The sequence below is a fragment of the Dipteris shenzhenensis genome, chromosome 18 (genome assembly GCF_047967505.1).
Source record: "Dipteris shenzhenensis isolate YYH24624 ecotype China chromosome 18, Dip_SZ_1.0, whole genome shotgun sequence".
In the NCBI taxonomy this organism is placed as follows: Eukaryota; Viridiplantae; Streptophyta; class Polypodiopsida; order Gleicheniales; family Dipteridaceae; genus Dipteris; species Dipteris shenzhenensis.
In genome coordinates this window covers 28,640,831-28,701,778 of record NC_141613.1, presented here as the reverse complement: position 1 = coordinate 28,701,778, position 60,948 = coordinate 28,640,831, and the positions used below count along the sequence as shown (strand labels likewise).

Genomic DNA, 60,948 nt, shown 5'->3' with positions numbered 1-60,948 from the left:
GATCATAGGAGCTGGAAAAGCTATTAGCGCATCATATAGTCATGAAATTCACATGAAAGATATTATGTCCCTCTACCCAACTGTTTTGGAAAGTTGAGCCATTACAAGAAGATAAAATATGGAAAGTTGAAAAGCAATGTGTGACTTCATGCTTGTGAAGGATCTCCTTGTGTGCTGGCTAATGCAGAAAAGAGGGCTAAGTTGTGATCTTGTTTTGGCAGCACAACCAAAAAAAAGGAGGGAAATCTTATTGATCATGTCAAATCGTACAACTCTGTGCTTGGTCTTGTTAGATTGAAACGAATTTGACATGCTGCATCATCACCTGCCTTTGTTCCTTACATATTTACACGTGCAATGATATGCCATAGTGTCGTTTACCCGTGGTATCCTTCCCATCACGAATCGCTTTGGCAAACCTCAGGAAATTCGAAAAAAATCATGACGCTTAAGCAGGTAATTAATTGTTTCTAGAGAATGGTGCACACAAGTCCGAGAATTGAAGCCAAGCCTGAAATCCCGGTCTGGGGATGTCGGTTTCTTTCGATTTTTCTGCGTTGGTGATGAGTTATTTTGGTGGCCAGGAGTATTTAGAGTAGGGAGGTGTGATTGTTGGATACATATTGGTTGGATTAGTTGGGCGGAGGGGAGGTGCGTGAGGGCTTTGGCAAGGTGGGAAGTGCGCCTAGTGTTGTGAGGGGATTGGGCAGCATTGTAATTGGTTGCAGAGAGGAGAAAAATTCCATATGCTTGGTGGGTTACAGAGAGGAGGAAAGAGGAGGAGGAGAGGAGCAGGAAGAGGGAAAAAGCAAGCTGGAAATAGGAACTTAGGAATGGCAATTCATGTGCTTCTTGGGTTGCAGTGAGGGAGTAATAATAGGAGGAACAGAGGCACAGTCGGCAGAGGAGAAGATCTTTAACAGTGGAAGAGGAAGAGATAGGAGTAGGAAGGAGAAGAGAGGAAGGGGCGAGATAGTATTCACGCTCATCAAAGCCTGATTTTGCTTTGCATCATCACCCTCTTTCGTCTAGCACTTCCATCCTCCATTGCTGGCTCTCAATCTTTGCTTCTAATCTTTTTGCACCACCATCTTGGGTCCTCTTCTCCTGCCTACAATGCAAATTTGTAGGCTTGCTCGAACCGTCCTTGCCTTTACATGCTGAGTGGGTGCTCTTTCCGCATACGTCGAGGGTTGGGAAAAATTGTTCTTTTGCTCTCCAAATTCTGTCAGCATCGATGAATCGTGGCAGGAAGAACAAAGCTCCTGTAGAAGAAGTCCCTGATGAGTTTCGTTGTAAAAGATCCGATGGGAAACAGTGGCGTTGTAGCGGTAGGGCGATGGAAGGTAAAAGCCTATGCGAGAAGCACCACACGCAGGCAAAGAAGAGAGCAGCTGGCGCGGCAGCAAAAGAGCCGTCGAGGAAGAGATTGAAGACCAAAGCTTCAGGGCAGGAAGTTCCGAACCTATCTGACGGCAGGAGGAAATCCGCCAGTAAGGTGAAATATGATGAACCAGATTCTGGGGAAGCAGAACCTAAAGCTACGAAGAAAAATGAAGATGCACAGCCCAAGGTTTCGAAGAAAACTGATGATGCACAGCCCAAGGTCGTGAAGAGAAAGGAAGATGCACAGGGAGAAGAGACACATCACAAAATTCTCAAGAGAAGTGAAAGACCAGAGTCCAGCGTCAGAAATGGAGAAGGAGAGGCACAACCCAAGGGTATGAAATCTTTGGATTCAAGTGCCAAGCGTATGAAGGAGGCCTCGAATGGGCGTCCAAAGACAGAGAACGGTATGGCAAAAAGGAAGAAATCAAGTACTGAGGATCATGCAGACGGAAAGAGGAAAGAGCATGCTCACAATTTAGAAGGGAAAAAAAGAGAGAAAGCAGAGGATTCCGATACCAGGCAAATTGACCATGCAGCAGCATCTCCTCGAGCTTCCAAATTGAGAGTAAGCTGAAAATGAATCCCCATACCTTCAAAGGGCAACCTGCCTGTAGTACTATTACTGTTGCTTTGACAGAATTGGTTGCTACCCTTTTGACTTAACGGGTAATTTCTTTACGCAGCGCTGTGTATGCCTTGTTGGTATCAACAGCATTGTAAAGCTAACTTTGCGTTTTTCTTGTGAAATGCTTTGATGCTTTCACATTCTGGCAGGAGAGGGCCCTGCCGTCTGTTGAAAAGGTGCCTGAAAAAAGGAGAAGGGCCAAAGACAGCAAGATGTGTCATCAGTGTCAAAGAAATGACAAAGGGGATGTTATATATTGCCAAAAATGTCACAGCAAGCGCTATTGTTTGCATTGTATTGCCAGATGGTAGAAAGACCTTTAGCTCCTTATTCTTAATCTTTTTTATTAAATATTTTGCCCTATTCGTAAGGTGTTTGCTGGGATGACTCTGGGTGCTGCATTCCTGCTTTGAAATTATCAGGTATCCTGAAATGACTGAAGAGGATTTTGAAGAAGCTTGCCCAGTTTGCAAAGGGAATTGCAACTGCAAAGCCTGCCTGCGCATGAAGGGTCCAAAATCGTCTAGTTTGCATGAGGTATGCAATCTTTGAGGATTTGTATAGAGATGGTGAGATATTTTTTCAAGGGTAGCTTGAGACACAAATTGGCTATTGAACGTTGTTTTTGGCCTTGCAACAACAGGAAGACATCCGGTCGACTGAAGCTCAGAGAATTTCAGCATTGCGCTATATGCTGTCTTTCATTTTTCCTCTTGTGAAGCAGTTACATAAAGAGCAGAGTGAAGAAGTCGAGTTGGAGGCTAAGCTAAAAGGTTTGTAGTAATTGGCATCCACATGGGGCTTAATTGAATTTTGATATGATTGTTTGTGTAAGATCACACAGTTCCACTAAAGCACTTTCTGATATGCAGGGGAGACTTCTGTTGATGTCGAAAGGTCGAAGCTTACTAAAGATGAGCGCCTGTACTGGTCAGTTGTGGTTTTCCCTCCTTTTAGAACCAACTGACAGTGACAAACCAACAACTTGATTTTATTGTGCTACTAAATTCTTAATGTGAATGATTTTGGGTTATACCATGTGGGCAGCATAATCATGCCTGCTTATTTTTTAAAACTCTTAAGGAAAACCCTTCTTGAAGCTGTTCGTTGTGATGCTGTGCTTGTTTTGTGGAGCAAGAAGTGTTGTTATGTATCTAAATTGGTTGCCAGGGAAGTCTGTTTTTCGTTCACGCGCTACGTCTATTTGTGTTTGGATAAGTATGTTGAATATTTTCTTTGCATGTGGAGTAGTGGATGTGAATGTTTGTGTGGATGAATGCATGGGAGCCTATGTTATATGAGAGATGTACTGCCACTGTTGGATGAGAGCTGATTGTGGGGTGAAACATAAGGCTAAAAACTTTCCCTGAACCCCCCTGCGCCCCCCCCCCCCCCCCCCCCCCTCCCCCCCTTCTTTTCTTTTATATGATGAGTTTGAGTGCTGTGATCATTAGGATATGTCTTTTCCAAGTGGCATTTTCCCCTAGCCTTTTTTCTGTGCATGACGTCAGGCTAATTGAGGGAAACCTATTTTGGTTCATGGCAGCGACAACTGCAATACCTCCATTGTGGATCTGTATAGGAGCTGCCCACATTGTACTTATGACTTGTGCTTAGTATGTTGTCGAGAGCTTCGTCAGGGGCAGCAGCCAGGTGGAGAACAAGCAGGCTCTGCTAAGAATCAATCTCATGAAAGGACCAAAGAATTCGCTGAAGGCCCAAGCCTAAGGGCAGATGGACAATATGAGCTACCAGTCTGGAGAGTAAATGATGATGGCAGTATACCTTGTCCACCCAAGGAGCGAGGTGGTTGTGGTTCTCTTGAGCTGTCTTTAAGGCGGATTGCAAAGGCAAACTGGATTGCTGGACTTGTTGCCAGTGTGGAAAAAGCAATAGGCGCTGAGTTGCCAGCTCAGCCGAATTTATCTGAGCCATGCGATTTGTGTTTCAACAGGCAGGATGCCAATCTGTCTCTTGAAGGTAACTGCTTGCGTCAAGCCTCTCACAGAAGTGACACCCCAGACAATCATATCTATTGCCCTTCAGCCTTGAACATGGGGGAACATAGTGTACGCCATTTCCAGATGCATTGGCTTCGAGGGGAGCCTGTGATAGTGAGAAATCTTTTAGAGAAAACAAGAGGACTAAGCTGGGAGCCCATGGTGATGTGGCGGGCAGTTAGAGAGACCACAAAGAACAAGTTTGCTGAAGAAACTAAGACAGTAAGGGCGATTGATTGTCTTGATTGGTGTGAGGTAAGTCCCTGCCCATACAGAAATTTTGACTTCACGATAATTGATGTTGACACATTAGAGCTGATGCCCTGTGTGTTTGACATAAATCTTACTTCTTTATTGCATCGTTTAGGTTGAGATCAACATACACCAGTTTTTCAAAGGATATGAAGAAGGCCGCATGCACAGGGATTGTTGGCCTGAAATGCTTAAATTGAAGGATTGGCCTCCTGCAAATTTTTTCCATGAGAGGCTGCCACGCCATGGCGCAGAGTTCATCAGTGCTTTGCCCTTCCATGACTACACACATCCAACCCGCGGAATGTTAAATCTGGCTTCAAAGCTTCCTGACCGTGTTTCTAAGCCAGACTTGGGGCCTAAAACTTACATTGCTTATGGCTTTAAAGAGGAGCTTGGAAGGGGAGATTCAGTCACAAAGCTGCACTGCGACATGTCAGATGCGGTAATAATGTTGTACAGATTGATGAGTTATAGACAAATAGCATAAATTTCCCGTTACAGTATCAACCAATGGGACACGTGACGCTTCATATTTATTGTTTGGCTTTCTTGCAGCTTTTATTGATCAGCAGTGTCATTCATTTGGATTTGCAGGTCAACGTTCTCACACATGCTTCAGAGGTGAAACTCACCAAATGGCAAGAACGGAGCATGAGGAAACGCATGCAAAAATATAAAGACAGCTGCCAAGTGCTGTCACGTGAATCCTTCAATGATTTATCTACATCCACCCATGAACAAGTACAGAAACAGAGTGCTTCCAACGCAGCAACTGATGCTACTGACCAATGTGAAATATTGGACGCTGGACAAATCTCTGGTTTGTCTGCCCCTCCCAACGATGTGAAGGCTCTAAAGGATGAGGTTTGTCAACTTTACTCTCTTTCTGTGTTCGTTATAAGATATTGTGCTTGCAGGGGTAAATGGTGTGTTAGAATACAAGTAGAAGATATTGTGGTTACAAGGATAAGATGATCTGCACATTGTATGCTTCAAGGTATTCACATTTTAATTGTGTGCAGCCTGCGAAAGATACTGGTGGTGAAGACAGTGCAAGGTCTATGGAAGATATGAATAAATCTGAAATGAAAGGAATTGAATCTGGTGACAATAATGCTGAAGATGGTTGCTCAAAGGATGACAATATCGAAAGTGATAGCAATATTAGGATCGATGCAGTTGTGTCCGGTCAAATTAACCCTTCTGCTGTTGTTGAAGAAGTGACTAAGCTTGAAATAGGATTAGTTAAGGATTTTAACTTATCTAACGTGGAGCTTTCAAAAGAAGAAGGAAATGATCTTGTTGCTTTAGAGGAAAAGGCAAAACCAGAAGCAGACACGGTGGAGGGCTCCTGTGTGCTTGTGGCTGAGGACAAGAATACGATTGGCCATGATAGAACTCAACAAGAGGTGGATGTGATTGTTGAAGAGGAAAGAGATGAGGACCTTGTACAAACAACTGATGAAGGTGAGGGGAAAGATGATAGCAGCATGGAACCTCTGAGGGGAGGGGCACTGTGGGATATTTTCCGACGTCAGGATGTGCCAAAGTTGCAAGAGTATTTAAGATGTCATTGGAGAGAGTTCATGCATCTCAAAGAACAGTTCCTCGATCATGTAAGTAGTGGTCAGGCATCTACTTTTTCTATGCAAGGTTGCAAAGATTTTATCTAGTTCTTCCATCGATCAGTTTTTAGCCTGCTTTCACAAGGTTTACAAATGTTTGCAGGTTGTCAACCCAATTCATGATCAGACCATTTACCTTAACACAGCACACAAGAAGAAACTAAAGGAGGAATATGGTAAGTGTTGCTTTATGGTGAGCTCGGCAACCTGTAAGCCTTGTCTAGTCTAAGTTTGCACCTGTTTTGGTCAGGGGTTGAACCATGGACTTTTGAACAACACACCGGAGAAGCAGTGTTCATACCTGCTGGTTGTCCCCATCAAGTGAGAAATATGAAGGTATGCTGAGTGACAAGAGTCGGTCTTTCTTGCCTGCTTAGTTGTTCTGTTTGGAAGTTGATAACCCCCTTGTGCAGCTCGTTATCAAAACTTTACTGACTTGGGTGCTGGTTTTTGATGTAGACTTATGAATACAACACACAGTCTTTGTTTTGATTATTCACTGATAGCTTCTTGAGGCATACTATAACTTTTAAAAAAATGGACGACTAGCTTTGATGTGACATGGCACTGTATGGTGAAAAGATCATGTATTTGGTGTCATTTGTATCATGCTTGGACTCCCTGGACTGTGTTATGGTCTTCATTAATAAAAGTAATGTTTCATTCATGCTCACATGAATGTGTGCACATTAGAGAGAGAGGAAGAAAGAAAGAAAGTTTAAAAGTCTTTGGAAAACCGAAGGGTCTATGAGACGAAAAAAGACCTAATACAATGAGCTGAGTGATGGAGCCTCTAAACACACGTCAACACCCATGATAAACACGAAAAAAAATCCATAATCATAATGATATCGATATATAAAGAGAGAGAACTCTCTGAGCTCATGGAGAGGGTGAGGAATGGCGGCTGTGTGATGACCATCTGGTGAGGGCTGGTGGAGAAGTCAAGCATAAGAGGGGGTGGGCGATGAGAGAGAGAGAGAGAGATTTTTTTAAATGTCTTCGAAAGACTAAAAAAGGTCAATGAGACTAAAAGAAACTGATGGAGCCAGTAAACACCCATGACGAATACAAAAGAAAATCTATAATCCGAACCATAACGTCGTTGGTACATAAAAAGAAACTTTTTGAGCTCATGAAGTGGGAGCCGAAGAGGGCGTCAACTCTAGGAGGGGGTGCCGATGTGTGAGCTGCTGTGATGGCAAAAAGCCTGTGATAGAGCGTTGGCGGTTGTGTAGTCCACTGTGGTCTCCTTGTGGTAAACAAGTGCCACAGTCACTCTTGTGGGTCGTGCATCAGGCTGATGAGCATGGAAGGAAGGTCCCCTAGTGTGATCTATGCTTCAGTACGCTGATGAGTCAAACGAGTCTCTGACTCTGGCTTGGGTCCTCGCAGTCGCTCTGTGGGTCCTGCTGGTCGGTACTGTTTGCTTGGAAAAAGTCAGTGATTATGCCCTGAGTGGAGTTTGGTTGTGTGTCGTGATCTTCCCTATTTCACCTTGTGATATGTGAGCAGATATTTTGCAGCTATGAGTGAAGCTTTAGACTACAACTTTAAAAATGTGAAGATTGCATGCACCTGGTATGATAGCCATTGCCAAGATTGATAGCAAACCATTGGTAATTTTGTAGCTTTTTGTTTTCTTTATACATTCCTTCAGTAAATGGGTTTGAGGAATATAACAAGAAAGCTCGATTAGTACTATTTTTGATGATGGCTATATAATTTGAAGTCAAAATTTCTAAAACATGCATGCTAAGGAATCATGAACAACATGCTTGATGATTTTTATACATGTTTTGTGGCTATCCACTTGGAAGTTCTTTGTGTATGTTGAAGTTTTGATTTCTAGTTGTTTTTACTTACAGTAACAATATAATGCTTTGCTTGTTACCAGGTAGGTTTCTTGTACCTTCGGTATGTTGGAATTCTGAAAACCATCAATTAAGAGTAGATAACATCTTAGATATCTTGTCGAGACTAGTACAAATAAAGAGAGAACATAAAGCAAGGTGCTTTACTCACCCTTTTTGCCCGCTTCTCCGCCACTTGATTGTTGATGTGAGGAGCTCTCCTCCAATAACTTCTTTGCTGCATCATTTAGCATCATACAACATACATCTTAGATAAAAACCATCAATTTGACCAACTATAAATTCCACATGTACTGGAAGAGAGAGAGAGAGAGAGAGATGATATGATATGATTGTATTAAAGTCGTGAGACCCTTCAGGATCTATGGGACTGGAGATCACTATTAACTAATAGTGATCCCTTACATCCAGTGAGAGAAAAATCTTACAGACTTGTCATGTAATGAGTACTTGTTGGGCTAGCTTGTGAGCTAGAACCAATACCTTGTTGCGATGTTCCAAAATCTCTTTTAAGTAGCTTCCTAGCTTTTTGGCTGGCTGTTCTAGCATATTTTTTAGATCTCTGCTTACCCCATAGCCTTCTCTGATATGCGCATATGCTCTACATCTCATGAGTACATGCTGCTCGTTTTCTATCTCTACTATGGGACAGATTTTGCAGATTCTTTCCTCTTTGAGGACCTTGGGTCTTGCCCATCTACCCTCTCGGCCTCGAGATCATGTGAACTCTTTCTGATTTTGCAGGTTAGATGTCTTTTAAACGTTGATATGTCCTCCCCTAGATATTTCTGCATTCTATAGCTGTCCATTGAGTTAACTTCTTGCTTATAAAACTGCATTTTTGTTCTTGGGTTTTGCCATAGTTTCCGTATCATTTTCTAGAGAGAGAGAAAGAGAGTATATTAAAAGTCTTCAAAAACTGAAGGGTCTTTGAGACTAAAAGAACCTGACAACAAGCTGAAGGTGTGGAGCCTCTAAGTGGACATCAACACCCTTGATGAGTATAAAAAAAGCCATTATCATAATGATACCGATACACATAGAGAAATCTATGAGATCATGGAGAAGTTGGCGGATCAGATGACCAAGTTTTGGATGGATGAAAGTCACGAGGCATCTTTGATCGAGGTAGGACAAGAAACTAGATAGGGGTTCGAAACCATCCTTGAAGAGGCAGTGATGACGACCCTGATCTCATAGGACATAGGGCATTTGAAGCGAAATGCTCCTATGACTCGATCTCTTGATCATCGCATAAAGTGCAGATTTGATCCTCTTTGGGTATGCCCTCCACCCGTCCACTCTCAATGTGAAGTGGGTGTGATGAAATGCTGCCCGATGGATATCTTCAAGGAGTGGGGGAGGTGGATCCGTTTGAATCCTAGTGGATCAATGAAGCCCGCTGTTGAAATCTGCAAGTAATGGTCTCTGTAGAAGCTGAGCTTCACAGGAAGCTCGTGGGTTTTGTCAACAAAGTTTTGAATGTGTGTGACTGTAAGAGATCCTCTCGGATGACCTCGCTCACCTTGTGATGTGTGAGCGAGACGGACGGGGCCTCAATGCTGTACTGGAAGGGGAGTAATGTGTCTATGTGGAGCCCCAGGCTCTCAAACCATTTGCATGTAGGTGCATACCAACACCCTCAGTTGCCAATGACATAGATGAGGAACCGCGGTAGCCTGCGTCGCCTCGTAGTGGAAGAGCCATACTCCCTGTTGCGAGAGAGATACATAACCTAAAACGCTGCATCAAGTTGTAGTAGGGATGCGCCAAACTCAGCCAATACTACCTGATGTGGGATTGAAGGCTTACTACAGATCATTTGTGAAAGCACGAGAACATGAAGCCTCTCAACTCAAGCCCAATCTGTCTCTGATAGGTTTGGCCTCCAACAAGGGTTGCCATACATGCCCGTTGGGCAGACAAAGAGTCAAAGAGAAGAGCCTTGGGCCGGGGATCCTGGAAGTGAGAGTGAAGCATTGATGCTCGAGTCTAGCAAGTGTGGTGTATCCCCTGCTTAGTCGGACTTGCAACGCTATCGTGAAGATCGGCCAGAGAAAAGAACCCCCGGGATGTGTGGAAGATCATACCTTGGTTTTACGAGGTTGATCTTCAAGTCATGTATCTCGCACAAAGTATGAAGTGCATCCAAGTGTCACTAGAACCCCTCTATTGAGGATGAGAGTAGGACCATGCCATATGAATTTGGAACAAGGATTCAGCTAGAGAGCAACCAGCCCCTCCTAGGGTCCCAATGAAAGCCTTAAGCTCGTCTATAATATATATAGAGGCTAAACAAGGTTGGTGATAATGGACAACCTTGTTTGACTCAAATAATACTCATAATCTCCTCCATTTAACCCTTTGCTTGGTGTCAAAGTCGGTAGTAGTTTCTAGATAGGTTTCAAAAGAAGAAGATCTAGGACCTCTCAGAATAGTAAGGAGAGAGATGATCTCTCTCTCAATGGAATAATTCTTAAGATCTCAGGCATATCTCCCTCTTAGAATTGAGTAGACGAGAATTCTGATCCTCTCTCCTACCCAAACCAGCGGTGTTTGGCAGGTTTCATTCATGAGGCACTTAGACACCGTGAGAGGATACTCCGAGCACGGAGACAGGAGCAGACTTCTTCCTCGGTTGATCCCTCTCAGAGCTCTATCACGGAGTTCTTTCAGCTAGATCAAGTGAAGGTACCTAAGGAGTGGATGACCTAGCCATTTCCATGTGTCATGATATGGTTATGTCTACTTGCGAAGTGATGGGTTGGTGCATGCACATATACATTAAGAAAAGTGGTGGGTGGAGTCCTCTCTTAAGGGTTACTTGCTAGTGTTATTGATAGGTCGCCTTGGTAAACTTTGTAGGAGAGGACATGTATCTAAGGTTGAAGAGGGATGGCAGTAATGCAACACATGACACTAGTTCATGCAGAAGTAGACGTAGCAAGGCAGCTCTTGAACATTCTTAATCTTCATCCTTCCGATCGGTTTGAGGCTGTTGCTTGGCTCCATGAGAGTCGAGGAGCTTCGTGCCCTTTGGCAGATACTTTGTGGTGGACTATGGTACATGATTGGCGCGGTTATACCTTCTATAAAGGATGCCGTTGGCTGCTGTTAGTAGCTCTCTCTTTCTGCTGATCTCAGCCTATGTGGCTCTTCTCTGTTTGGCTCTTCTCTGGGGGTTACAAGTCAACTGTGTGTTGAGTCTTTTTGGTCGTCTTCAATAGTTGTTTTGGTTGTCTGTAGCCTTTATGGCTTTACTTTGTAAACCCTCAACTGGAATTTTTTATTTCTTTGCATATGCATTTAGACCTTTGAATGGTTTCCTTGGAGAGACATTGGCTACTGTAACAAATCTTGACCAAATCCTATCCACTTTTTGGGCCCACTTATGGTCCAACCATAGACATAGGAGAAAATAGTGTTTCTTCTGGTGCATCACTTGTGAAAATGAGACATCCACCATTGGTTCTACTGAGCGTATGGTAGCGTGAAGTGAAGAATGGTGAAAGAGGGCTCTATGATTAGGATTGAAATCACCCATGCATCCCCACCACCCAATCAAAGACCTTCCCCTTATTGAGAGTGAAACGTCAGCCTGCGCAACTCAGCGCTCATTCAATGAACAATTATGAAACCTCTCTCTTCCTCTCTCTGCAAACAGCTAGGGCCCAGGACAATCTGTCGGGCTGGACTGTCTCGAAGGTTTTTATTACTTGAGAGAAAACTGAGTACATGAGTTTCAGCCTGCAGGCTGAGATTACCAAAACGTACATGAAAAATCTGTTCTACAAAGAGCTCATGGCTCATTTCTTTGGCAACATGCCAAGTGTCAAATTTTGAACTACTTTCTAATTACATGCCACTAGGGGCAACTCTAGAGTCTTCAATGTTGGTAATCTGAAAGGAAAGAGTAGAGTGGACACAAATTTAGAATACTTGCATTATGGAATGAAGAAGAGTGAGGTCCTTATGTAGGCACCTCTTACATGCTCACTGACATCACTGATGACTTCAGAGCTCCACAATCATCTCCTCAATCTGCTCCTAGATTCTCTCAATCATCCTATGTGGCTTTCCACCACCTAACTGTGCTTATGGGCACCAAACTGTGCCTCTAGCACTCCCACATAGAAACCAAGGTGTGCCTGAGGCATACACCTTGAGATATCCCATCAAACCCCCCCTCAAGGGAATGCCTCAGGCTATGTCAAGGATACAGCTAGCACAAGGTGTCTCATGCCATCTCATGGTGGTCATGGATCTATCAATGGCTAGGATCTCAAGCTAGCAAGGGTTCCCATGGGTGTAAGGTAAACAAAAGGGATACAAAAAGACCTTCCAATGGTTATCTCCCTTGCATGTACATGCACACAATGTCTGCAGGAGGTACCATGGAGCAAAACATACACATGGCCTACATCATAAGGTGACCAGAGGTGTTTACAAAACACACAAAACACAATAGTTTATTTCATTCATTTTGGAGGACTATCCAGTCTGAGTACCTTGACTCAACATAAAAAGAGAGATCTGGAGCATACATAGAGATGATTTAAAATGCATAATCTTCAAAGGATGCCTCATCTTGTGGAGGCACATCAACTGAAAGTAGATTTGCATTTTCTGTCTTTGCTTTGGCTCTGCAAAACTTCTCATGATGGTTGTTTTTGCCACAGTGTTTGCATGGATTGATTTTGAAGCAGTCCTTTGAAAGGTGATTTGTCTTTCCATAGTGATTGCAAGGTGTAAACTTGCCCTTCTGGATTTTTACAGCATAAACAGTGTCATTGCCTTTCCTGAGCTCCATGTGCCTTTCTTCTTCTTGGAGAGCAGAGATAATACCTTCAAGATTAGGATTAGGAAGATTTTTCAAAGTGGTAACTATATGATCATAATCTTCAGGCATACTCTTAAGTAACACTGCCATAGCATCATCTGTAGTAATAGGAGAGTTGATAGAAGCAAGTTGAGTCATAAGACTCCGCAAGTAATTGACATGAGCTGCCAAAGCAGTGCCACTAACCATCTTCAATTCAAAGAAAGAGATTTTAAGTGATAATCTAGAGATGTGAGAGCTAGCACCAAAAATCATGTTAAGCTTCTGCCAAGCTTCTGAAGGAGACTCTAAGTCAGAGATGTGATGAATATAATCATCTCCTAAAGCAAGAGCAATGATACCATATGCTTTCTCCTCTCTAGCGGGATCCCTTGCCGGGTGTGTCGGAGTTGAGGATTCTCCAGCATTGGAGGCTATAGAAGAAGCGGTTGAAGTCGGTTTGACAAGTCCCCAGAGGTTTTCCCTCATCAATGCAAATTTCACCTTCATCTGCCATGTGTGGAAGCCCTTTCCATTGAGCTTATCTATATTCAATATGGTAGCCATGAGAGGGTCTAACCCAGATATTGGGCAGTGTCTTCTCTCTTACAAGGCTAGAAAAACAACTGAAAGGCTTCCAAATATAAGCACTTGATGTAGCAAAGACTAGTGACCAAAATTCAATCAATGATGCTTTTTCTTACATGCTTCATAGAGGTGGCTAAAATGAAAACTTTCCAATCAAAACCAGGTATAGCAACTCAAAGCAAAACTGAAGCCACACTTGTACTGATGTTATTGAAAGTTTCAAAAAACCAGAAATGCTAGAATAGCATCTTATGTAGCATCATCTTCAAAAACTTGTCAAAACTGTCAAAATCAAAAGACTGAACTTGGAGGGCTTGTATCTCACTCTTTAGAGCAAAGGAAAAGGGGGTTTCTGAGGCAAAAGAGAGCTGATATACCACATAAGGTCCACTGAGGAGAAAAGGCGCAAAAACACGTCTGGGCGCCATAGCTAGTCTCTCCATTTTCGACTGGTTTTTCTCTGTTTTCAGCTTGAATATGCAACCATTGCTGCTCAGATGTCAGCACAGGATAGCTCTAGGTATGGACTAGCTCCCTCTGAAAGGAATTAGAGAAGCATGGAGCATGTTGAGAGAAAACGCAGGAACAAAGGTCGACGAACTGCGTGTAATGGCGACGAAACGAGGCAGAGATTCGTCAATTCCTTTCAGCCAGGGGTTCGCCCCTTCGAGGTGGATCTCCAGCAGGAAGGGCGTGGAGAATGGTAGAGAACCGGAGGAGAACAGGCTTAAGCAAATTTTGGGAAGAAGAGGAAGAGATGGTGAAGAAGAAGATGGAGAAGAAGATGATGATGTGGCAGAAATGGATCAAGGGGGATCAAATGGCTCTGATACCATGTTGGTAAACTGAAAGGAAAGAGTAGAGTGGACACAAATTCAGAATACTTGCATTATGGAATGAAGAAGAGTGAGGTCCTTATGTAGGCACCTCTTACATGCTCACTGACACCACTGATGACTTCAGAGCTCCACAATCATCTCCTCAATCTGCTCCTAGATTCTCTCAATCATCCTATGTGGCTTTCTACCACCTAACTGTGCCTCTAGCACTCACACATAGAAACCAAGGTGTGCCTGAGGCATACACCTTGAGATATCCCATCATTCAAAGCACTGGATCACGCGAACAGCTTCCTAGATGCTTGTTAGGCTCCATTGCGCTTGGGATTTCTACCCCACTTGATACCTGCATCTCCAGCCTATTTTTTAAACACTGGTTCTCACAAGCGGCAACACTCTGATGCTCCACAGATTCGAGCGAAAACAAATGAAGATCTTGACAACAACGAAAATAGAAACACAAGCCAAAGATGGAAGTACACCATGCGGCAGCAAATGGTGTGGGGCACTTTTGTAACAAAAGTGTAACTAGAGCGTTGCCTGGAAGGCAATGCTAACAAATAAATAGATATATATATATTCTCTGGTTGATCGGAGTCAACGCTTTTGATCATAATTAAGGGGGCTTTGACCAACGGTTGAGGTACCTTAATTATGGCCAAGTCTCTCCAACCGAAGTTGGCACAACTCGGTTAACTGTAGTTATAACCCTCTTGGTGCATGCCAAGTCTCGTTGATTGAAGTCAACACTCTCTGACCGTAGTCATCTTTGTGGTTCTATGGTTAAGCGGAGTTAACCCTCGTGGTAATAAACCAAGTCTCCCCAATCGAAATCAGGCTTACTTGATCAGAGTCAAGTATCTTTTGACCATTAAAGGAACTCTTTGACCATAATTAACACAAATGGAAAACTCTTTAATTATGATCAAATAAATGGTCAACTCAATACTTTGACTTTAGGATATTTATAGCTTGGTAGAGAGATGGTTGGCTAGTGATGGGCAGATACTAGGTAGTAGGTCTTTCAGCTCAAGGCCTACCTACATGATGAGGCAGGGCTAGGCGATACAAAATCGAGGTCATCAATACATCCTTGACACTTAGACATAACTTTTCCACATGATGAGGATGTGTGTGCTAGTATCATTGCTTCATCTGGCTTCATCTTGCCAACAACATTTGAAATTTTCTACATGTTGGACTCCATATGGAGCGTGGGCATATGAGCATCCTAACCAAGTTTGTAAGACATGTTTTTAGGCACCGTCTACACTATAACAGTGGTCGGATAGGTACCCCCCTTTGGTTGCCACTTGCCAGGAGACTACTAGGCTTGTGTATAATTATGTTGGTTTCTGCCTAGCTGGCCTGGTTTAACCTGGTTTGGTTGAACCAGAGGTTGCTAGATACTAGGTAATTTGGTTGTTGGATGCCCTATTCTCGTATGAGATTGCCCACAGGTTTTTGCTAGGGTAGCCATGGAATTTGCATTGGGTTTTGATGCATTTGCCAGGTGCGGTAAGGCTGCTTGAGTATTCAATTGATTGATCTCTCGAGTGTTGTGCAAAGTCGAGGCTTTGCTGTATTTTGATCTCATTGAATATAATTAAAGAAATACCTCAAGGGGCACCAATGTATTTGGGGCCAATCTGGTGTCTGATGCGGACTAGGGGCATTCTAACTCTTGGATTGTATGCTGGAAGTTTATTTGTTTTCTGCCTTGAACTTTCTAAGTGGCTGTAATTAAGTGATTTGCTCATTATTTTGGACCCTTTGGAGATCTTGAAGGCTGGTGACAGTGGTTCCATCGCCGGGATCCCACCATCTTTCTCAAGAGGTGAGCCCGTGGTTGCATAGTTGCAAGAAATGGCCGTTTCTTGCCAAGAAATAGAAACGGCGAAACGGAAACAGTTGAAGAAACGCCGTTTCGTAATACCGTTTTTTTTTTTTTTGGGGTTTTTTTTGTTGGGGTGGTTTTGCGTGGGGGGGGGGGGGTTTGTTTTGTTGGGGGTGGTTGGCTCTCTTTTGATTACATTGTTTTTTGCCCTCTTTTGATTAAAACGTTTTTCGTCGATTCGTCGCCTCTTGTCGTTGTTTCCGCCGCCTCCGGTGTTGTTGCTCTCCAGCCTCTCCATCTTTGATTCCTGGGCCCTGGCACCCGCAGCTTGCTCTCCTCTCCATCCCTCCATTCTGCAGGTTGCTGTCCACCGTATAGGCTGCAGCCTGCTCTCCATCCTCTCCATCTTGCAGGCTGGCAGTTGCTCTCCATCCCTCCACTACCTCTCCTCTCTTACCTCTCCATCCTCCTTCTACCTCTCATCCTCCTCCTCCTCCTCCTTCTACCTCTCCATCCTCTTTCACCTCCCCATCCTCCTTATACCTCTCCATCCTTTCCCACCGCTCCATCCTTCCTCTCAAACTTCGGATTGTGATAACTTCAAACTTGTTAGAACTTGGAACCCTAGAACTTAGTTCATCACACATGTTGATTGTTGAAGCATCATTGACGGATAATAGATGATATGAGATAGATAAATCATCATAGAAATTTAGAATCATAGAAGCACGCATGATGCTTCAAGTATAGATGATTATATTATGTATGATTTGCACTCTATTGATAATTATATTATGTATAAAAAATAAAATTTTATAAATAAATTGTATCATATTGCTGTTTCTTGTGTTTCCGTTTCGGCTGGCAACTATGCGTGGTTGTGGCTGGGCAAGCATAGGCAGCTGGAAGTAATTGCAGCCAAGTAAATCTAGCAAATATATCTCATCGGGAGAGGTCGCAATCTATTCTGGACTCAGAGCATGAAGAGTCAGAGGAATCTCAAGAACAAGAATCCCTTGGGGATGAATATTCTCAGGATGAGGAGCAAGTTCAGGAACAACCACCTTTTGGGCAATAGATTTTTGGACAACAAGCTTTTGGACCGCAGGCTTATGGGCAGCAAGTCTTTGGACAGCAGGAGCAGAAGAAACTTTTGTTCATTCTGAGCAGGAGGAAGAAGACGAGGGAGATGCTATGCTGAGAGCGCAAGTGATGAGCACGATGGATATGTTTACTCAGCTCACTGAGAATCCTCGTATTCAGAAAATTCTTAATCCTTCGAAGAAGGATAAGAAGAAAACGATGAAAGCACACAGGCAGCAGTCTGGTGCTCAGCCAAGTAATGGACAGCCGAACATTATGCCACAAGGTCCTATGCAAAAATCTGTTTTTTGCTCCGGCACCGGGATGAATGATCAAGGCAGTAATTTTTAGTATTATAATTCTGGACAGCAAGTTTTCCCTCAATCCACAATGTATCCAGGTTATTTCGGGGGAAGTTCAGTGTTCTAGGCCATGGTTGGACAGCCTAATGCAGGCATGGGTATGGCTGGAAACTTCCCAATGGGGTCTCAGCCCGGTATGCAAGGTTTCCAGGGACAATTGCTTGGAGGAATGCAGGCTGGAATGCCAACAGGCATGCCAAACATGATGCAGGCTGGAATGATGTATGCAAACATTGGGATGCAGCCAGGGATACAAAATGGGAGTGTTTTGGATGCCACCTATGGATAATGGGACCCAGAGTGGTCAATTCCTCTAAAGGAAATTGAAAGGGGGCATAGAGCATGGGTAATATGATGCAGCCACTGTTTTTGCAGCCACCAATCTATGATAATTTGGCCTAGAGAGGCAAAACAAAGGAGTTCAATGAAGGAGGTTCGGGCGTAAAGTTTGAAACTTTTAATGGGATGCAGGACAAGTTGAAGGCTCTGACCTTTTTGCAACAATTTGACGCAGCTTATCTAGGAGGGAACTTCACTGCAGCTTCCAAGATTAAGAAGGCCGCCACCTTCTTGGAAGGAAACTCTTTGCAGTGGTGGACTAATTTGCTCTTTCAACGGATAGCGCTGGTCACTTGGGTTGGATTTAAGTAGTATTTGCAGCCTCGTGGTTGACTACCACTTTTGAGGTGTGGAGGTCATGACCGCATGGCACAAGCTTGATGCTAAGAATTGTGCCAATTTGGAAGCTTATAACATGAAATTTTGGGCAGCTTTATTGCCTGTTAGTTCCTACAAGTTTGTACCATTGTTGGAACAAATAGAGAAGTACTGCTGTGGGTTGCCCAAGGAGATCTGGGACTATTGTATGAAGACAAAGGGTGTCAAACATGCTCCAGTTGATGGAAATGCAGGCCAGCGATGCAAGATGAGCCAGCCTATGTTCAAGAGGCTGACTTTCGAGGAAAAGGGAGAACTAAGGAGGCACAATGAATATTTTCACTGTAGGGAGGATCAATCTTGGGAATGCCCAAATAAGAAAAGGAAACAACCTACTGAAGAAAAGGAGGAGCATAAGAGCGAATAGAAGGATAAGAAGTCAAAACCGAGTGTGGGACTTATGCCTGATGTAATTGGTGAGGGGCAGAATGATGATAAGTCAGAGTTATGTAGAGCTTGGGGAAAAGTACGTGACCAAACTTGTTTAATCTTCTTTGACCCTGGAGCTTGAGTCAATTTAATCTCACCAAAACTAGGAGAATTTGTCCTGAGGAGATGGGGCTGCTTTGTGAAGCTGATTGGCCAACCCCGAGTTCAGCTCTCTTGTTGCTCCGATCATTGGAAAGTTGAGGCTACGCATTCAAAGCTATGTGGAGATAGAGGAGTTCTACATTGTGCCCTTGTCTGGATGTGATGTTTTGCTGGGTATACCCTGGTGTTACAGGGTGGCGCTGTTTTGGATACCTTCAATAAGAAGTTGAACCTGACTCATATGGAAAAGACTCATGTTTTGGATGTAAAACTCAAGAGTGAATTTGGCCCTGTTGTATCGGTTTCTGCCATTTCTTCTGTAATGAAAAAGAATATTTCTGCTTGCTTGATTTTTGCAAAAGAAACTCAGCCAGAAGACGCTAGATCTCAGCTTTCTGGGCTGGAAAAGCACAGGACAGATTTTCTTTATGAGTTTAAAGATTGTTTTTTGAGTCTTTGCCAAGTTAATTGCCACCGGAAACACCTGAGGATCATGCCATTGACATAATTCCAGGGAGTAGCCCATCGAACAAGCCTCCATATAGGGTAAGTGCAGCTCAGCAAGAAGAAATTATGAGCCAGGTCAATAACTTGCTTCAGAAAGGGCTCATAAGGCCAAGTTTTTCCCCTTTTTGCTCGCCGGTTTTATTGGTACAGAAAAAGGATGGATCTTGGAGGATGTGCATTGACTATTGTGCTCTCAACAAGATCACCATCAAGAATAGGTTCCCAATTCCTTGTATCGATGATATTTTGGAACGATGATATTTTGGAGAGGTTGGAGGGATCTACTATGTTTACTCGCATCGACTTGAAGAGCCGATACCATTAGATTCACATCCGACCAGAGAATTGTGCTCACAACCACTTTTCGGACCAGCTTTGGTTTGTATGAGTATCTTGTTATGTCATTTGGTTTGACTAACACTCCGGCCTCATTTAATCGAATGATGGACATGATTTTTCGAGAGCACGGGGTTTTTGTTGGTATGTTCTTTGATGACATTATCGTGTTCTCAAAGAATGAGGAGGAGCACAAGAAACATCTGGCTATAGTGTTTGAAGAGCTGAGAAAACATCAGCTGGTTATTAATGCAAAGAAGAGTGAATTCTTTATGATATAGATTCATTTTTTGGGACACATAGTGTCGAAGGATGGAGTCAGGATGGATCCGGCTAAGATGATCGTGGCCAATATTCAGGAAAGTTCATGAAGTGTGGAGCTTTTTGGGTTTATGCTCCTACTATAGATGGTTCATCAGTTACTTTGTTGAGATTGCTTCACCGTTGCACACTCTATAGAAGAAAGGGGTGCCTTTTCGATGGACTAAGAAGGAGAACTCAGCTTTTGAAGAGCTGAAGCAAAAGTTATGCTCCGATCCCATGATAATCTTACCAGATCTTAGAAAACCCTTTGCTGTTGAGTACGATGCTTGTGGCAACATCATAGGAGGTGTTTTGATGCAAAGATGGTCGGGTAGTAGCCTATGAGGGTAGGGTATTACAGTCAGCTGAGCAGAATTTGCAATTTATGAGAAAGAAATGCTTGCTGTAATTCATGCTTTGTCCACGTGGAAGCAATATTTGTTAGGTGCTGATTTTTATGTACAGATAGATCATTCTTCCTTGCGCTACTTTCTTACTCAGAGGAAACTATCAGAGAAGCATATGAGGTGCACAAACTTCTTGTTTATGTTTCATTTGCAGATTGTTCATGTTGCAGGCAAGAAGAATGTTGTGGTTGATGCCTTATCCAAGAGACCTGTGCTCCCTCGAGTTTCAGCAGTGACTATGGCTTATCATAGCGAGTTGGATGCTATGAAATAGCAATATGCTGAAGATGATGACTTTGCAAGGATATTTGATCAGCTTATGGATGGACAAAAGCATAATCATTATGCTCTTAAGGAAGGCGTCATTTTGATGCATGGACGCTTGTGTGTCCCAAAGCAGTGGAGGCCGAAGGTACTTACTGAAAGTCATGCTCCACCGTATGCAGGGCATAGAGGTATTGATGCCATGGTGAAGGCTGTTAAGCACTTATTTTACCAGCCAGCTTGAAACGGGATGTTGAGGCATTTGTCAGGACATGCATCACTTGTCAGAAGGTGAAGTTTGAGAGGCAAAAGGCGCCTGGGTTGCTGGGTTACCTGCCTATTCCAGATAGACCTAGCTATGGACTTTATTTTTGATCTTCCTCATACACTGAGTGGTCATGATGGGATTTGGACCATAATTTGCAGGTTTAGCAAACAGGCCCATTTCATTCTGGTGATGAAGAAGACTTCAGCGGATCAGATGGCAAAGTTGTTTCTGTTCAACATCTTCAAGTATCATGGTATGCCGTAGTCTATCATAAGTGACAAGGATCTTGGAACCCCAGCAAATGTCCTTATTTTTAATCTAAGTGACATGAAGTGGTAAATTCTGAAAATTATGAGTACAAAAATAAGAAAAATCCAAAATGTGACAAACACTTCCTTTTTCAATATTTTCTTACAAGTACTTGTATATCCAATAATGCAAAAACAGCATTAGGAATCCAAAGTACAGCAAATACATGCTTTATTAATTGTCTCTGGAAAGGCCAACAAATGTCTTTAGAAAGACCAATAGATGCTTCCATAACGATCATCAGATATCTCCGAAAAGACCAACAGAGATATGAGTCCGAAGAGAAATCAGCAGATATATGATATGGTAGAGGTGCACATAACCAATCTTTTTTTCCAATCCTGCAGTGACTAGTACACTGATCATAGGCCTCGCGGCCGAAATACTGTCAGCAACTAGTACCTCGGGTGAGACAATCGGTTTCACCAAGCGACCTCATGATATCTGATGAGTTGTTTGAACCAAGGGAGTGGAAGCGCTACCCCCCTCTTGAGCACCAGGCAATGCTCTAGACCTACGCTCTGCTGAGCTTGAATGATGAGCTGTAACCGTAGTTGGCTCTAACTGAAATGCATCTAGGTAGAGCTGCAATACCTTAGGTGATTCTGCCAGTTCACCCTCTTCCATCCACCGCGCATACCGCGCATACGCTGGATTTAACTAGGTAGCGACGGGAAACTCTACCTTTAACCTTTCGTTCCTTATGTCCCGACATCTATTTTGGTACCAGATTCTCATTTTGTTTCTCAACTTCAGGCTTTTCCTCTAGAGGCATATCCTATGGCACATCACCCTGGAATGAACGGTGTCAACAAGCTCAAATGACCCAATCACCTTCTTTAAAAACCAATTTGCGTCTATGGCGATCAGCCCACTCTCTTTTGCTTCTCTTGAGTCCTTTGAAGAGCCACCTTCACTTTTTTGTAAGCCTCATTCAAATTCTCCACGTACCAATCAACTTCAAATATTTTATCCTTGTGTGCAAAATGAGAAACTTTCCTTCCGCCTTGTATAATCTTGAAAGGTGCTTTACCTATAGCAGTATGTACTTTATTGTTAAAAGCAAACTCTATCAGTGGCAAATATTGCTCCCATTTTGCCTTGTGCTCTGAAACATAGCACTTCAAAAGATCCAAAGCTATGGAGTTAGCCTTTTCCGACTGTCCATCTATGTGGATGAAAAGAGGATGAGATAAGAGTGGTACCCATATTTTCAAAAAGTCCCCTCCAGAAAAGATGTCATTCAGGGGGTATGTCACGGGGGCGTGATTTGAATTTATGTGTGACAGCCCAAGTCCTAGAGTGGTACAAATTCTAACCTAGTGTATTAATTCCTAGGCCAAGGGCAAGGGGCAAGTGTGTTAAAGAGGGGTAAAAATCCCTAGCTAACTTTAGCATCAGTGGCCCAAAAGTGGGGCTAGGGTGCTTTTCTTGCAAGGGGGGGCACCAATTGCGCATGCACAAGCTAGGAGAGGACTCCAGGGGAGCAACGACCAGTAGCCAAGTGTTTTCCCACGCTAGGAATTGAGTGCATGCTTGCCAGAACAGGTCGACTTGTTGATTCCATACTTCCAACTCTAGTCGCAGGATGTCAGAGCCCATACAAGTGCCTCCCTTCCAGACACAGGTGACCAGGAGGGTGCCAGGGAGATTTCGCAAGTGTTTTGGAGCTGTCTAGAGCTAGTCGCAGCTAGGAACCATTCGCAGGTGTCTAGGGCTGTTTGGATCAGTCGCAGGTGACCAGAGGTAGCAGAAAGCAATTTGTAGGTTCTCAGGTGCGGGATTGCTAGGAGCTTGTGGGAAATTCGCAGGCTGCTAGAGAAGTCGAGGCTTTTCTGTATATTATTCTCATTGAATATAAGTAAAGAAATACCGCAAGGGGCGCCAATGATTTTGGGGCAAATCTGGTGTCTGATGCGGACCAGTGGCATTCTAGCTCTTGGATTGTATGCTGGAAGTTCATTTGTTTGCTGTCTTGAACTTTCTAAGTGGCTGTAATTAAGTGATTTGCTCATTATTTCGGATTTATCGCCCTTTGAAGATCTCGAAGGCTGGTGACATAGGTTTGGACCCTTCTTGTAGAAAACCAATTGGACCTTGAGCTGGCCAATTCCCCTTGGCAGACCATGATTGGTTTTCTGTTGCTGCTACCTACCCCGACTTGCTGTGTGGAAGTTGAGTGAATACGTTGCAAGCTTGGACTGGTTGCTGGAACCTCTCAGTTGACCTGTAGTAGCACATGTACCCTTCTGTGCACCTATAGATGATGTCAGCAACCTGTACATTTTGCTCTTGTACCTTTTGATGATGCCATTAATTTGCGCTTGTACATGTGTCTGACGTTTACAGGCTGTACGACTGTCTTCCTACGTCTGTTCTTGGGGCTGCTGGATTTTGTAAAGCTGCCAGCAAAGCAGCCATGCCATGGGCTCTAGATGCCCATGGCAGTGAGATTCACTCTCATCTGACTAAGCTTAAGAACATCATTGACCAATTGGCATCTATATGTGAGAAGATGGAGGATTAAGACCTTATACCAATCATTTTTGAATTCTTTGGCACCATCATACAAAAACTTTTGTCTCGAATTCGAACATGGCACCTCATGTCACGATGCTTTGAATTGCTCGTATGGGAGAGCCTAAAATAAACTAATATAGTCTTCATAGCAGTTGTAGCTTGAATGAAGAGCATGTGGACTACTTTTTGAGTAGCCTTCTCCTTACTGCTACCCTTTGTCAAGGTTGAGTTTGCTTTTCGTTGACAAAAGCTCAGTACGAAGGCTAATAATTGGATGCTGAAGTGTGCATGGATGTGGGGGACATGTATGTGTGAGCATTTATTTATTCAATTTTAGACCCACCGTTAGGAGCGGATGATGTTGCTGGGAATGTCATGGTAGTTTGTCCCTACTATACATGGTGGAGTTTATGGTTTTCATGAAACCTGTGCATGAGATTGAAACTGCACTATTTTGTTGTGTTTGCAGAGGATGGGTTCGGGCATTTTCCTGGATTCATCTAGATATATGGAAGCTCATGTCAAAATGCCTTCACATAAGGAAATGCTTGGTTTGATGTACTTGGAAGAGCAACTCATGCAATACATTGATGAAGGTCATGCCATTACTTTAGATTTTGCAGCCCATGGGCGGAAGAAAGGCATGGGTAATTTTTTCAAGAATGCAGGAAGGGGGGTGGTGGCAATGCATATGCGAGTCATAAGGAAATGCTTGGTTTGATCTACTTGGAAGAGCAACTCATGCAATACATGGATGAAGGTCATGCCATTACTTAAGATTTTGCAGCCCATGGGCGGAGCAAAGGCATGGATAATTTTTTCAAGAATGCATCAAATTCTCGTACCTCATGCAGGAAGGGGGGTGGTGGCAATGCATATGTGAGTCATAATGCACAAGGTTCAACAGAGGAACTAAGCCTTGGTATAGTGGGAAAATGGGGCATTATGAGAATGAATTTAAGAAGAAAAGGCAGAATAAGGTCAAAGTCAGTAAGGTAGTGCAGTCCATGAGACCTCCAATAATCATTGAACAATGAGCAAAGCAATTATGTGTCAGAACATCTCATTACAGCATAGATAATTGAGCATGATATGCCTTTGAATGGGCAGCCAGCGTTATTTAATGAAGCGGCCATGTCATGATGAGTATATACCTAGATATTCGTTTATAGGCACAAGCTGTGGCAGACGCATTTCCAGATGGTTTTATCCAGCCACTTAATGCACAGCCATGTGATCTTTTGGATGCATTTATGGAACAGCCACTTGATGCTTTTAGGTTGAAAAAGAGTAGCACATGACAAGTAGAGGAGAGTGAATCAATAATTTAGGCCACAATTGGTGTTGTGGAGGTTGCAAATACCTACAAGTTGAATATCAAAGGGCATGGCACAATTCTAGTGTTTGCTTCACATGAAAAATGTGTGAAGTATTTATTGAAAAGAACTTCCTTTTAGTTTCGGCCTTATACGATGATGGGGATTGATGTTCAAATGCACAATAAAACGATACATTTGCCACGGTTGTCGGCTAAGGCAATAGATATGGAGACCTTTATCTATTTAATGGCCAAGTGATGAAGGTGTGTGCTACGTCCGGACATCTCATTATTGACCTTTGGCGCAAGCAGCCGCATCTCTCTTTTGTGAGGGCTTTGTTTATGGGAAGATGCACATGTTGCCTTTTCAAAGATATGAGCATAAAAGTGCAGCAATCCCTCTTGATGTTGGAGAAAGCTTGAGAAGCTGAAATGGAATTGCGATAGGCTTCGTTGGGCCTATGAACGACCTATGAACACCGAAACTTTGGTGATAACTTTCATAGATGACTATTCTAGAAAGCCTTGGGCAAGAAATCAGATATATTTTCTCAACTTCTTGAATCTAAGGCTCTTGTAAGTTGTTGAGAAAGAAAGTTGCAAGAAGATCATAATTTTGAGTATATGACAGAGGGGTAAGTATTATAGCAATAAGTTTAGACGATTTTGCAGGAAGAATGACATCAAGCAACAATTCGCCACTGTGTACAATCCTCAACAGAATGCAGTGGTAGAGAGGAAGAACATACATCTTATTGAGGTAGCAAGGTCAATGCTCAAAGACTTGGGTATGCTGAACACTTTTTGAGAATTACAGTTGCATATGTGCTTAATAGGTGTCCTGTATTTGTTATGCACATCTTCCAAAAAATCAAAGGCAGAACTTGGCACTTTGCTCAGGAGCCTTGGCTTTCTTGTTTGAAATTTGTGTGGAACATAGAAGATTGAGTGTGATATTGCATGCATGGTGTAATAAATATGCAAACCTCATTGAGTCCTCATGTGCAACCCCATTGCAGATTTGCTTGTGTGCTTGAGTTTGGTAAAAATTTGCTTAGGAAAAGAAAGGTATGCACTGAGCTCTCATAATTATAAGATCGACTGTGAAGATGATGTGCATTGTGAAAGACAAAGAGAAGAGCATGAAAGTGATTGCAAAAGGTACGTTGAGTTGAAGACTTACAGGCTTGAAGATCGTGTGGTGATTATCCATGCATATACTGCTGTGCAAGAGCAGCTTAGTGAGTTGTGGCGCATGTGATTTTGATGCCTCAATGATGAAGCTTTCAAGCTTTTGTTGCAAGCTGCAAAACTTGAAGTTGTCTATTTTAGAGAGTTCGTGGTTGATTGAACTTGCTTGGTGGAGATTTCTCTGATTGCAGACCTAGTTTCTTCTTTGTGGAGAATCAATTGTGGGGTCTTTTGCCACAGTCAATTTTGGAGTTATTTCTTTGGTTGGAAGATTTCCATTTTGGAAATCTTGGAAATATATTGTATATTGTTCGGAGACATGTTATGAGTACATGAGGTATATAGAAGTTTTGTTCAGAGGTCTAAACAGGACTTTTTGTGTCTCTCCTTACTCATAATAAAAAAATAACTAACCTACAGCTACACCAATGGAAACAAGCCACAAAGTATAGTAGAGGATGAGAGATGTATAGTAAGCTTGTTTGCAACCTTATGTATTTGACGATCACTAGGTTATATATCTAGCATGTAGATAGTAAGTCGAAAAACAGCTAAGCTGCAAGCCATTATTTTTTGGGGAGCTACATGAAGAAGGTATCATAATGTATGATTTCTCTACACATTCATTGTGTAGTGTGATTTCTCTTGGCACAAATTCATTGTGTAGTATGTGATACATGACAATGTCATTGTCATCTACAGGTATCATAAGGTATGATTTCTCTACACATTCATTGTGTAGTATGATTTCTCTTGGCACAAATTCATTGTGTAGTATGTGATACATGACAATGGCATTGTCATCTACTGAGATCGAGTATATGGTAGCTACAGTGGCAATTTGTGTGAGAGCATTTGGCCTCATTCTGGGCAGGCTGATAATTAGCAACGATCCATCTTGTGTAAGGAGAGAGGTAAATCTTTCATTAATGTATTAAACATGAGCTAATGCTTATGCTTCGGAACTGATGACGACATAAGCATTGCTTTGCTTGCTAGGTATGTCTACCTTTTCAAAAATTTTTGGTTAGCTCATTTCTCTTCTCTTTCATTTTCTCTTTTATTTTCATTGTAGAATTTTGGTGTTTAGAACAACAAAATCTGAATTTGTACGATTGGATATATTCTAGCTTACAAAGGTACACATGAGCTAACATCCACATTGACCTCTAGTTTAAAACAATGAGGCCATTTTTTATATGAAACGAGGTCATTCAAAGAGGTTATCGAAGATGGGATCTTTAAAATATCTAAGTTTTCCTTCTTATGAGCTGACTTGCCCTCTATCTCATAGATGCTGTGTGCTTTTGTAGTTTGTGGCCTATCACTTAGTCTAGTCAACATCTAAACTGCCTTGGGATGGTAGGGAGAGTGAAAGCAAGTTTCCCAATGTTGGATCGTCTGACCTCACCAAACAACATTGGAAATATTAGTGATGGTCTTGTCTCTTTGGTAGGTGATTTAGTTGGGTCTAGCTCGGTAAATCAAAATAAAAAAGCGAGAAGAAACATATATAGAGAAAGGTTTAACTTTTTAGCTAGGTCAAACATGAATAATCTTCATGATTTTGGGGAAGGTAACATTAATTGGTCTAACTTTAAGGCTTTATTAGTTAGCACTCGTTATACAACTAAGACGTCTTCGAAACAAGCATCTCAAGACTTTTGTTTCTATTAGTCATATTCATGCCACACAAGTAATTTATGTTGTATATGACATACATAGTAGTAATATGCTTTATGTAGGACAAACCTATAGGATGGCTTTTATTCGTTTTCAAGAACATGTTAGGGAAGCTAGAAAAGTTCATAGGAGAATTTGTTGATCGAGGATTCAAAACCCTTCTGGTTTTGACTGTTTTTGTTGCTTTCCTATAGAGCATATAGAGGGCCATTTTAATAATGCCAAGGATTTTTACAAGGCTGCTCATCCTCGTGAATTGTTTTGGATGAGAAATTTACACACAGGAAAAACATGGCTTCACGAGCAGGTGAACATGCCATGCTCTCAAAATTTAATCCTAAAGTAAAGGGACAGGCAAAGACTTCAGCAAATCAGCCTTCCAGTGGTTCAGGACAGCCTTCTCAAAAGGCTAAGGGTGATGCAGGTAAGCCCAAGAAGAAGGGAATATGTCATTACTGCAAAAAGCCAGGTCACTACATTGGAGAATGCAAGAAAAGGCTTGCAAAAGAAAAGAAAAACAGCTCCGGTATGGCGGTCTCAGTTTCAGCTCCTCATGCATCTGACAATGAGCAAGCTACAGCCAACTTTGTGGAGCACGACTATGCCTTCTTGTCTTGCATTTCAGACTCTCAGTTGGCTGCTCGGGATAGTACAGCCACTTGTAATGATGACACTTATGCTTTTCTGACACGCAGTTACGATTCTTCCAAGGATGCATCAGCTTTCAATGTCAATGAGACACATAATACATGGTATTTTGACAGCGGTGCCTCAAAGCATATCACTTCCAGGCAGTGTCTCTTCACATCTTTGCATCCACCACCCGTTGGTAAAAAGGTCACATGTGCCAACAACTCCTCCTATTCAGTTCGTGGTACATGAGAAGTTGAACTTACAGCCATTGATGGCTCAACATTCAAAATTTCTGATGTCTTGTATGTGCCTGGTATCACAAAAAATCTACTTTCAGTGTCCACTCTTAACAGAGCTGGATTTCAGGTCATTTTTGAAGATGACAAGTGTGCAGTCCATGATAGAGAGCATGACTATGCCTTGAGATTGTCTGGCACTCTGTTGCGTGGTCTTTTTCAGCTTGACATGTATGAGAAAAGACTAGCACATGCTCTTGCAGTTTCCACTCCTATTGCGGCTATGCAGAATGCGGAGTTATGGCACGCGAGATATGGACACATGCATTATGGCAGCTTGATGACGCTTCAAAAACATGCCATGGTTGATGCATTGCCTCCTCTTGAAACACCTCCTCCACATGCCTGTGAAGGGTGCATTCTTGGTAAAATGCACAGATCTTCTTTTAAGAAGGATGGATCAGTTAAAGCTGTTCGAAAATTACAGCTTATCCATAGTGATGTCTGTGGTGCCATGAGGACTCCATCATTGGGTGGTCATCTTTACTTTGTCACTTTTATAGATGACTACTCCAACTACACTTGGGTTTATGGGCTGAAACGCAAATCAGAAGTGTTTATGGTCTTCAAACACTTTGCAGCCATGGTTGAGAATGAATCTGGACTCAAGATACAGACATTACGCGTAGATAGAGGAGGGGAGTACTTGTCTGCAGATTTTGATGCTTTTTTGAAAGACAAGGGCATTGTACATCAGCTTACAGTGAGGCTAGCTCCTCAGCAAAATGGGAAAGCTGAGAGAAAAAATCGTACTCTTATGGAGATGGATAGATGTATGCTGAAAAGCAAAAAGTTGCCTCATAAATTTTGGCTTGAAGGTCTCATGTGTGCCAATTATGTTTTGAATCGGGCACCCACGAAAGCTTTGAAGACCAAGACTCCCTATGAAGTTTGGCAAGGGAGACAGCCTTCTGTGGATCATTTCCGTGTCTTTGGATGCCTTGCTTATGTTCATGTGCCTGTTGAGTTTCGGCATAAGTTGTCTGATAAGGCAATCAAATGCATTTTTGTTGGGTACAGTGCAGAGAGCAAGGGCTACCGTCTCTACAATCCTGTCACACGCAAGATCATTGTCAGTAGAGATGTAATATTTTCAGAGAATTCAGCTCGCACTCAAGCTGAATTTGATATGCCTTCTTCTTCCAGTGATGTCTTTGAGGGGTTACTACCCATTGCCTTGGGTTCCCCTGCTGATATATCTGATGAAAATCAGAATTTTCAGATATCTCCACATGCTCCGATTGAGCCACAGGATGTCATACCACCTCCACAAGCCGTGGAAGAGGTTGTTCAGCAAGAAATTGCAGATATACATGCAGCAAAAACAGTCCCAAATTGGCTGTTACAGGCTCTCAGGGAGAGTAAAATCGATGCTCCATTGCCTGGCAGAACCCGGAGTGCAGTAAGACATGGGGGAGGTGCTCTTTCAGTTGAATCAGCTTATGCAGGTACTCTTCTTGATGAGGAGGAACGTGAGACATTTGAAGAGGCACATGATAATGTGCATTGGATGAATGCCATGCATGATGAGTTGCAATCGATTTAGAAAAATCAGATATGGGAAGTTGTCGATTTGCCACCAGGTAAACATGCCATAGGTACACGGTGGGTTTTCAAAGTTAAAAGAAAGCCCGATGGCACCATTGACAGGTACAAGGCAAAGCTGGTCGCAAAAGGGTATGCTCAGAAAAAGGGCATAGACTATGAGGAGACTTTTGCTCCTACATCCAGAATGACAACCATGTGGTCAGTCATAGCAATGGCGCAAAATTTTCAGTGGAATGTTCATCAGTTGGACATAAAAACAGCCTTCTTTAATGGAGACTTGTTGGAAGAGGTTTATGTCAAACAACCTCCAGGCTTTGAAATTTCAGGAAATGCACTTCAGGTATGCAAGCTAAATAAAGCTTTGTATGGGTTGAAACAGGCCCCACGTGCATGGTATGCAAAGATTCATGCCTTTCTGACCAGCAAGGGGTTGCACAACAGTCCAACTGAAAGTACCCTCTACATCAAGAAGGATGGGGGGGATATTTTAGTCATCATTCTTTATGTAGATGACTTACTGCTCACAGGGTCAAATGAAGATAATATTGCAGATTTTAAAGCTGAATTGCAGACCACTTTTGACATGTCAGATTTGGGGCTGCTACACTTTTATTTGGGGATCCAATTTGGGGATCCAGTTCACTCAAGAGCAAAGTGGCATCGGTATGTCTCAATCCAAGTATGTGCAAAAACTCTTGGATAGATTCAACATGCAGGATTGTAAGCCCATAGCTACTCCCATGGAGCCGGGGCTGAAGCTTACAATGCATGAAGCAGGTGAATCATTTGATGTCACACTCTACAGTCAGGCTGTTGGATGCCTCATTTATCTCTGCAATACACGACCTGATATTCAGTTTGCAGTTTCTCAGGTGAGCAGATATATGCACAGCCCAAAGACTATGCATTGGCAGGTTGTAAAACGCATCTTCCGTTATTTGCAAGGTACCAAGTTGTTTGGCTTGATGTTTCCCAAGGGGGGTGACTTGCAGATGCATGCCTACAATGACTCAGATTGGGCTGGAGATTATGACACTAGGCAGTCCACAAGTGGCAATTGTTTCTTTCTGGGGAAAGCTTGTATTTCTTGGTTGAGCAAGAAACAATCTACAGTGGCTACCTCTTCATGTGAAGCTGAGTACAGGGCAGCTTTCATAGCGACAGTTGAATGTGTTTGGCTGCGTCGTTTATTTGTTGATCTTCATCTTTCATTGGAGGGTCCTTCTCCCATTCTCACTGATAGTGAGAGTGCTATTGCAGTGGCAAAGAATCCTGTGTTTCATGCTCGCACGAAGCACATTGAGGTTCACTATCACTATGTCAGAGAGAAGTTGCATGTAGGAGAGATTAGCATGATCTATGTGTCAACACATGATAATGTTGCAGACATTTTCACCAAAGCACTTCCACGTGAAAAGTTTGAGGCATTTCGCAGTGCCCTGAACTTATCTCCTTTTGGTGATTGATCTTTTCCTTGTACATGACATTGGCACTGCAGGGGGGTGTTAGAATTATTGCTATAATTGAGCAGTGACCAATGTAATGTAATAAGTAGGCTAGGGGCACTTTTCCCTCACTTAGAGGTTTTTCCTCCTAACCACAGTTAGTTCACTAACTATGGTTAGTGAAGTGATAAGGTTTTGTCACTTAGACAAAGCCCATCACTTAGTTCAGTTGTAACACACTCATCTATTTGCAACTAAGCTTTCAGCTCTCACTCTCTCCTGCTTCTTGCTCTCATTGTTGCTCTCTCTACCATTCTCACAACTCCTCTTTATCAACATAGTCATACACCTAACCTTGTATGGAAACCTAAAGTTATGTTACGGGGTTGTCCTAACTCTCTTGCAATTTCACTTGTTATTCATGAGTTGCATCCCTCACTTCCTCCTCCTTTAGTTCCTTTAACTTCCGCAGTTCCAAGAGTTTTTACTTCTCGAGACTATAAAAGGAGACTTCTTTACCTAGATAGATCAATGTCTCTGGGTCTTTTTTCAATAAAAGTTTTTTAAAAATATAATGTCAAAGTTCTTTTTAAACTTCAATACACCTTGGAAAACTTCTCTTTTGAGGATTTGAATCTAAATAAGCTCCATTATATACTACTTAAAACTTCATTGGATCACTTCTTAAGAGTAAAAGCTTCCTTTCAAAGCAAAGAAGTCTATCTAAATAAGGAACTCTTGATTTGTATTTTTACTTCTCCCTCTCTTGACAAGGTATGCTTAAACTCAATTTTGAAGTCTACTGAAGTAATGGATTCTCTCTCGCATTGTGTGAGAAGAATTTGGAAGCATCCAGTAGTGCTTGGAAGTTTGTAAAAACTTTAGGACAAAAGGCTTTCAACTATGGAGAAAGAGATAAAAGGCTTTCAGAGCATTCAAAGTCTTCCATCCTTAGAGAACCTTGTTGTTGTAAAAGTAAGAGATTCCAAAGCTTTATTGATGCTGATTTAGGACATGTAGTCACAGTTGATATCTCAATTTTGCTTTCTAGTAACTTAAGAGACCTTTCATGAAAGACTCGAAATTTTGATTGTACTCTTTTAAAGAGTCTTGCCTTTTAAAAGCTATTGATAAAGGAATCTTAAAGTTTGCTTTGCAATTAGAAGAATGTTTAGGAGTTTAAAATATCTTATGAGAATGGAAAGGGAAGATTTTGAAGAAAGTTGCTTTGAAACTAGAAGAAGTCCTTTTCGTTAATTGATCAAAACGAAGTAACCATCTTTCTAAAGAAGAAGAAACTCTTCTTCGAAAATTCCATGGGAATTTTGTCATTTCTTATATGGACAAATGTTCCAATAACTTTGTTTTTATTTGCAAAAAGTTTTACTTAGAATGTCATTTGAGAGAAGTGAACTCGTCTGCCAAAACTTACGCCCCTGCATTAGTTTCTCAAAAGGATTTGATCTCAAAACACCAGAGTTTTTGTAAGTCTTGTTTTTATTTGCAAAAAGTTTTACTTAGAATGTCTTTTGAGAGAAGTGAACTCGTCTGTCAAAACTTACGCCCCTGGATTAGTTTCTCAAAAGGATTTGATCTCAAAACACCAAAGTTTTTGCAAGTCTTTTAGGTTTGTTTGTAATCCAAGTATCCCTTTTCTTTGTGCTGGTTGGAAGTTTCACAAAACTCCAAAAAAGCCAAGATTTATTGCAGCTGCTTGTGAGACTACTTTGACGGATGTTTCTAAATGGCTAAGCTACTGCTTGAAAGCCATGTTGCCTAGTGTCCATGAACTTTGGAGGGACTTAGTAAAGGAGGCAGATGTCCCCTTGCACTCAAGCTGGAATTTAAATGACTCTGTAGGAGTGATTCTTGTTATGAAAATTTTTAATTCCCATGGAAGCATTCAAGAAAAAGAGTCTTTTAGTCTCCATTCAAACTTATGATTTTACTCCGCTTTACACAAAGATCGAGCTGGAAGACCTGAAGTTTAGAATAAAAAAGCTAGTGGCTGAAGTTTTCAAACTGAGATTTGACAAAGATAGATGCAAAGTGCTAAAAGTTGAGAAAACAGCTTTATGCTTTGACTTTTTGTGGCTAAAAAATAAAGATCATGACATCGGTTATAAAAAGAAAAGATACACAAAGGTAGTAAGTGTTGAAGATGTTTTTACTCTTGGATATATTTTCTTAGTGCCCATGGGGATTCCTATAATTTGTTGAAACAAAGAATCACCTATGGTGATGTAAAGATTATCTAATTGCGTTGTCTTTTTAGTAAACTTTGATCTTTTCACTTATGAATTTGAGTTTATGCAACGTCTTATTTCTATCAATACCTGCCCTATCATTTTAAATAAGATTAGCCAAGTTAGGCGTGTTATTCAAGACTTTATGTACAAAGATGCTTGTGCTTTTGGAGAAGGAATCTATCCTCGTGACTCTTTTGAACTGAATTGCACTTGAAGATGGGATTCTTGTGTTTTCTTAGATCTTATACTTTCTCAATCTGCTAGAGGATTAGAGGTTGATATATACGATAAACATGAACAACCTGAATATAGTTGTTTACACATTATAAAAATGCCTCACATTGACTCAAACATTTCTGATTTGCCAAAATATGGAGTCATTTCTTTCCAATTCCATAGATTTTTCCGCCTTTATACAACTAAGGAGTCTTTTATCACTAAATGTAGTAATTTACACAAGAGGTATAGTCCAAGAAAAATAATGAAAAAAGTACGCACATTCTTAGATATGAAGTCTTTTATCTATGGTGTATCGGCCTTAGGTATGTTTAGAATGATTGATCACACGCTGAAAACAAAAAGCGGAGAGTTGAATAGCCCGTTTTTCTCTTAGTTTCAAAAGAGAGTTTGATTGAGTATGCTTGTGCTTTCTAAGTTAGGAATGTAATTTTACCTCTTTGTAGGAAGCGATACATAGGTGTAAAGGGTCCATTTAGCTTTTTATGTTTTAAATAAGAGAGAGAGATTTTATTCCTATTTTTTGGAAGATTTTGTTTCTTGACTTGCTTCTTTGTTTTTGCTTAGTCACCTTCTTCCTTTCTTCTTTATTTCTTGTTTTCTTTCTCTTTTGTTTTTTGTTTTTTTTTGGTTATTTATTTTTGTTTTTTTGAAGTATTTAAGTAAGCATTGGGTTTGCCCAAGAGACTCCGCAGATCTTTAGAAACCCAGTATAGCTGCTTATGCTTGGGCACTGATGACGACATAAGTGTTGCTTTGCTTGCTAAGTATGTCTTCCTTTTGCTTTTTTTGGTTTACCTCCATTTTTTCTTCTCTTTCATTTTCTCTTTTATTTTCTGTGTAGATTTTTGGTCTTTAGAATGAAAAAAAATCTAAATTTGTATGATTGGACATATTCCAGTCTTACAAAGGTATATATAACATTTAGTTCTTGGGACTCATTTTAGAGTACGTCATGTGCCAAGCTTGGTTCGAAGTGTGCACTTGATTGTATGAAGCAGTTGAAGCATTTGAAGTTGTTGGAAATGGAAGCGAGAGAAGTGAGAGAATGGAGCTGAAGCAATGAATTGTAGCAATGCAAAATGAAGTACAAACCTAGGGTAGTCATAGAGACAAAACCCTAGGATGGATCCTAACGGGGGTTAAAAGATGTATGGTGACTAACTCACCCACAAACTCAATCTTTAACTAAGGTTAGGGGCAAAAAATCCTAATAAAGGGAAAAGTGTCCCTAGCCCCTTATTACGTAACATTGGCCACTGCCATAATGTTCTAACACACCCGTGCAATGACAATGTCACAATGTACAAGGTAAACATCAATCATCCAATGGATATAAAAGTAAAGCTTTGTGAAAAGCCTCAAACTTTGGATGAGCTAATGCTTTGGTGGAGATTACCACATTTTGCTGTGTGGCTAGAAGATGAAGCCGATGTCCTGTGCATGTAGCTGCTTCCTGACATAATGATAATGAATTTGTACGAGCATGAAACACAAGACTTTGTGCCACACGGCTATGGAACTCTGATTGTCAATGAGAATTGGAGTAAGACTTGCTAACCATGTAGACATGAACGGTAATGGACATCCTCAGTGTCTCTAGTGCCACTTCGTGTACAGCTAAGAAGTGGTGCTGAAAGCTCGCTGTCCTCAAGAGTCCGGAGTAGCCAACGAGGTACCGATCTTACGTCTTGCACTGCTATACTTTCATGTGCTATGGCATCATCAATCTCTTCCTAGGAACGATAGGTAGAACTGATCAACTTTGGAGTATCTTGCTGCAAATTCTGATTTCCACGTGGCATATTAGGTGCAACATCAAAGGGATCGGGCAGCAACACTGCTAGAGGGCTTAGAAGGACCCTATCAAAACGAGGAATGGGCAGATCTGCATTTTCAGCAATGGTGACTGGATTATAAAGTCTATACTCCTTGCTTTCACTGCTATAGCCAATAAAGATGCACTTTTTTGCCTTGTCATCAAGTTCGCCAAACAATTCTTTAGGCACATGTGCATATGCTACACAACTGAATGTGTGGAAATAGCCCACGACCAAACCGTACTTGATAATGTGTCATGACCTTAAGTGCCTCCATGGGACACCTCTCAAAATCGGATTTGAGCACATAATGGCTTGGATCCAAAATTTGTGTGGCAGCCCTTTTTCTTTTAGCATGCATCTCCCCATCTCCGAACTACAACCTCTATTTAGATTGATTTTCAACCAAGGCCATTAAGTGTTTGACTAGATTGCAAACTTTGGACTTGTGCTTAAGAGCAAAGACCGAGGTAAAAACATGTGAAGTCCTTAACCATCTAATGTCTTAGTGCACTAAACTTGTTCTGAGTTGGATTGAGATCGAGGTCTTTAAATTTCCATGCTTATTCTTTCAGATTCCATTAGTAATGAAAAAATCAGTTCATTGAATGCATCCGTACCAAGAAAATGTTTTGTGCTCTACATTTCTTTCTATGAATTTTGATGTTGTTTGGTTACGTGCATCATCTTTAAAAAATCAGAGACTCGTGAAGATTGATGTGTATCTTTTCAATTATTTTGACTTGCAGTCTTGCATCAAAGTGGCATTAGATTTTGTATCACCAGAGAATGTTCAAGAATGTGTTCATTTGACGGAAGAGTACCGATTGCTTCCCAAAGATCATCGTGCAAAAGAGGACAAGTTGGAGGTATTTTTCTCTAAAGTTATTTTCATTTAAATTGGCACACGTTGAATTTTTCTCCCTTTTTATTTCTATGCACTTTAGGAAAATGGATTGAAAGAAAGGTAAACTTTAAACAAATTTATTGTTGTAAATGGCTGCTTCGATAAGAGCCTCTCCATCATAGGTCAAAAGATGTTGGGAGATTGGGGTCACATGCTTCCAAGAGAGTTCAAATATTGCCCAAGAGAGATCAATGTGGTGGATAGTTTACAAAATGCGCTTTGTAATATTCAGAGTCATGTAAAAGATAACAAACTAATACTTAGGAGAATGTTGAATTAGCAAATAATGTCTGGTTTGAAACATTGTACTTTTACCATTGTTATTTTGTAGTTGGGCCACCACACTTATATTGAAGTATACTTGGAGTTGCTTCAACTGGAGCTCTACTATTGTTAAGTGCTCTTAGTAAGGTCGTATGTGTCCATTTTGAAGCATGAGATGTGTCCTAACTTCGTGAAGTTAGGATTTAAATTTGAGTCTTGCATGGGTGTCTAATTAAATGAGGGTTGAAATGGGTGGGCACCCAAGGGAAGGGTTAGCTAGGCCCAAGCTTGGGGTGAGTCTAGGTTCTACTATGACAGCAAGTCCTGCAAAACAACCATAGATTAGGAAGACCATTTGCGAGAGTTGGCAAGCTTACCACCTAGCCGTAGATCCAATATAAAGGATCACCCTCTGAGCCTGATGTGACCTGAGCACCGCCCTGCATACTTGGCCATAACCCCCTTGTCCCATACCACGGGGAGTCCACCAGTCCAGGTGTTGGGCCAAATTAGGCGTAGGCTTGGTTAAGGTCCTGATATCTCAAGGAATCCATCCTGTGAATGGGCTTTCAACTCATATATAGACTCACCCAAGGGTGTCCTTATTCTATGGGCACCCATACTTGAAAATAATAACCCACCCCTTTTAAAGGGTCCATAACTCGCACCTAACGGCATCATTAATGCTAGCTCATGCTATGACCTGGGGTTCATAATAAAGGTACTCCAAGATTCATTGAATTGTAGTGTGCCCAAGTTGAGTCTGACTCCTAAGTGGTGAATTGGAACACCAAGGTTCACCTAGTGAAGCACTAAAGGCGGTGAAAAGAAAACCCACATTTTGGAGCTCCCCTTTGAGTGGATGTGTCATCCAAAGCTAGATTTTATTGGTTGTTTGAAAAGCCCATGTCAAGCAATAGAATGCAATAAATGATTGTAGTGATGGGTGGTATATGGATAGATGCTCCATCCAAAGTGTCACATGCATGCTTTTTTCTTATTTTTTCTTTTTTGGGTGGGGGTACAAATTAAGCCTTTGAGGGGGGAGTGCCAGCCTAGTTTGTCAGGATGGCTGCAGAAGGAATGCAACATATTTCATGATGGGCCATACGTACAAATGTCTATCTACCCCCCCTTCCACTCTCCCCCCCTACCCCGGGCAAAAAAAGAAAAAGCCCCACATAAATACACACGCTCTACTCTCTCTCTCTCTCTCTCACTCAGAGACACACGCATCGCACGCGCGCTCCTGCACACTTGTGTGTGTGTGTGTGTGAGAAAAGAAAGAAAGATATATTAACGTCCACAGAAAGCCTCGCGGGCCTATGGGACAAAGTGACACCAAAGAGAAAAACTCATACAAGCCACAAGGGACTGAGGCAAAGGGCGCGCTAAGACCCTTTGCTGAGTACTGTGCTGAAATAAAAAGAGCTCACTGGCTCAAACAAAAACAAGTACAAAAATAAATAAACGCCACAAGGGACTGAGGCAAAGGGCACGCTAAGACCCTTTGCTGAGTACTGTGCTGAAATAAAAAGAGCTCACTGGCTCAAACAAAAACAAGTACAAAAATAAATAAATATAATATATCATATCATGTGCTATTTGCTATCGGGAGAAGGTTGAGAACTGGAACTGGACTAGAAACTCAGAAACCGAAACCGGGCACTGTGGTGGCTCGTCTATGAGCGGTGAAAATGTCTCAAATTTGAGTTTGTCTAGCTGTCTCATATTGTGGCATCGGAGGGGGGTGTGGTCTCCTCGATCTCTAAACCTGTTGAGCTATGTTCAGAGTGACCCCTCGTTTTGGGCGGTCCCCTCTGATGAAGGCTGTGATAGGGCAAACCTCAAAATCGAGTGTGCTCTGGGTGGTCTCCGTGTCGTGGGTGGCCTCTGCAGTTCTCTCTTGGTAATCCAGGCTACTCGCATAGCAGCTAGCTCCTCCTCCTCCACCCCACTGTGTCTTGGAGCTGACTTGAATGCATAAAAATTTGTGACGTGCCGCTATCCTCGAAGCCCCCTCACTAAGACATTTAATGCTTTGCTGGTGGTCCTTTTTTCCTCCTCAAGTGCTTCGGAGATAAATTCTTTTTTGGGGGATGTTGTGCCCTTTTTGACCACATCCTTCCATTCCAACATCTTAGCTTCCCCTTTGCTGATTTGTTGTTTAAGCTCAGCATTTGTGCCTTGCATTGTTTCCTGTATGGTGGCAATGTCCTTCTTGAGAGTGGCATTTTCTGTTTTCAGCTCCTCCATTGCTTTGCAATTTCCTTCCGGGGGTGCTTTCATGTCCTTTATTTGCTGCAATTCAATCTCCAAAGCATGTACCCTGTCCTGGAGCTTGTTTGCATATCCATTCACCCTTTTCATTCTCCCATTCCTCCTTTTTGCCCCTTTCTTTCCTCCATTCCTCCTGCATTTTCCCTCCATGCTTTTTCACTTCAGCTAGTGTTTTATCTACATGTGCCTTCTCCGCAAGGAGGGCCACATAAGTAGAATAAAAGCTATTGATTCTTTCAATCAATGCAAGGCATATCTTTTGGAGGCTGGTGAGGACATTGGACGTAATGTTTGGAGTGGTCCCTGCTGTTTAAGCTGTCATGGCATTTTCAAGTGCTTGTTTCCCCCAAATGTCCTCCACACATGCTCGTGTAGGCATTGTGCAATGTAAGTATCTGCCCTTGTTTATTTGGTGAACTGGAAAATGCAGTAATAGAGAGAATCTTCACATGTTTTCTCTGCTTCTGCACTTTTCTGTCAAGTTGGAGCCAATCCGGTGGGAGCCCGTGTGACCGCAGCAAGGGAGCCTTGATGTGCTGATGTGGCATTGCCACATGTTAGCAGTGATGTGGCAAGAGAGAGAGAGAGAGAGAGAGAGAGAGAGAGAGAGAGAGAGAGAGAGAGATTAACGTCCGTAGGAGGCCTATGGGACAAAGTATGGAATCAAGCAACTCATACAGACCACTGTGGGCTGGGGCAAAGGGCTCACTAAGGCCCTTGTTGAGTACTAAAATGCTATACTAGTATAAAATAGCAAAAAAGTAGCAAAATAGCATGAGGGTGGCATGAAAATATCAAGTGCTCAGAGCTAGAGTCCCAAGTGCATGAACCGGCTCCACGTATCCAGGCTCCATGGTGGCTCTCTGATGAGATGCAAAGAGCTCACGTATCTGCATCTGTCGGGATGTCTTCCGTGGTGGTGGAGGGCGTGGTCTCCTCGATCTCTGGATCCGATGAGCTGCGTCAAGGGTGACGCCTCGCCTTGGTCGATCTCCCCTAAGGAGAGCTGAAATAGGTTGAACCTCGATCGTGTGTGCTCTGGTCGCCTGTCGTGCCGTGTACAGTCTCTATGTCCCCCGCCTAGCAGTGCTGCGTCGGCTCTCTCCACCAATCCATATATCTCTAATGTCGGCTAGCTCCTCCTCTATCCCAGAGTGCCTTGGGGTTGAGTCAAATGCATAGAAATCCGTGACTTGTCTATGCGCTCAGTCTACCTCGGTACCTTGTGGTGCGGGGGTCCCATCCTGTTGCTCTTTGATATGTCGTAGTAGTGTCTCCCTGTGTTGTCGCATCTCCATTTAGGTAGAGCCCAATACAGACCTGGTCTTGGAAGTGGATTAGTCGTGAGAGTGGACCAAAGCTGTACCCCTTCTGAAAAAGGCAGTGGTAGCACCCTCGGATCTCATAGTAGGCTGGGCAGACACATAGAAAGTGCTCCTCTGTCTCGACCGCCCCCATCGTGCACAACCTGCAAGTCCGTTGCTCTCTGGGTATGCGTGCAACTCTCCCTACCTAGACCCTCAGCTGATGAAACGAGACCTGCATATGTCCGATGGCAATCCTCAGTGCGTGTGAGACTCCTCTGTCCTCGAGATACTGAGGTCTGATGATGAGTACATCCTCCGATGCTCTCAGAAAGTGGTCATAGTAGAGTTGGGTCTTGGTGGGGCATTCCTGGTCCCCCCCCCAAGTGCGAGATGTGTGGAGCTGGAGGAGATCTAACCGTATGATGCGGTTAATCTCATCCCGTGGGATCAACTGAAATGGGGGTGCATCCATGCTATACTGAAATGGGGGAAGCCTCCATCTGAATGCCGTGATTGGCAAACGATGTGGTGATGCGTGCAAACCATGCTGTACCTACCCCCTCTCTGCTAGGCGTACGGAGGACTCTAGTGCCAGCCTCGGAAGTCTCGTACGAGGTAGGTCCCAAACTCTGTGGAGGAAATTCACTGTCTGAAAAATGGCATCAACCTGGAGAGGGATTGTCAGGGGTCATGGCAAACTCAGGGACTGAGGGCTTACTCTGAATCATCGTAGAGCCCATAACCACGTGTAGCCGTTCAAATCTCCTCCATTCTACTGCCGAAATATCACACCCCCAAAAAGGTGCCGCATACATGGCAGTCGGCCTCACTAGAGTGTCGAAAAGCCAACACTCTGTCGGTGGATCCTAGAAGTGCGCCTGGAAGCATTGTCGCTCTAGTCGAGCCAAAGCACCATGCCCTTGTGTGAGTCGTGCTCTGGCTGATCGTGAAAACTGGCCCTGTGAATACTGCACCAAGTATGTGTAGGACTGCACAATCTCCACTGGCAGATTCTGGTATGTAAAGCTATGTCGGTGAAGCACTTTGTAAGAGGTGTTGAAGATCATGACCTTGGTCTTCCCAAGGTTAATCATTAGGTCTTTCTCTTTGCAGAACTCCTCTAGGGCATCTAGATGTCTCTGTAGCCCCTTTGCTGAAGATGACAAGAGGACTATGTCATTTGCGTATAGTAGAATCTGTATCATCAAGTCTGCTAGTGGTGCTCCCTCGCCTCCTAGACGGTCTATGAAAGATGTAATCTCATCAATGTAGAGCCCGAAGGGAGTCGGTGAGAGAGGGCATCCCTGCTTTACTCCGATCGTGCTCTCAACCCAGTCTGATAGGGGACACGAACTCTCTCTCTGACGGACTTGTATACGCTCACCACTTCCCAGATCAGAATCTCTGGAATCTGCATATCTTGTAGTCTCCTGATCATGCGGGATCGCAGGACAGTGTCAAAGGCCTTCTGAAAGTCTACAAAACAAGCGTAGACTTTCTGGCGTCTCGACCTCGCCTCCTCAATGATAGTCCTCAAGGTGAAGAAGTGGAGTGCTATCTCTGGAAACCTGCCTGCCCTAGAGCACACTGCCCATGTGCCTCTGTATGACTGCTGATCTCCCTCTCCAGTATCGATCCATAGATCTTGGTCAGCGTGTGGCCAATCATGAGAGTGTGATAGTTTCTAGTATCCATGGGTTCATCTGCCTTGTGTATTGGTACTATGGTGGTGGTACTCCATGAGGGTGGTTGAACATCTGTGCTAGTACCGGAGCCAAAACCTCTTGTCCATGATCGAAATGCTCAATCTGTAGCTCCTCATGGTCCTGTGCTCTCCGGTTATGAAGCCGGCTGAGTGCAGCCCGCACATTCTGTGTAGTGAACAAGTGGCAAGTGGTGGGCCTGGGCATAGTGGACATATTAGGTGGTGCCTGCATCGGGAGATCATAAAGAGAGCATGCGTAAGTGTGCCAAACACCTGGGTCTATGATGGGTATAGGGTGCTTCCCCTCTGATAGAAGCCCCCAACCAATGGTGGGACCCCTCCCTCGAAATGAAGTGATCACCTCGTCTATTCTGTGGGTGAGGAAGGCCTGCCGCTTACGACGTGTGAGTTGCTGTGAGATCTGCTGTGCCTCAGGTGATGTCAAGTGGCCAAGGGCTCGCTCACATGTGAGGTGAGCTCTCATCTCTCTGCACTCATCATCATACCAAGGATTCCGTGGCATCTTCCCTAGTGAGGCACGTCGTGGGGAAAGACCTGATGGCTGCGTCCATGACTACTGTGGCAAGGGTGTTTGAGGCGTGGGCGAGGTCTACAACATCTCCAAGTAGTAGGGCTGGAAGTCCCTTTGCCAAGTTGCTCACATAGATGGGGTCCAGGGCACAATCAAAGTGAACCTGGACATGAGTGGGCGTGGGGGGGACCCTCCCTATGACTGGCATAGTGGTAGAGATACAAAAGGCTAAGTACAAGTGATCAGCACTGAGTGGGGGAGGGGGCACAATAAAGTCGTATATCCGTGAGGTAAAGGCCAAGGGACCCAATAGGTAGTCCACTGTGCTTGTCCCTCCGCCATGTGGGAAACAAGTGAGACCACCGGATGATGGCTATCTTTGTAGACCATTGTAAACGATCAAATCATGAACAGCCCCTAGCTCAAGTAGATGTCGTCCATACTCTTTCACCTGTGGTGCATCTGCAGAGTGTCTCACTATCCCGAGCTCAGTTGCATGTAGTTCTGGTACTATGAGGGAATCTGATGCAAAGTCCAGTAGGCCCACTTGCCTGTTCCCTGTGCGTGCATTGAAGTCACCAAGAAGGAGGATGTCCCCCTGCCTGGAGAATTCAGTGATATCATCCTGAATTGACTCATATGAGCTATGCCCTTCTGTGTTGACCTCATGTGCATAGGATGAAGTATCTGGGGGGAAATAACACACTGCTATGAGAATCGGTTGTGCGTCTAGTAGCTGGACTCGTATCCACATGTGTCGTGCATGCTCCTCTCTCCGTGCCACTGATATGGGAGGTGTCATGTGTGATCTAAAAAGGATAGCCACTCCCCCCGAACCCTGCACACTAGTGTCTCTCCTCGTCTCCTTCCTATGAGATGACTCCCATGTATATCGTGTCACAGTGGGCAGTCCTCTTTCGGGGCTCTCATGTGTCTCAGTATAGAAGACCATGTCTCTGTCAGTGTATGTCTCTGAGAAACCACTGTGATCAGACCAGAGTGTGCCATTGCAATTCCACACTACAATTCTCAGTCCACTTTGTGTCCCCTTGGCCCAACACCGTCATAATTCACCCTTTTCTTTCTCTTCCTTTTCTTCCTTCTCCCCTCAGTCATGATCTCCTCTCTCTCGTATGATCACCCTACCAACTCTGTATGCAGCCCATTTCCTTGCCTCTCTCGCTGCCATGACGTGTACCATACCTTCCCTCCGGTGTTCCTGCTGTAGGAGGGTGAGGTCATCGTCCAGGTAGATCCGGGTTCCTTTCAAGGTCACCCTCGTGCTCATGAGGGTCTTCCTATCCATGGCTGTTCGGAGCTTCATCACAAGTGGCCTTGTAGGTGCATCGGGCTTGCCAACTCTCCAAGCTGTCTCACATGTCAAGTTCACACCCATTTTGGTGAACAAAGCATTTGCATCTGCCATAGGAGTATCTCCTACTGTGAGGCCTCGGACTAAGACATTTAGGGCTTTATTGTTTCTCCTTTTATCCTCCTCTAGAGCAATTGAAATGAACTCTTTCTTGGGGACAGGAGTACCTTTCTTGACCACATTGCTCCATTCCAGGATTGCAGCCTCTCCTTTCTTGATTTTCTGGGTGAATTCAGCATGTTTACCCTTCATAGCATCTTGCAAGAATGCCAAGTCTTTTCTGAGTTTCTCGTTCTCAGATTTCAGTTCATCTATGATCTTGCATCCTTCTTCTTAAGTCCCCTTTGCCCTTTTGAGCTGCTTCATTTGTTCCCTAATGATGACAGATGTTCAGCTCCTTGTGTAGGGATGGCTGAAGCTCCCCTTCATCTCTGTGCATATTTGCCTTCAATTTTACATTCTCGTCTTGAAGACTAATCACCTGAGCTTCCAAGCTCTCTATCTTGAATGTAAGAAGACTGTTTTTCATGTCCATATCTCGCATAATATCCATCTGCATTTTTCCAATTTGTTTTGCCCACTTTGCATGCATTTCTTCTTGCCATCCCTTCATGTCGTCATTCATTTGAGCACTTATGTTTGAAAACTCATCCTTCTTGTATCTTTCCAGTTTCTTTTGTAAGCATTCAATTTCAGCATCTTGTAGCTTACATACCTCTTTGATAGTGGATAGTCATGCTTTGACATTCTCATCCTCTACTTTCTGCCCTTTGGTCCAAATTATGCTGTAAATCCTGTCTTTGTCCCTCTGGTTTTCTGATTGAGCTTTCCATGGCCTCTTTTTACTGAATTTTCTGCTCTTTTTTGCAGGCCCTTCTTGGTTGGACTGCCCACCACCTAAGGGCTGCCCATAGCAAGTCTTTCTTGATTTTTTAAATGTCTCCATTGCTTTCTCCTAGCTCTTTTATATTCTCAAGCATTTGATCAATACCTTCATAAATCACACCAAGACATGCATCATCCTTGTCCACTAATTGTAACATGAGCATGATAGGCCAACACATTCTCACATAATTCTCCACTTCATCCCAAAATGAGGTTGACAGTATGGTGTTTTGAATCCGAACAGTTTCATCATTGCGACCTGTCCAATCATCCCAATCTTGGCTGACAACCATCTGCTTCAAGGACGCTTTTACGTTTACCAAGCGCTAGAGCATGATGAAGTTTGTTGCAAATCTTGTATCACCTGGCTTCACCCACTTCAGTTTTGAAAATTTGGATAGCATAGCTCTTGGTGCCTCATGATTTGAGATGAATTGCTGCACCTCCTTGCTATGACTAATTGCCAACTCCATCGACGCCAGGGCTGAAAGATCCTTCAGCAACAAGTTCAAACACTGGGCAGCACACGGGGTCCAGAAGATATGTTTGAACTCTTGCTCCACAAGATGACCAGCTAGCTTGCAATTTGAGGCATTATCAGTAACAACCTGAACTACATGTTCAGGGCCCACCTCCAATATAGTCTCTGTTAATGCTGCTGCAATGTATTCTCCAGTCTTTGCCTCTCCACTAGTATCTATGGATTTCTTGAATACAATTCCTCGTGCACTGCAAACCACAATGTTGAGAAGAGGCCTCTTTGCTGTGTCTGTCCAGCCATCAAAAACAATGGAGCATCCATAGTACGGCCAAGTAGACTCAATTGTGGATAGGCTCCTTAAGACTCTTGCTCTCTCCTTCTCCAAAAGAGAGGTACGGAGCTTCTCGTAGTTTGGAGGTTTATATCCCCTTCCAAATGAAGCAACTACACTTACCATGTTTGTGAAATATGGAGACCGTGCAAGAGAAAATGGTAATCCATTGGCATAGAAGCAACACGCCACAGCCTCATCAACCTCCTCCCTTAAAGCATTGTTGTATACAGTGGCATGGTTGATTGAGATAAAATCTTCGGGCCTGCACTCAAACTGGTACCAACAGTACCCTTGTGCTTCTTGCTAGAAGATTCATGATCTTCACGTGCCATGGCTGCCTTGTCATTTGCTGGCACCTTCTTGCAAACTTGAACACCAACGTTCTTTATTCCTAGAAGATGGGCACGCACACGAGAGTATGATCCATGACATTCCAATCCACAAAAAGAGCACGACCACTTCTTGCTACCTCCTTTGGCAAAGGTACCCTTTTCTTCAACATGCTTCCAAAGCGGCTCGGGATCTTGTGTAGAGCGTGGCATCTTGAACAAAGTAAAAAGACCTTACTGTGATAGCTCTGGTAATCGCCTTCTTCTCCTTCTATTGTTCCCTTGGCAGGCAGCTTCTAGTCGTTGGTAAAAGGGACAATACCACTCAAGTGTGACAAATGAAGTCTATGTTCTTGCACTTTAGTGCCCTTCGACGGATTGCATCGTCAAGGGAGAGAGCAAAAGAGATATGAGAAAAGATGACTTCTCTTGGGACGCAATGCATACAAAAGCATTGCCATTGATCGTCGTTGGTGCCATCATTCATGGAGCAGGAGGAAATAATGGCTTGAGAAGACTACTAGAGAATAGAGGGAGCAGAAGGCTCTTGAGAGACAGAGAGATATGAGTAGAGAGTAGAGGGAGCGGAAGGACCTTGAGAGAGAGAGAGATATGCACTACAACGACCTTGCAACTGCACAACGCACCAACCAAAAGCCATTGTCAAAACGTGAAATCGTCAAACTATCATGAAAAGTAAAGGACTTCAAATTAATCGCTGACCACGAGCACAATGTCGACTATTTTGCATCGCCACAACGGGTGTCCATGGAGAGGAACGGTGGTCGAAGGCTCGGCCAGTTCTCAACGCAATACACAGCACGTCGCTATCAACGCAGGATTGGGATAATAAGGGCGTGCATGCAAGTTGCACCCCTTTCTTTGTCATACGTGGGTGCATGTAGGTCACAAGGACTGTGAGGAAGGGGATTGCGCTAAGCAATCTCGTTAGAAGATTTGTGGAAGCTATCACAATCAGAAGATTTGTGGAAGCTTCGTGGACGCCAATCCAGAGATTTGGATATCTCAATTCGTCACCACCAGTAACCAACCACCTACGCTGAATGGCCCACAAATTCGATTTTTCCCAATGCTCCTTGCATGCAGGCGTTTCCCAAGTGTTTCCATGTTTCGGAAACACCAAGTAATGAGAAACGTATACATGAGCCGGCCTGCTGCGCGATGAAGTAAGGGTTGGAGTTGCTTTTGGTTGTGTGATTCAACCACTATTACGTGGTTTGCACAAAATACAATAGAAAAATATAGTGTATGCTAACCCGAACCTGATTGGGATGAGCTCAAGCGGTGGATCCTTTGAAATCGCAACTGTCCTACCTCAAACAAAGGAGTCTTTGGATGGTTTTGGGCAAAATACAATATAAAAATGGGCAAAATACAATAGAAAAATATAGTGTATGCTAACCCGAACTGGATTGTGATGAGGTTCAAGTGGAGGATCCTTTGAAATTGCAACTGTGCAGCCTGAAACGGAGGATCCTTCGAAGTCACAACTGTGCTGCCTCAAATGGAGTCATCTTTGGATCGTTTCCACCAAGGAAAGTGTCAAAACTGCGAACTGATACCACTGAAATCCAAAGCAAAGACCTCAGGAACTCTTCCTTTGATGAATTTGCAGCTCCTAGAGGGTTCCTGAACAAATAACAGCAGGCTTTTCTCCTTCTGGAACAAATCGCAGGCTTTTCTCCTTCTGGATGGTTTTGGGCAAAATCCAATAGAAAAATATAGTGTATCCTAACCCGAACTGGATTGCCATGAGCTTCAAGTAGAGGATGCTTTGAAATCGCAACTTTGCTGCCTCAAATGGAGGATTCTTCGAAATCACAACTGTGCTGCCTCAAATGGAGTCGTCTTTGGATCGTTTCCACCAAGGAAAGTGTCAAAACTGCGAATTGATACCACTGAAATCCAAACCAAAGACCTCAGGAACTCTTCCTTTGATGAATTTGCAGCTCCTAGAGGGCTCCTGAACAAATCGCAGCAGGCTTTTCTCCTTCTGGAACAAATTGCAGCAGACATGCGCATCAAAGATAGAATCTGTACTAAAATATTGAGGTTGCTGCCTCAAATATGGCTGAGGTGGTTGAGCCACATTTATGGACTGCACATTATTATTTTGAGGAGTAGAAGTACCCAAACCAAGGCCTTGTGCTGGCTGCTCATACTGTTGCACTGGCTGTACTTTTTGTACCTCTTTCGTAAGTGCTCTTTTGGGTGATTCCTCTCTCTTGGAAGTCACTTTCTGAGTCATTTTTGATGGCTGTCCCTCATGGGAAACTGATGCATGAGTGTGCGGTCCGCCATGAGAAGCTGATGCATGTGTGTACTCACTCTTTTCGTCCTTGTGCTTTCTGGATTTCTTCTTCTTCTTGGCATTTGTTTGCACAATCTGAGCCAAATTTTGAGCCAGCTGAGTCAAAGCAGTCACTGCACTTGCAAGCTGTGCATTCAACATAGTAGCATCATCTGAGAACTAGTATCACCGTTGAGCTCAGTTGTAGCTTCATGTGTGGCCTGCTCAAAAGGCATTTGTTGTGCTCCCTGCAGCTGTACACTAGCTGGATCATTAAGGCTTTCCTGCCTTCTCCTTTGAGGAGTTGTGGAGCTCTCTTGCTCATGGGTACTCACCATGTTTATGGTTGTAATATTCAGCTGTCAAAAAGTGCAGCAAAGATATCCTTCCACCAAACTACCGAGGCCCACCTCTTGAGAAATATCCCGGCAATGGAACCAATGAAACCGGCCTCTAATCACTCAGAGGGTAGTGGAACTAAACCTTTAATCACTTCAGCATTTATTTACAGCTCACAAAGCATATATCACAACCATTAACCATTGCATGATCATCATTTGGCATTTACCCATTTGTTCACAAAGAAAACCACTGAAAAAGGGATGGAGGCTAGAATACCCTTGCTCAACAAACATAGACAAGTGCACCCGATTGGCCCCAAACACCGTGGCGCCCCTTGCGGTATTTCTTTATATTTCACATACAAGTTGCATCTGGGAGACCTTCCCTGCGACTGAGCACGCAGCCCCAATTCACTAAGCCTTTGCAAGGCTTTCAAGCATAGAACACCATCACATAAGTGCACTTAACCCATAGGCTCAATCCAAAGGCATTCTCTTTTCCGAGTGCAATTCCATTGGCTGTCCAGATGCAATCACACACTGCACCCCAGCTGCACTCTCTTTGAGTGGTTTCCAGATGGCATTCACAAAGCTTTTCAAAGCTCCAAAATAAAATCAGCAAAGTATCCAACTAAAGAATGACTCATGTAGCACTGCCTGGGCACCTGTGAGCCAAGAAAGAGGTGGCACACGAGGCCAACCAATAGCTTATGGCAAAAAGAAATTGCGGCAGCAAAAATGACAACTCACCAAGCCTTGAAAACTCGAACCAAGTTCTCATTCGCCAAGAGGACATAGTAGCCAATGCCCAATTGCATTCTCAGCCAAAGAGGAGTGCAAAGGCATGAAAAAAGAGCATTTACAAGAGCCGACCAGCAAGAATTCCACTGAAAAATGCGAAAAGAAGCACTTCTGTCGTGAAGAAATGGGAGTTCTTGGGCTCAAAAGAAGCGTGCTTCAGAGAGGAATGCATTGAGAAGGTTTTGGAGAAGTTTCATCGCCGGAAAGTCCTCCAAAATTGAGAAAAACCAGTCAACCAGCGCGTGGGACCACTCGAAATTCAACAGAAAGCTGTAGCTTTGCAAGAGCAGAGGCCTAGGAGGCGGTAGAAGCAAAAAGGTCCAGAAAAAGCCACTTTTGCAAATTCGACCAGCAAAAGAAGTGCTTAGCTCTACCCGTTCTACCAAACGCACGGAGGGAAAAGCATATCACTACGAAGGGGAGGCAGAGGGGAAGCCATCGGGCCAAACGGAAGTCGAGGAATCCAAACGGGTGAGGAGTTATGAAGAAAAACGGAATTCAGCTGAAGGAGGCTGAAAAACCAGTCCAAAACCTCAACAAAGGGAGAAGATGATAGAGAAAACCACACGTGTGAAGTTTAGAAGGCCCAGGAAGGTCCAGGAATGGCAAAGGAGCATGTAGAAGGCACTAGAGCCACCTGGAACTCTAGGGGGGCCACTGAAGGTACATGGCCCTCTAGGGGGCCCATTAACAATGCCACATCATCATTTCCCAATAACCGGAATGCCTTTGGGCCTAGGGATTAATTACGCTTATGTGCTAGGCACCATGCCGCGTTTAATTACACATTATTAAGCCCATGCTTGGACTTTTAAAACTAAAGTTGTCACGGTCTTCTAGTACATTAAAGTACTTCGAATTTCACGCCCCCGTGACACACCCTGTCATAGGGCGTCAATGCAAAGTTCACCCCTTGCTTGGGAGTTTGTCAGGGTCAATCCCTAGATAGTCAAAACTGTCCCATCGCAGGTTGTCTAGAGCTAGATGTTTTACAGCTCCTTGTTCTAATATCATCGCCTACAATCCTAGGCCATCCCAAGCGGGTCCACCTACTAATTGACATGTGTTATTGACTTTGGTCCAATGGGTTCGCATGGTTGGGTCTTATCCGTGCTCCGTGATTGAGGATTGAACTTTGGCGAACTGGGCTAGCCTAGGACTATGACTGCAGCTCCTCTTTTACCTGCTGTCTTCCCTCCTCTTGGGTTTCCTTTGCTGTCCTCCCTCCTCTTGGGTTTCCTTTCTTCTTCTCTTCGTTTCTTTTCCCCCTTACCCTTAAGAAACCAGCTCTTCACTAATGCTTGTATTATTAAAACCAACAAACTGTAGACATGTTGACCTCTGGTTTCATCTCTGGAACACATGGACATCACTAATTTATTTAGCATGAAAATGTTTAATTTCTATGACAATTCATAAAAGGTTCTCTAAGTGGTTAGCTTATTTGGGTACTTATTGCAGCATGTCTGTGAGTATGCGAATCAGCGAGTTTGTGCAATCTGCTCTTTTTGTGCTCAACTTCTATTTTTAAGTTTAGAATGTTAAGCCATAGTAGAGATTGTTAGGTTCTGTCTATTGGCATGGTTGTAAGCTGATATTTTAGTTAATTGTGGATCTTAACAATTTCTGTATGTGTGGGTGGGCACACCCGCGCACATGAGTGTGTGCGCGCGCATGATTTCACCTGAAAAAAAGAGCATGTGTATATCATTGATCAGGCATAGATGCCCAGTCTGGGCTGAAGTCTTGGATTTTCCCCAATGTTTGAAATCTTTGGGTAAGGTGGTGCGGCACAATGGAAATTCCAACCGCTGTGGCATCTTTGGGTAAGGTGGTGCGGCACAATGGAAATTCCAACCGCTGTGGGATTTTGTGGGATATAGATATTGCTACCCCGGAATGCTACTCTGTACGGTCAATAATGTGGATATGAGAAGTGCTTTTTATGAGTTTAAATGGAAATTATTTACTGGTGCTTTCTTTGAATGCCACAATATCTTCTCAATGGCCCTTGAGGCGATACCTGCAGATGTGCAAGGTAAGGATGCTCCTGGAACTTCTGGATCCAAAAGCAAAGCGAACAGCCAGCCCTTGCTGCTTGGATAAAGGCAAAGCAAAAATTAGCTGTGTTCATTGTTAATGGGATGATCGTACTGCTACTCAATTGAAATCAAAGGAAAAAGCTTCAAATGATGGTTGGCAGACCCCAAAAAAACAAGTGATGGTCAGAAGGACTTTTCCACCTCGTACTTGGACTAGGGTTTCTTCCAATGCGAATGCTCCTGCATAAAATTCTGTAATAGGTATTACATGGGCAGTAGTCACTGAGTGTCACATATTGTTCCGAGAGGATGATGTTGCTCTTTTACAGCCCTGTCCGCATGATGCACTGTCACATCAGGGTCCTGCCATGGATTTTGAGGTTGATATGCAATCTTGAATGCTCTTTTTTGTGACATAGATTTTGTACATATTTGCAAACATGCTTGAAAAAATAAAATGCTTGACTTTTAATGTTCAAGGTTTATGTGACACTCGGAAATGGAAGCTTGTGGGGGCATATGTCAGCAAATTGCAGCCTGATAAAGTGGCTATGCAAGAGGACAAGCAACATGTGTATGCAGGCCGGACAAGACACTTCACATATTTTATGCAGGAGACCACTCTTATTCTGGTGTGGGTTTCTAGTGAAGCATGCCTTTCAGCCAGCATTGGCCTTAAATGACGAGGCAGATGGATCATTATGCAGTGTCTTGTCCAGGGTGAGATACTTGAATTTGCCTCGGTTTATGCACTTCAATCCTGTTATCGTAGAGTATTGATTTGGGAAGCGATCTATTTGAATCTTGATCCGAGATCTATTTGAATCTTCCCCTCCTTACAAGGGCATCTAGATGTCCTTCAACTGCCGCAGAAGAGGAATCTAGATCTGTCTGAATCTTGATCACCCTCCTTCTTGCAAGGTATCTATACTTCAGCTGTATAAGTTGATTTCTGTGAGCTTGAACCAAGATCTTCAAATGTTCTCACCCTCGAGGTTGCTTGCTATAGCGAATGCTTGATACAGTAGAAGATAATGAAAGCATACCGAAATGTTGGCTTCTGAACGTCAACATTGGTCTCAATTTATCTCTCAGCTGGGTCTTGTTGTCCTTTGGAAAGACTTGAAGTCTATGCCTTTAGGATATACTTTTCATCATAATGTGCAGTCCGCTTATTGAGCAAGTTTTGACCGTTGGTATATACTAAATGTGCAGCAATATGATGCACTAACTTGCCAAATGTGGGTGGATTATGCTTTCCCATGTCTGGTTATGGATGAGGTTTTTCTTTTCATGAGATACCACATGACAAGTTGCCTCCTTATAATTAACGAGAGTTATTTGGAGCATGATGAATACAAGCAAATGGTTTGTGATGCCATCGCACCCCCTTGGGAACAGTGCCAGATCGATGTTGATTGATTATGCATGGAATGCTTTTGCTTCTCAGATGCAGTTCATAATTCATGAGTATGTGTCAAGAACCGCATGCATCACTTGAGGAAGGCAGATGCTGAGGCCAAAATTAGTTGTCAAAACTTGACAGAGCTTAGTCAAGTCGGGTATTTAACTTAGAATGAGATTGTTTATGTTAGGCTAAGCATATGTTACAAAGCAATGACCACAGGAAAATTGCCAAATGGGTAACTAAGGCCAGACAAAGAGCTTTCTTTGATAAAGGTGGTTCATGTAAAGAGTTTTTCAAAAGCCTACACTACAAGAGACAATCTGAAAATATTCGTCACCTTTTACAGAAAGGGGAGCTGATTGATGAATTAAAATCATGTCTCCAGGTTGGGATGGTCTCATTGTAGAGTTCTTTCTTACATGTTGGGATGCCTTGAATCCTGTTTTATTGCATATGATTAATTATGCTTTGCGAAATCAGCAAATGCCAGATGCTTGGATCATTTGTGTGCATCATTTGCTGATTGGAGATGTATTACACTTACGCCTGCCATTTATAAGGTTGTGGCTAAAATGATGGTTGTGCGCGCGTGTGTGTGTGCATGTGTGTGTGTGTGTGAGAGAGAGAGAGTTCACCAAAAAAAAAGTGTGTGTGTGTGTGTGTGTGTGTGTGAGAGAGAGAGAGAGAGAGAGAGAGAGCATTTTTCTGGTGCTGCAGACATTGCCTAAACTGAATATCTTGCTTCTATACAGCCCTTTGTTTCAAATTCTGGGGTTAGCTATAATATCCCATGATCTATAAGAAGTCAGGAGCATTGCTGTGCACATGAAATGATTTGGACTGCTTTCATGCCCATATGTGCAGTGTTCCTCTTGCATTACTTACAATTAATTTCAGCTCCCCTTGCATTATTTGCATTACTTGCAATTAATTTCAGCTCCCCTTGCACTGATTTTGAGCTTTTTGGTCAGGTAAAGAAGATGGCACTATATGCTGCCAGTTTGTCGATAAAAGAGCTCACTCATCTTATGTCAACAAGGTAAAGATTCTGATCCTCAAATCCTGTGCTTGTACATTTTTTGATTTTAAATGGCTGTATTAATGGAGGACCCCCACCTCTTCTTTTCCCTTGGTGCCAGGCAACCTGTCAATGATCCCAATTTAGAGAACTCAAACCTTCAGTGTGGCACTACTGACCAAAAGAAAGAGGGAGACTGATGCCATTTCAACTGCAACTTCCTGGAACGAGATTCTCACTGCAGTATTAGCAGAGGGTGTAGACTTGTCTTTTGGCTGCATCCTTAAAAGTTTTGTATAGTCCACATCTAGCAAGCACCTTAGCTGCTAGATGGTGGACAGCAGGTTGGTGCACTGTCAGTGGCCAGATGTGTTAGAATTGCATTGGTTTCTTAAGAATTGTCCTACTGGGAAACCATTCCGAGTGCATGAATTGGAGCATGCTATCATTTTACTTCATCTCCATAGCCAACCTCCGCTGTGTCTGGTAGCTCTTATGTAATTCAATTTCATTGTCACAGATCAAATATTTTCATTTTGCTTAGATTTGGATAGCAGTTGCTCTGAAGCCTATCTTAATGTTCAGCTCCCTGTAGCTTTTTTGAATCCCTGTTTTGCAGCCAATGAAAGCACCAATTTAGGCAAACGAATGTTGGTTCATGTGGGGCCAGGCAGATGATTTCTGCTTGTGCCATATAACTGTATAGTAGTAAGCTTTAGTAGCAAAATCAGTAGCAATTGTGATGCAATATCGTGACAGTGCACACAGGTGAGTTTGTTGCGTCTTTTGTGTAAATGCATTTTTGAGGCAAGATACCTGGTATATGCATGAGATTTTACTCGTGAAAAACTCGTATGCATGATACCTTGAAGGCTTTCCTCAGCATGTCTTTGACGGACTGTGTTGTCTATGTAATCCTTGAGTTAATCCTAACGAATCCACTAATGTAAACAAAATGGCCTCAATCCAAATCATGGAGTAGAAAAAAGAGTATCCATTTTGATGTTTCTTGGATTTCATGCCAATTCTTTTTAAAGAAATTCGTGTTTCTTTAGTTTTAAAATTTATTAACAAAAAAGGAAAAAATTATTTATGTAATGTATTGATTTGGTCAATTTTGATGCCAATATCAGCAAGCTACATGCATATCCAATCCGTATGATTGGATTAAGTGAGCTTGCAGGCTGATGCAGTCGAATCTAATTAGCGTGTACAAGATCACGCTAATTTGATGATCAAGGGATTGGATTAGTATGCAAGGTCGTGCAGATTCGATCCTCCTACTAATTTGATCCTTAGGATCGGATCTACATGAGCTTGCAAGCTAATGTAATCGCGAGGATCGGATGAGCTTGCAGACTCATGAAAACACAATCCCCATTGGATTTGCATGGGCCAGTAGGCTGATCTAATCCTAGACTTTGTATGAGCATTCTCTCTCTCTCTCTCTCACACACACTTCCTATTCATTTTTTCCTTTAAAGTTACTTTACATTTCCTTCCCCCCCCCCCCCCCCCCCTTCCACCTCCTTTCCTTTTCTTTCTTCCTTATTTCTAAATTCCTCTCCCCCCTCACATTTGCACTCTTAGTCCTTTCACTCTCCGATATATTCTCTAATTTTCCTATTTTTTCCTAAATTTCCTTTCTTTTTTTCCCCTAATTTTTAAAAAAGAATCTCTTTCCTTTCCCCCTTTTTTCCCTATGTCTCCCTTATACCCCCTAATTCTTATACTCCTATTTTACTAATTCTTGCTTCCCTATTTTTCCTATATTTTCCTTATATCCCTATATTTTTAAATAACTTAATTTGCCTTTTGTAAAATTTTAAATTCTCCCATCTCTTCTAATCCCCCCTTTTTCCTAAGTTCCCCTATCCCCCCTAATATCCCTATTCTCTCCTAATTTCCCTATTCCTCCTACTCTCCCAATGTCTAATTTTTCCCTAAATGACTCCCTCCCTCAAATTAAAAACTCCTCTTTATTCTATTTTCCCACGAGCGCAACCTTCTCAAAAACCCGTCTTTACCTTTCCTCACTGCGTGGCCTAATAATTTCTCGTAATGTGTACCACTTGTAGCCTGGCAATGTGCACCTCCTCTCGCCCTTGCACTTCTCATCGCCCCGACTCCCCCAACTCGACTAAGCCTACTCTCCCTATAAATCTAAGGCCTTCCATCACTCATTGCTCATTGCTCACAACTCCCTCGCAAACTCTACCCCTTACTCTCTACTCCCTATTGCCTTGCCCGCTCCACAAATCCCCCGTTCACTGTTCTCTGTTGCAGCCTTTGCTACGCCATAATTCGTAGCTTGTTCGTTGCCAAAGCCTTTGTTGCGCCACAGTTCGCGGCTCTTGCTCATGTGCATTTTTTGAAGGTCTTGCCCGGCGCTACCTCCTCAAAGCTTCTTAATGGACTCTCAGGTTCTACCACCCTCTCACACTCATGTTTTTCTTTCTCCTCTCACTTCATATACTCTGAATGGATCTCTATGCACGATCTGTCGTCCATTCACACTCTCCATCGTACCATGGGCTCTGAGGTCTTTTTAGTACCTCTTTTACTTTTTAAGCAACCCTCTCCCTCTCCCCCTCTCTCGCTTCTTTATCTCTCTTTTCCTTTAGTTAATCCAAACAAATTAAACCCCCGCTTCTTCTACGTTAATTTTTATCTTTTGTTTCATTAATAACACCTCCTTCCCTCCCCCTGCCTTCCCTCTCTCTCCTTCCCTTCCTTTCCCTAAGTCCTCCCTTCTTAATCTTCCCCCTCTCAATTTTAAAATCCCCCCTTCTATTATATTTTACTCGTTTTTTCTCCCCTCTCTATTTATGTACTTTTAACCTTCCCTCCTCTCAATTCTTAAATTCCTCCTTCTATTTAATTACATCTAGTTCCCCCTTCTTTCTTTATATAAAAAATGCCCCCTCTCTATTCTGCTCTATCCCCTCTCATTATAACTAATAAGCTCCTTATCTCTCTTCTCTACTTCTTGTTATTCCATGACACTTTAATTCTTAATGATTTCTCTAAAACTATGGTCCTTCATAAGATCCCTTGCATTAACCCCCCCCCCCTCTCTCTCTCTCTCTCTCTCTCTCTCTCTCTCTCTCTCTTGCAACAACCTTGCTCCTTTTTTTACCTTTCATTTGCTCCCTAATTTTTTCCTCTTTGCTTACACTTTCTAAAGATCTTTTCCTCTTGTTTTAACCCCTTCTAACCACCTCTATTTCTTTAAATTCCTTTTAAATTAAACCCCTTTTCTCTCTTATTTTAATTTGTATTAACCGCCTTTTAAAAAAATACTAAGATACTTTTTTCTCCTTAAACTCTAGACTGATAGTACTAAACATTGCTCTGTATTAAACCAAAACTTTTTTTACAAAGGTTTATTATCTTCACTACTTGAGCTTGATAAGTGTGGCTTAAGTATCGATTTTTATTGTGACTTGATGGCACCTGTCTTCCCAACCAAAGTTAAAACTAGTTCTTACTATTTTGCTTGTTGGATGGTGGCAGGTAGGCAGACTCTCCTCTTTAATAAAAGTGATGCTGCCAACGACTTATCAAGTCTCCACTGCTTACTTTTTCTCTTTTGGAAAAAATTGTTCATCCTTTAATGATGCTACTTCACTTTTTATGGATGTTTATTGCAAAGTTTATCTATTAAACATTTCTCTTTTTTACTCCAAATTTGTCTACTCTTCACTATGGAAAGGGGTGTTGTAAATGTCTACTGCACTCAAACACACACACACACACACACACACACACACACATACACACACATACATTTTTTTTTGTGAAACTCTGAATATTATATTACGAAATAATCATTTTACAACAGGGCAGGGCTCTAAAAAAGAGCCAAACCCTATCTATCAGAAATAATAAAAGAAAAGCTCAATGCAAGAGACATCCAAATTCTCCTCATGCAAGGCATCATATAAGGACTGTCGCAATAAGGGTCAGAAGAACTCATAAGGGTGTTGAAGACATGAAGTCAAAAATGCATGATTTTGCTGAAGCTAGAGGGTCCACAATGCCCAGTATTTGATCCAATGGAAGAAAAGAGTACTGGGACAAAGGAGTTGATAATCTGCCAAACATCCAGAAAAACCTCGAGAACTTGTGCCAGAAATCTGAGAGATAAAAAATAGGTGATCCTATCCAGAAGGTTTGTGGAATATGAAAAAAATCACAATAAGTGCTGAATACTCTCAGGAGCATGATATCTTGAACAAAGAGGAGAGGCAATCCTTCTTTGAGCCAATTTCACTTCCACTGGAAAAATACCAACAATGCATCTCCAGAAAAAGAGTCTCTGCTTTAATGGCTTTTTCAGCTCTCATATTAACTTCAAGTTTGCTTTCCACCAAGATAAAGACTTATTCAGATGCCAAAGAGAATTGGCATGATGAGCAATCCATGGAGGTAAAATCAATCTATAAGTTTGTATGGAAGTCAATAAATGCAAAGGTTGAGAGGATAAGTGTGGGCTTGAAGACTGAAGATGCCAATCTTGAAGCCTGTCTCTTACTGCCAATGATGGAATCGGAACAAAAGGGAGTAAGAGAGCTGCAATAACTTTCCATATGGATCTATGATGCATCCCTAGATTGTATTGTCAACAAGCCGTCGAAAAAGAGAGAATATGCCTCTGAATATCCACCACATCATGAATGAATAGAATGCCCAACTTCATGAGATTGTAAGTCCTGATTGGTTATTGTATAGCAAGAGGAGAGTAAAAAACAATACTCCAATGAAGGCTTTTCAATCGAAGAGATGAAGCTATCGAAGAAGGATGGGGAGACCATTTGATGTGAGAGAGCACCTGCTTCTAATCTTGAATCAAGGCAGTAGAAAATGGATAGCCAGGTATTTTGCCTTGAAACTTGCCAAGTACTACTTTCCATGGATCAGTGATCTAATGCCCATAAGCATTTGTGCGCATCTGTCCACACATAACTACCAACATAATAGACCATGGTTGCTCTTGCTAAACAAAAGTCTTGAGCATAGTGACCTTTCTTGCAAATACATGAAATTTGATGTTTAGAATATTCAAACCTCCATGCATCTTTGGAGAGCAAAGGAGGTCCATTTTGAGCAACCTCAAAGCTTTTTTATTGGCCTGAGACATAAAAGAAGAGATCTCTCTAGATGACCAATGCAGTAAAGGCAAGTAAAATTGGACATAAGCCAAAACAATGGATTGGACAGCCGAACATGCAAAGGCCAAGTGGAGATCTTCCAATATTCTAATTTGTCCTGAATTTTGTTGAATACCCAAGACATTTGCTGGTTATTGCTGATTTTCCAACCAATTGGATAACCCAAATGCCTTACTATGTGCTCAGGAGAAACAATCTGACCTGGCCAAAGAAGAGCATGCCAGTCACAAAGCTTGAGAGGCAAGAGTTTCAATTTCTAAAAATTAATATTTAGACCAGCTACCAAACCAAAATAAAAAAGGGTATCCATTAATAAGCGACCCTCAGAAATAGAAAGATCACTTTTTTTTTTGGCTTTCTATTCATGGAAGGATTGCAGTGAACTTGTGGAGATCCAGGTTTGGGGCTGACCTTACTTGTCCTCGTTGCCACATTGCAATTGAGTCAGTACACCATTACCTTTGGGAGTGCAGATAGGCTAGGACGATCTGGAAAGGTGTTGCTAGGATTTTCAATATTTTTCATACATCTTTCTATATGACTTGGAGCTCCACAGGACAATTCTTTGGCATGAAGTAAGAGTCATCTGCATAAGCCTGTGCAATAAAAGGCTGTGAGCTTAGAATCTGTAACCCTACAAGCTGTCCAATATCAACCAGATGATCCATATAAAGAAGCAAAGGATGAGAAGCAATAGCATAAAGCAAAGCATTGAGAGGGCATCCCTGTCGGATTGACCGTCCCAGAGTCTAGGACTTAGATAAATGATGCCCTATAAGGCATTGAGCAGTGGAATCAGAGTAAAGCCAAGAAATGTCATCAACTAGCTTTGACCCAAAACCAAGTCTGGACATGGTTTGAGAAACATAATCCCACTGTACGGTATCAAATGCCTTTGCCATATCCACCTGCATGACCAAAACATCTTGATCTGAATATTTAGCATATTCCATTGCAGTGAGAGTATTGGAGATATTATCATGTATATGCCTTGTTGGAACAAAACCATGTTGCCTATGATGAACACCATCATGAAGAATATCCTTTATCCGGTGAACCAACATTTTGGTAATAAGTTTATATATAATAGGCATCAAAGCGATGGGTCTCCACTCAGCCATAGTCTCACAGAGAGGTTTTTTGGGCACAAGCTTGACTAGACCATGCTTCCAAGCAGAAGGAAGATGTTGATGCTGCCAGGCTACATTAATGAGCTGCAAGATTGGACCCTTCAGTTCAGCCCAGAAGGCAACAAAAAATTCAATTGTCAAACCATCCCAGCCAGGGGATTTATGTTTACCCAAATGCTTGAGAGCATCATCCAATTCAATATCTGAAAAAGACACTTCTAGCAATGAAGCTTTTTGCAAAGAAACAATAGGAGAGACAAGATCAATAAATTTGCTCCGAGCCAATTCAACCTGAGGAGTAGAAGAAGATGGCTGAGAAAAGAGAAGCTGAAAATGATCCAGACATTGTTTTCCAAGCTGAGATAAAGTCTAGGTTCAAGTACCATCTGGTTTTCTGACTCTCATGATAGATTGACTTTGTCTATGTGCATGCAAATTCTGAAAAAAAG

General features: G+C 42.6%; 1 protein-coding gene and 1 pseudogene across 1 annotated transcript; one reads left to right on the top strand and one right to left on the bottom strand.

The window, feature by feature from the left end:
- The first annotated feature begins 228 nt into the window (after positions 1–228).
- LOC147891057 (lysine-specific demethylase JMJ27-like) lies at positions 229–54,951 on the top strand. Its single transcript, XM_087389906.1, has 14 exons — positions 229–1,954; positions 2,164–2,321; positions 2,437–2,551; positions 2,658–2,787; positions 2,887–2,944; positions 3,561–4,269; positions 4,382–4,711; positions 4,864–5,133; positions 5,292–5,885; positions 5,998–6,070; positions 6,145–6,230; positions 36,628–36,747; positions 54,149–54,216; positions 54,317–54,951. Exons 1-14 carry the CDS (start codon positions 1,238–1,240, stop codon positions 54,393–54,395), a joined length of 3,507 nt encoding a protein of 1,168 aa, XP_087246032.1. The 5' UTR covers positions 229–1,237; the 3' UTR covers positions 54,396–54,951.
- On the bottom strand, positions 45,178–46,528 carry LOC147891058 (uncharacterized; annotated as a pseudogene).
- Positions 54,952–60,948: the final 5,997 nt, after the last annotated feature.

What these genes read in the sequence shown, in the direction of transcription:
- LOC147891057 (XM_087389906.1), top strand. Translation starts at nt 1,238, where the DNA reads ATGAATCGTGGCAGGAAGAACAAAGCTCCTGTAGAAGAAGTCCCTGAT. An exon ending in AAAGATGAGCGCCTGTACTG is followed by an intron (nt 2,945 to 3,560) that starts GTCAGTTGTGGT and finishes GGTTCATGGCAG; the next exon opens with CGACAACTGCAATACCTCCA. An exon ending in TGAAGGCTCTAAAGGATGAG is followed by an intron (nt 5,134 to 5,291) that starts GTTTGTCAACTT and finishes AATTGTGTGCAG; the next exon opens with CCTGCGAAAGATACTGGTGG.